The sequence below is a fragment of the Oryx dammah genome, unplaced genomic scaffold (genome assembly GCF_014754425.2).
Source record: "Oryx dammah isolate SB20612 unplaced genomic scaffold, SCBI_Odam_1.1 HiC_scaffold_6, whole genome shotgun sequence".
In the NCBI taxonomy this organism is placed as follows: Eukaryota; Metazoa; Chordata; class Mammalia; order Artiodactyla; family Bovidae; genus Oryx; species Oryx dammah.
The window spans coordinates 18,053,335-18,122,972 of NW_024070190.1; the positions used below are offsets into that span (position 1 = coordinate 18,053,335).

The 69,638-nt window shown below is 50.2% G+C and overlaps 5 protein-coding genes across 7 annotated transcripts in view; 4 read left to right on the forward strand and 1 right to left on the reverse strand.

Annotated features, from left to right (window-relative positions):
* GDF10 (growth differentiation factor 10) overlaps positions 1–5,864 on the forward strand; it is a 13,111-nt gene extending 7,247 nt beyond the window's left edge. The window contains exons 2-3 of the mRNA XM_040242131.1: positions 1,968–2,893; positions 4,883–5,864. Coding sequence (XP_040098065.1) covers positions 1,968–2,893; positions 4,883–5,074 — 1,118 coding nt within the window. The 3' untranslated portion in view covers positions 5,075–5,864. The remainder of the gene's footprint in view (positions 1–1,967; positions 2,894–4,882) is intronic.
* Positions 5,865–14,676: 8,812 nt separating this feature from the next.
* On the forward strand, positions 14,677–20,389 carry GDF2 (growth differentiation factor 2). Its single transcript, XM_040242142.1, has 2 exons — positions 14,677–15,022; positions 17,807–20,389. The coding sequence occupies exons 1-2, from the start codon at positions 14,677–14,679 to the stop codon at positions 18,751–18,753; spliced, it is 1,293 nt and encodes a 430-aa protein (XP_040098076.1). The 3' UTR covers positions 18,754–20,389.
* A 6,618-nt stretch (positions 20,390–27,007) lies between these two features.
* Positions 27,008–36,669, forward strand: RBP3 (retinol binding protein 3). The gene is made up of 4 exons (XM_040242143.1): positions 27,008–30,213; positions 32,461–32,651; positions 34,563–34,705; positions 36,191–36,669. The coding sequence occupies exons 1-4, from the start codon at positions 27,166–27,168 to the stop codon at positions 36,667–36,669; spliced, it is 3,861 nt and encodes a 1,286-aa protein (XP_040098077.1). The 5' UTR covers positions 27,008–27,165.
* A 7,545-nt stretch (positions 36,670–44,214) lies between these two features.
* On the reverse strand, positions 44,215–48,177 carry ZNF488 (zinc finger protein 488). Its single transcript, XM_040242132.1, has 3 exons — positions 48,090–48,177; positions 47,345–47,432; positions 44,215–46,503 (listed from the first exon to the last, which is right to left on the reverse strand). Exons 1-3 carry the CDS (start codon positions 48,175–48,177, stop codon positions 45,387–45,389), a joined length of 1,293 nt encoding a protein of 430 aa, XP_040098066.1. The 3' UTR covers positions 44,215–45,386.
* Positions 48,178–54,485: 6,308 nt separating this feature from the next.
* LOC120865148 (anthrax toxin receptor-like) overlaps positions 54,486–69,638 on the forward strand; it is a 30,498-nt gene continuing 15,345 nt past the window's right edge. For 2 of the 3 annotated variants that reach the window (XM_040242144.1, XM_040242145.1), the window contains exons 1-4: positions 54,490–54,710; positions 59,890–60,668; positions 66,924–66,995; positions 68,460–68,531. In XM_040242144.1, coding sequence (XP_040098078.1) covers positions 60,412–60,668; positions 66,924–66,995; positions 68,460–68,531 — 401 coding nt within the window. In that variant the 5' untranslated portion in view covers positions 54,490–54,710; positions 59,890–60,411. Of the gene's footprint in view, positions 54,711–59,889; positions 60,669–66,923; positions 66,996–68,459; positions 68,532–69,638 lie in introns of all 3 variants that reach the window. The other variant, XM_040242146.1, reaches the window with a different exon arrangement.

Below are 69,638 nucleotides of genomic sequence, written 5' to 3' on the forward strand. Positions count from 1 at the left end.
CTCTTTTCTCTAGCACGAGACGGGAGCCACAGGTGCCAGCCTGGTTCACTGGAAACAGGGACTTCTTGGTGGGGATTCTCCTTTCTAGCCGGGGCTAATCCAAGCCAGGAGACTTCAGGGGGGTGGCCTTTCTCTCAGTCTGGAGTTCCCTGCAATGTAGAGATACAGGCACAGTCAGAGCTGGGCCAGTCTGTGGCCCTTCAGGCCACTGAAGGCTTGGGGGTTACCCACCCATACAGTTCCCAGCAGGGAGGGTCTTCATGTAGCCGGCCGCCTAGTGAAGGCCAAGCTGCTTATGGCCAAAGGCATTCAAGCCAAGTGGAGGAAAGACTCCTGCCTGCCCTGAGTGTAATTGATCGGGCTGCCTGACTGCTAAGAGTCCTCCCTCTCTGAGTTCCTGAGCGTGCTCTCCCTGGCTCTCCATCCTAAGGGAGGGGCAGCAGGCACCACTCCCCTCCTGTACCCCATGCAGAAGTAACCTCCAGGGCAGGCCGCACTCTCCTCCTCTACATCACATCTTGCCACCCAGGGGACAGTCCTCCCAGCACCTTCATCTGGTCATACACACCTCAAGTCCAGGTTGCTGTCCTGACCTTGGTGGTTCCAGTTATACTTCCTTAGTCCCTCTCTTGCCCTCTACTTTGTCACTGGAAGGGGAGCCAAGGTGCTTTCCTCCAGAAAGTCCCATCTTGGTTCCCCCTAGTTGGCTATTTTCCTTCTCATCACGCACCGCAGATGTCTAGGCCAGAGATGCTTGCATCCTGCTGTGAAGAGCCAGCTCTTTGGAAAGAGTCCGAAATGTCTACCCTCAAGCCTCTTAAGTGTTCTCCAGCAAAGAACCTGTTAGCAGAATGACGGAGTTGACTTGAATTGGGTAAAAGAAAAGTTCTTCCTCAGCGATGTGAGCTGGACCACTGACTGGAAGGGGCCTGCACGGGTGTAGAAGGCTCCCGCTCTGCCAGCCTGGGTCATCTGGGTAAAAGTGGTGAGGAAGCACATTTGGGGGATTCCTCCTCTGTGCCTGGCACCTTATAGATGTTATTTATTTAATCCTCCAAGCATTCAGGTGAGACAGAGATTCTAGGTCCTTCTGAGGTAGATGAGCAAGGTGTTGTCCCATTAGGGCCTAGAAGCCTGGTTCCTAGGGACTTTCCCAGCTGGAAGGGTGGGGCTGCCTTGTTGGTGAACTTGTGCAGGTCAACCCCAGCTGTGTTTGAGGGATCCTGGTCCTTATCCATGGGTCTGGCCTCTGGAGAGCAACCTGATGTTGGAGGTTCTACAGAGTGACCTGCTGCAACCCTGATAGTGTTCTTTCTTTGTAAAACAAGTTTAAAAGGCCTTGGGCAGAGTAAATAGCAGACACTCGAATAGCTGTGTTCTTAAGTTCAGTTTTTCTCAGAAGCCACTCAGAATGCAGGTACAGCGTGAGGGACGCTATTTAATTTACCTCATTTGGACAAAGGACTGCATTTAATGCCTATAAAATAGAGGGCTGTGCAAATACAAGATGCAGCGGAGGCGGGGTCGGGGGGGGCACTACTGTCAGCAGGGCTTGGATCCAACCCAAGCTACGCCGGCTACCTCATTCCAGCTTGTCTCATGAATGAAGGTGGTGGGAACACTTGTTCAGTGCGGGGCATCAGAGTGCAGGGGTGGGAATGGGAGCTTCAGCGTGCAGCAACCCAGAGCATTTACCCTGCCTGCCGGCTTTTTGTTTCTTCCTTTCTTTGTAATGGGATGTGGACAGTCCCTAACCTCTCTGACCTTAATCCCTCGTCCTCATCTGGTCACTGAAAATAGCAAAGGGTGCCCTCATCCGTTCAATGTGAGAATTACAGAGGATGCGGAAAGCCGGGCTGGCCTGGAAGTGCCCCCATCGATAGGCGTTCCTCCTCCCTGACTTGAGGTGAACACAGGGCTTATCCAGGAGACAACCTAACAGGCTGTGGTCTGTCCTTCCCTTACAGAAGTGGTCAACCAGAAGGCCGTGTATTTCTTCAACTTGACTTCCATGCAAGATTCAGAAATGATCCTGACGGCCACATTCCACTTCTACTCAGAGCCACAGCAGCCCCCTGCGCGTGAGGTACCCTGCAAACAGCGGGCCAAGAATGCATCCTGCCGCCTGCTGCCCCCTGCCCCCCCCGCACGCCAGCACTTGCTCTTCCGCAGCCTCTCGCAGAACACGGCCACTCAGGGGCTGCTCCGTGGGGCCATGGCCCTGCCACCCCCGCCGCGAGGCCTGTGGCAGGCCAAGGACATCTCCCTCATTGTCAAGGCGGCCCGCCGCGATGGCGAGCTGCTCCTGTCTGCTCAGCTGGATTCTGGGGAGAAGGACACCGGAGTGCCCAGGCTCGGCCCTCACGCACCCTACATTCTCATCTATGCCAATGACCTGGCCATCTCAGAACCCAACAGCGTGTCAGTGACACTGCAAAGATACGATCCCTTCCAGGCTGGGGACCCAGAGCCTGGTGCAGCCCCCAACAGCTCAGCAGACCCCCGAGTGCGCCGGGCCACGCAGGCCCCCGGGCCCCTGCAGAATAATGAGCTGCCTGGGCTGGATGAGAGGCCGGCACATACTCCCCATGCCCAGCACTACCACAAGCACGAGCTGTGGCCCAGCCCCTTCCGTGCACTGAAGCCACGGCCAGGCCGCAAGGACCGCAGGAAGAAGGGCCAGGATGTGTTCATGGCCTCCTCACAGGTGCTGGACTTCGATGAGAAGACGATGCAGAAAGCCCGGAAGAAGCAATGGGATGAGCCACGGGTCTGTTCCCGGAGGTATCTGAAGGTGGACTTCGCGGACATAGGGTGGAATGAATGGGTCATCTCTCCCAAGTCCTTCGACGCCTACTACTGCTCGGGAGCCTGCGAGTTCCCGATGCCCAAGGTAGGGTCACCCTGCTGTGCTCCGCTCACTGTCAGCTCAGCTCTGCCCTCGCAAGTCCTTCTGCCTCCTCACTCTGTTCCCCGTCTGTAAACAGGGATAATAACACCTCCCATCTATTTGAGCCAGAGAATAGCTAGACAGACATGCCCAAACAGCAGCCTGTTGGGTGGCTCCAACCCACAGATGGATGCTGCCTGGCTGTCCTTTTGAAGGTGTTGCCTTCATAGCACTGGAATTTTAAATCAGAACCTGTCTTCTTTTGTGGAGCAGGAGATCCACCCTTTCAGGTGTGTGTTTCCACACAGCAAATCACAGAGGTTGCGTGGACACTGGCCATTCCCCCATCCCCCCACTCCACCCCCGCACACAGGTCCGGTCTCTTAAACCCCTTCGTTGCCAAGGCTCTTCTAGAAATCTGGTTTGGATTTCAGGGCATGATGTCTGTAACCAGCGGAGCTGGCCTCGGTGACTTCGCAGTGTGACTCTCCCTGTCCCTACCCTCCCCTCCTCTACTCAGGGCAGAGGTTCACGTGGCAACTAGCTCTCATTGTTCACAAGTCTGCAGGACACACGTGGGACTGTGTGCTCCATTGCACTGACCTGGGCTTTCAGATGCTCACCTCCCCTCTGGGCTGGGCCATGGGTCTGTCCATCCATCTCCCCACAGCCTGAACTGCTGTGGGATGGCTGCCAGAGGGTGTCAACCTCAGCACAGAGCTCACGCTTTCCTCCTCCTTAGCTCTTCCGCTGAGTTCCAGGTCATGCCTTCCCCTCCAAGAGAGGAAGTCAGTGCGTAAATTCACTGTGAACGTAAATAAATCAGTCAGCTGGGGAAATCCCAGACCCAGACGTAGGGCCCTATTAACCTGTTTGGGAATTAAGAGGCTTTTCCTCAAAGCTGTGCATGTGCAGGAGAGAGGAAGGGAGGTGCCTGACAGAGAGACAGGCGTCTGCTGGAAGGATGCAGCCCCAGCAGACTCAGAGTGAGTGTGCGGCAGCCCCCCGGCCCCCTCCCCGACCCCGCTGGCTGACCCAGCACTTACCTTATCAGTCTGCCTCACTGTCTTCCCACCTTCCCTGACATCGGTCTGAACTCCCCAAATGCCGGGGTCCCGGCTTCGCTTCCCACCTCCCACCTCCCCACCAGAGGCACAGGACGTATAAAACTCTGGCCGACAATGAGCTGAAGCACCTGTAACGTGGTGCTGTTCCTCTACGGGGAGGTGCTTGAAAAATGGCATTCTCTGTGTTTGCACCTGGGACCCAGACACTCCTGGATATGAGAGGCTGCCTGGAGAGGGAGGGGGAGAGAGCTGGAGCGGGCCCAGCGAGTGTGGTTTCCAGGCCAAACTACTTTCTAACTGAGGGCTCTCAGTCAAGTTATTTAGTCATTGTAAACCTCAGTTTCACCAATAAAATTAGAACCATGCCCGCCCCATAAGATGGATACAAGGACAAGACGGGACGATGCCGGTGAGGCAGCACCTGCCACCTCACAGGCAGACCCGCCCGGGGACTGGGCTTTCAGCCCCATCACAGTGGCGCGCGTGTGCCTGCTGGCCCTCCCCTCCTGCGTGGAGAGCGCGTCCGTGCTCACTGGACTCTGCAGGCTGGGCGGCTGTGGCCCGAGGCGCATTCTCCAACGTTTTCCCTGGCCTTCCCCCTGGCGTGCCTGGCCAGTTCCAGGTGCTCCCTGGGGATGTGTAACGTACAGCTGCCCTCAAGTGGCCAGTGCCTTCCCCGATGCACCTTCCCTCCAGGAGCCCAAGGCTCTGGGGTAAGCGGGTGGGAGGATGCCTTTGGCAAAGGTCTCTAGGACTCAGCCTGTAAGTGACTTCAGAGGAAATGCATGCCCAGCCCCGGGATCTCATCTTGTTTGCTTTCTCGCTTTCTCTCCTTCACCTTTTCCGTGTCCTCGGCGTGGTGGGCGGGCGAGTACTGCGGGGCAGGCAGAGCTCGGAGGTGACCTTGCTCCCTTCCCCTTTGTAGATGGTCCGCCCCTCCAACCACGCCACCATCCAGAGCATCGTCAGGGCCGTGGGCATCGTCCCGGGCGTCCCAGAGCCATGCTGCGTTCCCGACAAGATGAGCTCTCTTGGGGTCCTTTTCCTGGATGAGAACCGGAATGTGGTTCTGAAGGTGTACCCCAACATGTCCGTGGAGACCTGTGCCTGCCGGTAAGACCAGCTGCTCTGGAGTGGAAGGAGCCTGCCCTGCCCACACACAGCAGGGTAGTATTCTGGGAACCTTCTGGAGTGAGCACTTGATTCAGGGTGCAGCTGCAAAAATAGGGCAGAGCCCGCAGACAGCCATCTGTCACCCCAGGGCATCGCTCTGGGGTCTTTCATTGCTGGTGGTTCAGCCTCCTCAATGCCAGTTCGAATCCTTTAAAGGGATCTGGGAGTTAAACCTGACCTGATGGCTGCTCACAGCCCATCCCCTCTGCTCTGAAGGCCTGAAAACCAGTCATATCCATATGTTGGGTTTTGTGACCATCATCTCATAACCTGGAAAGAAGACTACAAACTTGAAGGTGCTCACACCCGTCATATGGAAAGAACCTCTGCTTAAATAATCCGTTTTAGAACACTTTGGGCCACAGAGTGATGCTGGAAAATGGATATTGAATATGATATAAATGGATGTTTCCTCTCAAAATCCACTGAAGATGCTTTTATACATACAGCATGCACATATAACCAATTTTGGTTTCTTTTTCTTAATATATATTTTATTTTAAAACAAAAAGGAGGGAGTTGACACCGTTCCCCCACAGAGGGCGTCATGCTGGTTGCGTGCGCATTCTTTAAACATGCTGATTGAGATAACCCACACAGCAATATGTTGGAATACTAAAACATAACCAAGATTTTATATTTTTGTAAATTATACTTTCTATACTGTAGATTGTGTATGGTATGTGTTTTTATGGAAAGCTAATAAATTAAAGGGACAATGGTATCTTGAAAAACTGAATGTCACCCGTTCCAAAATATGGATGGGTCCCCATGTGTGAGTATGACATTCGGGGTCACCGCCTTCTTTAGGAGCTGAGGGCCCTGAAAGTCATCTCCACACTCTCTCATCTTTAGCCTAAGCTCCAGACACTGGCCACTCCTGTGCCTTCCAGGGTCCTGCTCACTTATACTGCACCTCAGGTCCCCACCCCAGGCTTGTCCAGGTAAACACAACCCAGGCACGTTTAGGGGTCTCGCATCCTTAGCTTCAGTGGGGATATCGTTGATGGGGTGGGGGAGGGTGCTTGAGATATTTAAGGAACATCTATGGTAGCCTAGTCAGAGGTCGTCTTGGAGTAGTTCAAGCAAGAGACTCAGCAGGAGTCAGGGATCTTTCCGGAGATTCAGGGACTGCTCCTGAGGGACTAAAATGTCCGCTCCTGCCTGCCCCCTTGTCAGCATCTCTGTCCCAAACAGCCTCCCCCAAGTGACTCCCTTGTCCCCGAGTTGACATTGCCTTACGGTTGTAGTGCTTGAAGCTGACTGACTAGCATTTCTGAAGTGAAAGAAAAAGTGAAAGTAAAAGTCACTCAGTCGTGTCCAACTGTTTGAGATCCCGTGGTCTGTAGTCCATGGAATGAAACTGGGTCCAATTGGGGGCAGGTGTATAACAGTCCCTTGGCGGGAGGATGGCATGGTCCCAGTCTCACTTGGAAAAGATTGAAAAACTATGAGCAGTTCTCCAAGAGGGAACTTAGAAGGAGAAAGGAGCCCAGGCTCCTGAGGTCAGGGTTCCTGGGCAAGGGAGGTACTCCCACGTGCAGCAGGTGAGGAGTGGGTAGGACGGGACAGGAGGGCAAGCAGCCAAGCATCTGGACATTGCCTGGGTCCTGTGGGGAGCTCTTGCATTTAAGCTATACTCCGTGTCAGTCCAGCTTTGAGGCCAGGAGGCTGGACGTTCAGACCCCCACCCCAGCCTACCGCCGGTGGAGAGGTGGAAAGTCCCAGGTCTCTGGCCCTCTGCAGAATCAGCCAAGGTAGCTTAGGAAGCCTGGGAGCCTCTGAAGAAGGCTGCAACCTCAGCCACTGGAGATAAATCGACCTATGCCGAAGAGAATACAGAACAGGTAAGAGGGGCTGAGGGTACCTGGGTTGGGGTCTAAGTATTTTCCCCGTAAATATCTTTGCTGCAAGCAGTTTCTTCAAAAGCATTTTTGCTGCACAACTAGTTGGCCATGAAGCCATTTTGCCATTGAAGATAAAATAGCTGGTGGCAGCTCCATTACAGTAAATAATAGATCAGTTTGTACAGAGTCTTCTGGGAGCAGTCATACCTCTCACCCGTCAAAACCAAAAGCTTACTATGTGGAATCTAGGGAAATGGTACAGATGAACTTATTTGCAAAACAGAAATAAAGTCATAGATATATAGCTCAAACCTATGGTTACAAGGGGGGAAGAGGGGTGGGCTGAATTAGCAGATTAGTATTGACATACATACACTAAATGTGTGGACACTGCTATGTATAAAATAGATAACTAATGAGAACTTATTGCATAGCACAGAGAACTCTACTCAATGCTCTGTGTCCACCTAAATGGAGGGAAATCTTAAAAAGAGTGGACATAGGTACACAGGCAGCTGATTCAGTTTGCTGTACAGCAACAACATTTAAAGCAACTATACTCCAATAAAATAAAGTTTAAAAAACCTGCAAAAAACAAAACAAAAGTTTGCCAAGCTTTCAAAAATATAGAAGATGCAGCTACTAATTCACAACAGTCTTTAAGAACATTAATGATGGATTCTTTAGCTAATTTAGATATGACAGCTTGTTCTCTCAGGCCATCTTTACCAAATTTATCATTCAGTGTTAGAAGTTGGAGGCAAAAGAAGAATCAAGCTCCTCCTATCCCTCCTTGCAAAAGAGATTTTTATGTGATTCCTGATGAGCAGAAGTTTTTGGAAAATGGTGAAAATTTTTAATGAAATCTGGCTTAGATTAATTCAACCAAGAGTTTGCAAAAACCGATGTGTTATCATTTTCTAGTGTAATATAACTGTCAAGCAGTTATTTTTTTTTTAAGGCAAAATGGCCTTACGGCCAATTAGTTGTGTTGCAAAGCTGCTTGCGGCAAAGATGTTTACTAGTGAAAATACTGGACACACCTGGCTGGAGCCCAGCAGCATCTGCTGAGCATCCCCTCTGAGGTGCTCCAAATGGCTGTGGGACATGTGTGTGAACAGCTGCCCTGGGCACACGGCCCTCCCTCTTGGCAGAGATCAGGTGAGGCAAGGGGGGTGGTCCTTAAGGCACACACTGCCTTATTCCTGCAGGACTTGTACTGGGACTAAATGATTCATTCACTGGATGGCTGGGATGTCTCAAACTGGCCTGCAAATTGGTTATGGCTTGGTTTGCCATGTCTAATCCTTTTTGAAATATGACAGGATATAAATTACTAGCAAAATAAGTAAAAACATTAGGGCTTGATAAAGTTCCAAACGCCTTTTTTTCCCTCAATATTAGAGTCTTCCTTTTCCTTTCTCCCCTCATTTTTTTTCTCATCCAACTGCTTCCTTTCCATTTCTTAGGAAAGATGGGGTGTCCTATAATACCGCTCCAGTTCTCTTGCCTGGAAAATCCCATGGACGGAGGAGTCTGGTAGACTGCAGTCCATGGGGTCGCTAAGAGTCGGACATGACTGAGCGACTTCACTTTGACTTTTCACTTTCATGCATTGGAGAAGAAAATGGCAACCCACTCCAGTGTTCTTGCCTGGAGACTCCCAGGGACGGGGGAGCCTGGTGGGCTGCCGTCTATGGGGTCGCACAGAGTCAGACATGACTGAAGCGACTTAGCAGCAGTAGCAGCAGCATAATACTTCTATCTTACTCTTTCTGGCATTTGCTGTTTCTGGGAGATCTCTGAGGTCACTGTGAAAGCCTGCAACTTCCATGTGCCCTCATCTCTGGATTACAGGGGTGGAGGGAGAAGGCTGGGAGGCTCAGCCCTGTGTCAGCCATGGACAGGGGCGTTGTGCTTGGCCGGGATGGATGGTACCCAGTGGTGATGATTTTGCTGTGGGATGAAAGGAACCAGGGTCAGCAGGGACCCCTCATGTTCACAAAGTGCTGTGCAGCCTGGATAGGGGATCTCCTTTAGCCACATGGGAAACTTGCAACTGACTCCCCAGTTGGTGCTTCAGAAAAACTGGCTCAAAACAGGTAAGTAATATGGCCACCAATGTCTTAGCAAGATCACAGGTGATATAGGCTTTGATATGCAAGGCTGACTGGAAAAGGCAATGGCACCCAACTCCAGTCCTCTTGCCTGGAGAATCCCATGGACGGAGGAGCCTGGTGGGCTGCAGTCCATGGGGTCGCAAAGAGTCAGACACGACTGAGAGACTTCACTTTCACTTTTCACTTTCATGCACTGGAGAAGGAAATGGCAACCCACTCCAGTGTTCTTGCCTGGAGAATCCCAGGGATGGGGGAGCCTGGTGGGCGGCTGTCTGTGGGGTTGCACAGAGTCGAACACGACTGACGCGACTTAGCAGCAAGCAAAGCTGACAGGTTCAAGGCCAATGTGGTTGGTGCTGCTTCCCAGCTTCCCAGCCAGTGATGGCCCTCCGCACCCCCCCACCCCGCCACCTCCAGCCTACTAGGGTTGTCTCAGTGGTACTGAGTGGCCTTACAATCAAGCAAGGTTTAAAAAGAAACGTAAATATGAAAACTCTTTTCCCCTCTCTCTCTATATATCAACATCACATGATCACAGGAACAAGAGGTCCTAGCACACAGCCCAGAGGTGCACAGTCCTTGAATTCACTTAACTACACCTGGGTCTGTCTGGAGGGAGCAATGTGGTGGCCTGCCACTGAGCCCTAATCCTGAAGTTATACATCCTCTGAAAGAGTAGAGCCTTAGTTCCTGTGCAACTGAACGACAGTACAGCTGTGAGCTGAAAATAGTAACGCTGGAAGAAACCTTTGGAAAACTTCTGGTACAGCCCTTTTATTCTAAAAGAGGGGAAAGTGAGTCTGGACGCTACCAGATGTCTTGCTGAGGCATCCCAATAGGTGCCTCTGTATGTCTAAATCACTCTTAAAATGTCATCAGAGCTATAGCCTGTAACTCAGGCTCCTTCTGTGGCCAAGATAGAGTCGGGACCATGATGAAGAGCCTGAAGAAGTCTGGGTGAGGGAGTGAGGAAGAGACGCCAGGGGAAGGGGAGTGGAGAGTAGCAGCGGTGGCTCCGCCGGGGTGGGAGAGCGGACTGAGCTAGTGGCGTAAAGCCGATGAAGCAGCGGCTTGTGCAAAGTGTGTGTGATGGCAGCCTGTGCCAAGGAGGGCTGGAGCGGGTTTCTGCGGGAAAACGAGGGGGGAGAACCGCCTTGACAGCTCTGACTCCAAGCTGTGCACCGAATTATTGAAGTTGGAGCCAAAGGCTCTTTCCTTTTACCAAAATCGGGAAGCATAAAATCTCCTTCACTGATAAACCGGCGCTTCTGAGATTTCCAAGTCTCCTCCTCTCTTCTACTGTCTAAGATGATGGTGCTCTTTCAAGCTTTGGACCACTCTTCCTTCTTACTCAAGTCTAATCCAATCCTAGATCCCTCCAGTCTCTCCTGGCAGTCTCGTTTGTCTATGCAGAGTGTGGGTGAGCAGAGGAATGAGGGAACTGTTTATTCATTTGGTTATTTAGCATCCACTACATGCCAAATACCAGGCAGTATACACATATTGATCTCTTGGAAGGCTCATATGAATTTCCCCTTTTATCAAAGCCAGTGTGCAAATTTGAAGGATCAGAATCACCTGGAGAGCTTGACTAGCTTGCTGGGCTGAAGCAGAGTTTTTGATTTGGGGAAAGACTTCACATTTTTAAACCAGTTCCCAGGTGCTGCTGCTGCAATGGTCCAGGGACCACATTTTAAGAACCACTGTTCTAACAAATTTGCTGACCACTCGCGCACAGTTCAAAGTGCCAGGGGTAAGCAGGATCTCCAGAAGTTGAGCCGTGGAGCTGGGAGGTGACAGACCTGCCGCTCTGCCTGGTTCATGCTCTCTCCTTAGAACCTCCAAGTTGGGCTGCTTTCACTCCTCTGAGCAATAAGTGAGTGAGTGTGGAACTGGAGAAGTCAACCCTTGATGGAAGGGGCTCCTGACCCCCTGGAGGCAGCTGTATCACAGTTAACCACCCCCAGCCCCTGGCAACCACCATTCTACTCTCTAATCTCTATCCATTTCACTACTCTTAAGTACTTCATATCAGTGGGATCATACAATATTTATCCTTTTGTGACCGGCTTATTTTATTTAGCAAATCTTCAAGATTCCTCCATGTGGTGGCACGTGTCAGAATTCCCTTCCTTTTTAAGGCTAAATAATATTCCATTGGGTGGATATGCTACATTTTGTTTATCCATTCATGGATCAATAGACACTAGGGTTGTTTCTACCCTTTGGCTCTTGTGAGTAATACTGCTATAAACATGTGTTTACAAATATCTTTTTGAGACCCTACTTTCCATTCTTTTGGCTATATATACAGCAATAGAATTGCTAGATCACAGAGTAAACTGCTTGGGGGAAGAGAAAAAGGAGAGAGGAGTAGAGATAAGATCATTGTGGTGCAGTTAAGGCAGCCCTTCCCTGAGGCAAGCAGGTGGCAGGGAAGAGAGGGGGTCCTTTTGACACTGGAAGAGAGGATCTGATTGACAATCCTAGACTGTCATCTGGGAAAGACAAAACAAGACCCAAACCTTGTTCCCTAAGACCCAGAGTCAAGGGAATCTGTCCAGAGGAACCAAGGCCCGTTCATTCAGAGAAATAGTAAGGGCTCTAACTCACCTTGAGGAAAATGGGAGTCCAGGCTGGTAGCTGAAACTCCCCATAAGAACCTAGAAATTTGTGGGAGAGGGTAGGATGGGATCAGAGTGTGAGCACAGCTGGTTTCTTCTCTCTACCCAGCCACCTGCCCCACCCCCCGAAGTGCCTTCTGGAGAAAGGGTAAGCCTGGGAGGATGTTTAAGAAAACTGTCACCTTGGTGCCCAATCGGAGACATCGTGGGGACCTGAGCAGAAACGTGGGTCTGCCAGGCCATCCCAGCAGCTGTGTACCAGCAGCTATAAACTGTGCGGGACCCACCCCAACAGCAAAGCTGTGTGTCAGTGAGAAGCAACGGCGGGTGGGACCTGCCAGGATCTCTATCCCAGCCTTATTTCCCTTTCCAGCCTTAGAATTTGGACTGATACCATCCCCCCTCCATCTCTTTTGGACTAAACAAACCTATAGAGCTCTTGGACAATTCAGGAAAGGGATGCTCTGAGAAAGAAAAGCAGAACTTCCAGTAATATGGATCAGGAGGTCTCATACAATTACTTGAAAACAATAAAGGAGATACGGACATACTGATATTCTGAGTTTGTGGGGCAGATCATTCCACACAGAGGCACAGGTCTGCAGGCGCCATCCTCATCACAGTCTATGTAACCGGGACCTCCAGACAGTGCAGCCTCCATGACCGGATGTGATGACCCCATATGCAAACAGGTCTGCAGTCCTATATTCGAGATCCCCAAATCCAAAACTATCAGAAAACCTGAAGTTTATTTCAATCTTTCAAGACAAAACCTGACCTGAAAGGAGATTTGTGTTTTTATTTGTTTCACTGCAGAAATACCAGTATGTTGTCCCCACTGGGGATACGACAGTATACACTCCACATACTGTATTAACTGCCCCAAATCTGAAGCTTCCTGAACTTCAACACCCTCCTGGCGACAGGAGTTTTAAATAGGGGATTGCGGAGCCGCATGTATCTCAGAATGGTGAGACTGCAGGTTATTTTTACATTCTTTCTAATGCTTTGCATCTCCAAAATTATCTGCACTATATACAGTACTCTTATCATCAGAATAGCAATCTCTCATGTTTTTAAGAAAACATCGAAGATCAGCTCCTCCGGCTTCAAAAGCACATTCAGGCCACCCCTGTCCCCTGAGTCCCCCGGCTCTGCCTCTTGAACATGACAGGCTTCTGGGCTGCCTCCAGGGACTGAAGCACCCTGGGGGGGAGGGTGTCTGCCTAGTTCCCCAGCTCCTCCCAGCCCGCTCCCTGCTGGGAAGTTGCAGCCCCACTTCTGGGGGCCGTGCACCCATTCATCTTTCCCCAGCCTCGGAGTTCTTGAGCTGAGTTGGCTCAAAGCCCTGCATGCTTCCTATCCGCTCTGCAAGCAGGCCTTCTGAAACGGCACCCTTCCCATCCATCCTCCTTGGCAGTGTCCCCAAAGGACAGGGACAGCAAGTTCTGTCCAGGCCTGGCCACTGGGGATTCCTGGTTTCAGCCCACCCTCACTAGGGGTGGGGAAAAGCTGCATGCACACCCGGGATCTCTGACCCTGCCTGCCCTGGCCCCTTGTTCATCTTCCTGAATCTGCTTAGCTCACTGCACTCCCCACCCCCAGAAGCCTCACCAGCTTGGAAAAACCTCACATTTAAATCCTCCTCACAGTAGACTCCCAGAATATTTTATGCTTATTCTTTGCTATGGTCAAACCCACATGCAATGGAAATGGACAGATCTAAGTGTGGGGCTGCCATTCTTAAAATAACACAGACCCTGAAGCCTAGCAGGGCTTAACCGGGCCACGGTTTCTCAGCTTCTTCAGGCAGGGGACACGTCTCCTGGACATGCCCTGGACTCAGTGCTTCCCTGCTCCATTGTCTCCCAGATTACATGGTTCTCCTGACTGACAAGTGTGGCCCAGGCAACCACCCGGATGACATGAATCAAGACCTCACCATCACCCCCAGACCACTGACAGAGCTGTACTTGGGTGCCAGGGCCAGGAGGCCTTGCTGTGTATGTAAGTGATGTTTTTAGAGAGCAGGCCAGGCAGGTGCAGGGCCTCTGGGGATTCCTCCCAAGCTCCCATTCAGTCAGACCCAGGGTAGAGAAGCTGTAGCCAGAATGCAACCACCCAACTGATGGGGGCTTGCAGTGACTGCTATGATGATTAGCACTTATTACCTTAAGTCCTTACTGCGCTCTTCTGAAGTGGAGGCCCAGAAAGGTGAAACGACTTGCTCCAGGTCATGCATGTAAGAACAGCTGAGCGAGCTGGGATTTGAACCCACACCTGGTCTGACTCCAAAGTCTCCACCACCTCACTGAATTATATGTGCCACCTTTACCCATGATCTCTAAGACTCAGGAATTCACTTGACAGATGGGAAACCGAGGCAGCAAGTGCTTGAGCCACAGGTGCGCACTCCAGTTCCTCAGGAACCAGGCTTCTCACTAACCCCCCATCCCCACCCCAGCGGTCAGCCCAGGGGCTTCTGGGAGTTTTGTGCTGTTGTTTCCATATTTGGAGGACTTTTGGGTCTTATTTCTTTCCTGGATTCTTTGTTTCTGTGGCCCAGGAGATGGAGCATATGTCACCCTGCCTCGAGATTCTTCTGAGAGCTGGCAAGGAAATGAGAGAGGATCCATCCTAATTAGGGGGCGATAACCCCAAGGCAGCAGTCTGTGTCCTTCCCATGAGCCCTGTGTGTTTGTCAGATGTTTACAGAGCCTTCATTAACAGAGAGCCCCCTTAGATAAGAGGCCTGAACAGCATCAAGGGCCAGATAAGAACAAGTGGAGGGCACTTCGGGGACAACAGAAGGGTGAGAGCCTGTGAACTGGCCCGGGTGCGCTGTACAGAGCTGTGGGCAGGACAATGCAGGCCGGCTCCTTCCGGGCTCCTCCCGGCACCCGCTAACACACCGCGGCTGCCGCAGTCTCCAGACCAGGGCGAGAGCGTCCCAAGATGGGCCGTGGGCCGCTCTGGATGGCCCTGCCTGTGCTCTCCCTGCTGGCCTGCTCTGCCCTAGGGAAGCCGCTGGAGAACCGGGGGCGGCCGTCCACGGGGGGAGATGCCCACCGCCTGCTAGGGGGGCCCGGCGGTGAGCAGGAGGGGGTCACCTTCGACCTGAGGATGTTCCTGGAGAACATGAAGGTGGATTTTCTGCGCAACCTCAACCTGAGTGGGGTCCCTTCTCAGGACAGAACCCGAGCCGAGCCACCGCAGTACATGATCGATCTATACAACAGATACACCACCGACAAGACGTCCACCCCTGCGTCAAACATTGTGCGCAGCTTCAGCGTGGAAGGTAGAGTCGGCTCCATGGGGCGCCCCGGGCGGGGGCGGGGGGGACTCAGTGGTCGGTTCAAGGCTGCGCTGCCCAGTATGGCGGCAACTTGAGACATGGGACTGTTCGTTGCAATTTAGGTTAATTTAAATGAAATAAAGTTCATAATTTAGTTAGTTTCAATAGCCTGGGGGCAAGTGCTCAGCAATCACGCCTAGCTACCCTACTGGAAATGGAGACTGTAGCACAATTCCATCATTGCATAACCTTCTACCAGACATCTCTGCTCTAGAAAATTCTCCCTCTCTGGGCCCAGCACCACATTCACACAGTAGGTGCTGAAGGAATGCCTGCTCGCTTTCTTCCATCCCTTCCCTTCCCCTCCCTTCCCATCCTGCCTCCTTCCTACTTAGACACAATTTATTTAGCCTCTGACTAACAGGCGTCTTTTTAAACACTGAAAGACTGCATTTCTCACTCATCAAGAGGTGTTTAAAATTCAGATAAATTCCTCCGAGAAACACTGGAAGACAATGTAATTATTTTCTAAGTATAAAGTAATTTCCCTGGTTTAGTAGGACTAGAAGATAACGAATGTCAACTTAGGGCTTATGTCCTCTAATTCACACCACGTAGGTGACATGATCTTGTGAGCAGTGAGCCAAGGCTTGCAGACCCTGAGGGAACTTTCCTGGTTCACATATCAGTTAAGCAGCTAGATTCTGACCCAGTCCCACCTGTTTGCACAGCTCAGGCTTTTTCTGCAGTTGCAGCCTCTAACCAACCAGGCACACAGGACTTCCCTCCTGAGCTTGAGGCCTGCAGACTCCTAGCCATATGTCCTAGCTAAAAGATGCTGTGGTCATGCTGTGCGCCTGGCAAAGCTGTATTTCCCAATGGCCCCTGTGCTGTGCTTAGCTGCTCACTCATGTCTGACTCTTTGTGACCCCATGGACTATAGCCTGCCAGACTCCTCTGTCTATGGGCTTTCTCCAGGCAAGAATACTGGAGTGGGTTGCCCTGCCCTCCTCCAGGGATCTTCCCAACCCAAGGATCGAACCCAGGACTCCTGCATTGCAGGTGGATTCTTTATCATCTGAGCCACCAGGAAGGCCCCGGATGGCCCCAGAAGAAAACAAAAATCTAGATTTAATGTGGACCTGTCTTATTTCTAAAAGATGGGTTTAATTTTTTTTTAATGCACTCTGCAGGTAATACAGATACTGGCAGCGTCACACTACGCTCATGGGACATGTCTGTAACCCCTGCCTTAGGGAAAGGCTGAGCTTCCTTGGCCAGCCCTAATCACCAAATCCTGTAGTCTGGGAGTCCAGTGTTGGGAGCCATCTCCCAACAGCAGTGGGGTGACCCCTCCCTGCTCCCCTCCCCCCAGCATTGTCTGTGTCCCAGAAGCAAGTGCTCTGATCTGATCCCAGCTCTGCCTGTGGCCAGTGCTGCTGTGGAGGCAGTGATCGTTATCACAGACAGCCTGAGTGTGGCCCAGGCAGAGAGAGCACTTGTTCTCTAGATATCTGATGTGGTCCCTCGGCAATTTTCAAGGCATGCCGCAGAGCACAGCCAGGTGAATGCACTGCTCATGGGTCCCACTCACTACTCGCATATGACACAGCGGGCTTAACACGTGGTGCAGAAACTAGAACAGCTCGTCCAGGCTGGGTGAGGGCGCGCAGAGAGCTGTGTGGAAGGCCATGTGCTTGGGGCGGTGGAGCAGGCACGGTTTCTGGGGAGGACATAGACGTACCTGATCGAGCACCTGCTGGGAACCAGGGACAGCGCTGGGGGGGCTTCATGTGCCTTCTTGTCAGAGCTGCACACCAGCCCAGGGGAGGGGGTAGGATGGAGCCCCATTCTACAGATGAGGAAACTAAGGCCCAGAGAGACTCAGGACTTCTCCCAGCTCATAAGCCTAGAAGAGGGAGAGTAAGGATTGGAATTTTAGACTGTCAGATGCTGCCAGGATTCGTGACAGCACAGTCCCCCCTCGTGTTGGCACATAGGAGATGCTCAGGAAACACAACTTGTCTTCCCTCCTGTGACCAGGCCATGGTATAATAGAGATGTGCTAATGGCTGGGAGTCAGCCAGGGAAGTGGGAAGAGAGACAGTTGTGTGGCTAGAAGGCAAGCTCCGTATATATCTAACATGGCCAAGCCATTGAGGTTAATCTATTTTTTCCTCACACATTGAAAAAAAAACACCTTCATTTTGCTCAGAAGTTACCATTCTGAATGATTTTCTACATGATTTAGGGGATATTTTTAACACTGTAGGAATAAAATTTCACCACCCCTCCTAGGATCGCTCCTTTAACACTGTATGCTCCAGATTTGTACTCTGAGGCTGGTAGTGTGCTTTGATGTTTTGTTTATTTCGTTCTTCTTTTTTTTTTTTTAAGTGAGGATCTTTACAGGATGTGTACACTTTGGCAGCTGCACACGCTAAATCCAAGTCTCCACATTTGTAAAAGTGTAATAATAATTAGATCTTCCCTGGGTCAATGTGAAGAGACAAGTAAAATATGCAAAGGTGGGCACATAGTAGGTGCTCGGTAAACAGCTGGAGCTGTCAGCTTCAATGCAAGACATCTGCCTTTGTTTTTCTTTGGAAGATGTCAAATCTATCTTTTAAATACCCTACTACATTAAGGTCTTGAGGAAAACCAAAGAGAGACTTGTTAGAGATAGATGGTGTCATGCCCAGTGGCCTTTCATGGAAATCACGAGTCTCAGGTTTGGCATTGTGAAAACAGACCCTCTCAGCAGACAACTGTATATTTGCATTTCAGATGCTGTCTCTTTAGGCACCACAGACGACTTCCCTTTCCAGAAGCACATCCTGCTCTTCAACATCTCGATTCCCAGGCATGAGCAGATCACCAGGGCCGAGCTCCGACTCTACCTCGCCTGTCAGAGACACGTGGACTCCTCTCACGAGCTGAAAGGAAACATGGTCATTTATGACGTTCTGGACGGAGCTGAGGTCTGGGATGCTCCTGGGGGAACCAAGACCTTCCTGGTGTCTCAGGACATCCGGGATGAGGGCTGGGAGACCTTTGAGGTGTCCAGTGCCGTGAAGCGGTGGGTCCGGGCAGACTCCACCAAGAGCAAAAATAAACTGGAAGTGACAGTGGAGAGTCACAGGAAGGGCTGTGACAAGCTGGATATCAGTGTCCCCCCAGGATCCAAAAACCTGCCCTTCTTTGTCGTCTTCTCCAATGACCGCAGCAACGGGACCAAGGAGACCAGGCTGGAGCTCAGGGAGATGATCAGCCACGAGCAGGAGAGTGTGCTCAAGAAGTTGTCCAAGAACACTGTGGTGGAGGCAGGTGAGAACAAAGACGAGGAGGAGGATGTGCAAGGCCACGTGCCCACGGCGTCATCTTTGGTCAGACGGAAGAGGAGCGCTGGGGCCAGCAGCCACTGTCAAAAGACCTCCCTGCGGGTGAATTTCGAGGACATCGGCTGGGACAGCTGGATCATTGCGCCCAAGGAGTATGATGCCTTTGAATGTAAAGGTGGCTGCTTCTTCCCCCTGGCTGACGATGTGACCCCCACGAAACATGCCATCGTGAAGACCCTGGTGCACCTCAAGTTCCCCATGAAGGTGGGCAAGGCCTGCTGTGTGCCCACCAAGCTGAGTCCCATCTCCATCCTCTACAAGGATGACATGGGGGTCCCCACCCTCAAGTACCACTATGAAGGGATGAGCGTGGCAGAGTGTGGGTGCAGGTAGTGCTGGCCTGTGGGCGGGGGGCAGGGTGGACAGGCTCCGAGCGACAGGTCCTGTGTCCTGCTGGGCGTGACAGGGACTACGTCCACCCACATGCCAGTCAGGAGAAGGAAGCGGAGCCACCAGGTCCTTGAGGTAAAGACCTGCTCTCCCTCTCAGGGCCCACCCCAAGCACACACCACTGGGCTGAACTACAGGGGAGGGGATGCCAATGGGCAGTAGGGTTTGGGGAGAAGAGGAAAGCCTGGAAGGGTTGCTGGGGAGGGAGGGGAGATGAAGAAATGGGGACAAGAGAAAGAATAATCCAGAGTCAGCAGAAAACTGAGCAAAAATGAGGCCGAGAAGTCTAAACGGGAGATGCGCACAGATGAATGGAAATTAAAGCAAGTGAGAGGGAGAGAATTTACTCCAATAACCACAGTGAATAATGGGGAAAGGAATGGGCCGTGTGCCATACCCACTGCACATTATTCCCACAGCCCATGAGATGGGCGTCGTGACTCCCAGTTCACACGTATGGGAGCCAAAACTTCGGCTCAAGTAGCCCAAATAGCAACAGTTCAAGTAGCAACAGTCAATGGCATGATTCCAATCCAGGGATTTCCATAGGTCTGTCGGTCACCAAAGCCGAGGACCTCCCCAAGTACCCTGCTGCAGTTTAGCAGGTCACCTGGTAACTGAAGACAATTAGACTTTGGGAGGTGGGGACTGGGGACAAGCTGGACTAAGTCTGACCAGTACCCAGCAGAATGACTGGGCTACTTGTCACATCTAGGGTACGTTCTGACTGCTCTGCACCTGTGTTGATTCAGTGTCCAAGTGTGTTTTAAGAGAACCCCTGAGCCACTGAGAACTGTCCCTTAAACCAGCTGCAGGATGGAGCAAATGCAGGACGAACGCCCTCAGACTGCAGTGTACGCTGTGGCCAGAGGAACTTTGGCCCACTGGCACAGAGCTTGTGTGACCAGTGGTTCATACAGGGCCACTTGCTGCCGTGGACTCAGACTGCAAGATGGTTTGCAGGGGTGCACTGAGTTTACCCTGAGGGAAGGGCAGCCCATGGCCTGTGTCTCTGCAGCTACTTAGCATAACCAGCTCACCACCATCACAAACCCATGGGCTACCGTCCCACAAGGACTGCATGGATGACAAGACCTGGATTTGAATTTGTTGAAATAAATGCATTCTTGCTTTGGTATTTGCAATATCCTTGTTTTTACTCCAGGTACTCAGGTGATGACATCCAGTCTTCCTGGGTGAGGGTTCCCACCATTGTTGAACTCAGGTCGTTATTGGCTACATTTGACACTGGCTGTTTTGAGTAATGTGCAACCAGTTCCGGTCCTGGGCTTGGGCCTTGGGACCAGACTTCATCCCCACTGACCGCAAGAGAGGACCTCTGATTCTGAGTCACACATGAAGAGGGCGGAGTAGGAAGATTCTGGAAGTGGTGAAGATTCCACTCCATGGCCCTTCTGATCGCCGGCCAGAGCAGAGCCCATAATAGGCCTGGAGAGACCCAGGTCATTCCCATTGGTTGAAGTTCCCAGAATATTTTTTTTAATGGCTTGTGTTAAATGTTTACATGGAACCAATGAGCAGCTTTAATACCAAAACACAATAAAACATTATTGTTTAATTACTGGAGTTACAGAAAATACTAATTCCCAGTATGACAGTGTTGCTCAATCATAAGGATGGATGACAGCATCTTTTAGTCCCTGTGGGGTATTTCTGTGCCTGCATCAAAATTTCACTTGGAAATAAAGTCAAATGTCTAATCTGTGGCCTTTCTTGAGTGTGAGACCTGGGCCTGATGGTCCCCTAGCCTAACACCCTGCCCATTCCTTCCTCCAGGCCCCTCTTTCCCTGGGGGGAAGTGGAGGGGAGGGGCACAGAAGGGTGGGCAGGTGTGAATGAAGTCTCTGCTGGACAGTGAGTGTGTGAGCTCCATGGTCCTCTCAAGACCCCAGTATCACGCTTGCATTCTGGGGGCCATACAGGGCTCCACCTCCAGTGCCTTCGGGGGTCATCCAGGTTGCTGCCCAGACTGTCCTTCCTTTGCCTGGAAATGCTCCTGCCAGATGCTGCTTAACCAGCCTCTTCCTCTGGCTCAGTAACCATCACCCTGGTTTGCCTGGGATGGTCCAGGTTAATCCATGTTATCCACATATAACTAGGGCTCCTGTCTGGATGAAAGGTCATATGGTATCTGCAATCAGGGACATCTGAGGGCCCAATAGCGGAGGACAGTTAGGAGCAGCAGGTGGCTGGGAGCACACCAGGTGTGGGGTTGCCTACCCTGGGCTCACATCCTGACCAGGTCACTCACTGGTTCACAGTCACTTCAGTGGCCACTGAGCCTTTATGTCCTTGCTTATAACCCCCAAAGTGCAAACGCTTCCCGGGTGCTTAGAAAAAGTTTATTGAGGTCTTGCTTCTCTTTCTGATTAATGCTTAGAAAAATATTAGAGCCACTCTGTTACCTTCTATTATTCTCTTCCACCCTGATATCTCCATTTCTTTCCTCGTTGTCTTTTCGATGCCCCGTCTGCATTTTCCCCTGTGCTCTGCCAATCTCTTTGGCCTTCCTGCCTGTGCCTGGGTTGGAAGCAAGAGTCACCAGTCCCTGCAGGTCCCTTCCCAGGCGCACACACCAGAGAAGCTGGGCACTCAAACCTGAAATGTAGCCATATATTTGGGAACTGCAAAGACAACTCTCTACTTCCTTGATGTGCCTGGACCCAGGGGTCTCATGGAGAAAATCCTGAAACCTGTTAATTATTGGGGCTTATACATGTAATGACATGTCTCGTGAACCTAGGTGGAAAATGCAAGAATGGTTAAGTCATGGAGGAAAAGTGAGGTCAGCATCTGGAGGGCAGGCCCTGCTCACCAGCAATGTACTGGTGACTCCAGACACAAGGTGAGGCCACCCTGGGCAAGATGTCCTGGGAAAGATAGACTACAGGTAAACCAGGCCAAAGAGCACCATTGAGAGCAAAAGCTGATAGGGTTGTAAGATGAAGGATGCTAGCTCCCAAGCCTTCCCAGAGAGAGCTAAAAGGAAAATCTTTCCTTAGTGGCTTGGGAAGGTGATAGGAGGAGGGAGAGAGAGGAATGAACAGGAGAGGGCAGGAGGCAGCCCTCTTTGGGAACAGACATGCTCAGGGGACACCAGAGGTTGGGAACAGCTGAGCCGAGTAACCTGAGCAGACCCCCAAGCCCTCCACGGTGTGCCCTGCAGCCTGTTCCCAGGCCCGCCAGGTGGATCTGCCCTTAGATTTCCAAGGCCATGTTCCATTCGCCGTTCCCATTCATCTATGTCATTCCATCTTATCCTGTGGATTCCCATGGGATAGGGGGTGGTGATCCCCTTGCTGGGTTCAAGCTTCACCCAAGCATCCAGCAGACTGCCCTGGAGTTACGGAGACGTGGCATTGCTGGAGTTACTAAAGCCAGAGGGAATCTAGGCCTTGATCGTGTTCCTACCCGCCACCTCCCACCACAAGTCCACGCCTGGGATTATGACACATAGTCAGGGACCAAAGCCCAGGTAAGCGTGTGCAGAATCTTCAGAGGATGACAGTATCCTCCCTTCCTTCAGTCAATCCACTGCTCCTGAGTGCTGTGATTCTGGGCAAGTCCCATTATCCCTCCAAGCCCCAGCATCCTCACCCATAAAACAGGAGAAAGAGTGGTTTAGGAGAATTCGTCTTAGAAGCAGGATGTGAACACGACCTGTGAGTGAAGGCATCATCATGAGCAAATACTGCACTAGGCCTCGCCGACTGAGGGCGGCAAGAAGCCCATTTGACCCTTGTTCACTGCTCTTAGGGTTTTCTCTCTCTGGTAACAACGACTGCGTAGGCATAAACTCACTGCGGATTTAATTTAAAATAAATCTTATTTATTTGTGAAAAACTAAAACGAAAGAAAGAAAAGCATTCATTCCCAGAACCTCTTTAGGCCCCGCACAGTTTCTAGGCGGGTTCTGGCCACAACTTACTCTCGCTGGCTATAAACTTGAATTTCTGCCCGCACTGCACAGAAAATATTTGATGCAGGGAAGAGGCTAGACAGCGTTGCTTCCTAGAGGTTCCCTGCCTGCAGAGAAAGCATGTGGGTGATATCCCACTGTGCTTAGGACCTTGGTCACTCTGAGAACCTTCCCCTCTCACCACCCCCACACACACCTCCAAACTGATTCCAGTTCAAATCCCCTCCCCCACCGCACCTGGCCCCGCCGGGCTCATAGCCTGACACACAGCACCCCCTGGAGGTGACAGTGGGAGCTGCACCCACAGTTACTCTCCTTCTCTTCTGCCTTCCCGTCAGGCAATGTTGTTTGGGGGCAGTGTACACTTCTTACGCGAGTGATTAACAGCTGGAGCGATTATTTATTCTGGGACTTCAGTTATAGTTTTCCTGTCATGGCACAAAACTGTGAGAATGCTCTGTTGGGAAGTAGGGGTAAGGAATAAACAGAACCAGCCCTCTTTCCTTATCTAGAGAAGTACTTCTTAGAGCCTTAATTACTTAAAATAATACCAATACTACATGAACTGTTCCATAAAATAGAAAAATTAAGAAATAGAAATGTTTTTCAACTCATTTAATAAGGTCAGCTTTACCTAGAAACCAAAGCCAAATAAAAAGGACTACATACGGATATTCTTCATGAACGTGCAAAAATCCTCCAAAATTGAATTCAACAGCATTTAACACAATAATACATCATGACCAACGGAGGCTTATCTCACAAACACAAGGTTGGTTAATCATTAGAAAACCAATCAGTGTAATCAACAAACCACTAGTTTGTTTAGTGTTAACAAACTAAAAAACAAAAAACATGGTCATCTTAATAGATGCATCTGACAATATTTAACATCTGTTCATTATTTTTTTATTCTTGAAATACTAGGAATATAAGAGAATTTTCCTAATCTCAGTTCTCCTAAATGGATATATACCATTTTCATAGACTGGAAGTCTCAGTTTTGATAAGATGTCAATTGTTCCCCCTACTGATTTATAGCTTCAGTTCAATTCAAATCAATTGTCTGATTCTTTAAAAAAAATTATCAGAATCTAAAATTTATATGGGTAATCAATGGAAGTGCTGCTGCTGCTGCTGCTAAGTCGCTTCAGTCGTGTCCGACTCTGTGCGACTCCATAGACGGCAGCCCACCAGGCTCCCCCGTCCCTGGGATTCTCCAGGCAAGAACACTGGAGTGGGTTGCCATTTCCTTCTCCAATGCATGAAAGTGAAAAGTGAAAGTGAAGTTGCTCAGTCGTGTCCGACTCTTCACGACCCCATGGACTGCAGCCTACCAGGCTCCTCCATCCATGGGATTTTCCAGGCAAGAGGACTGGAGTGGGGTACCATCGCCTTCTCCAATCAATGGAACTAGAATAACGAAAATAATTTTGATGAACAATAACAAAGTTACAGGGTTTACACTACATGATTTCAAGACATATAGTAAACTATAGTAACCAAGACAGCGTGGTACTGGTAAAAAAGACACACAAAAGGATGCAGCAAAACAGAGAGTACAGAAATAGACCCACACGCATGTGGTTAGTCACTGTTTGACCTAATGCCAGGGACTTCAACGGAACAGGAAAGATTTTTCAACAACTAGTGTTGGATCAACTGGATATCAACATGGAAAAAAATAAATCTTGACCCCTTCCTCATACAATAAAATTAACATACTCTACAAAAAAATTAATTCAAAAAGGATTATAAATGTTAAAACTTCTAGAAAATACTGAAGAAAAACTGGTGACCTTGGAATAAGCAAAGATTTCTTAAATATGGCACCAAGGGTAGGAATCAGAAAGTAAAAAATTGATAAATTGGAATCTATCAAAAATAGGAACTTTTAATCTTCAAAAGGCACCGTTAAGGTCAAGAAAAGGCAAGCCACAGACTAGGAGGAAAATTTGCAACACATACATCAGGCAAAGACATTTAGAATCGCCAAAATAATTACTTGATCAATAACAAGACAAGAACAGCCCCCTTGACTTCTCTGTTACGCGTGCTGACACTCATCACAATGCTGAGAGTCTCTTCTCGTCTTATTTCCCTTTTCAGGAAGCTAGGGCAAAAACCAGTCAGGTCACCTAATCGGGGTCTATGCTTTAGAAAGCAGTAGGGTTTAGGGAAAACTCCTGACCAATCTGCTCACATGGGTGCTGTGCAAGTGAGGGGGAGGCAGAGGCTTATAACTGCATCCCAATTCCAAACACAGCCCCGGAGATCACCCCCAGGACTCTCTGTAGCCCCTGGGCCAAAAGCTGGGAAGGGCTGGATGGGAAGATCCTCCCGGCTCCCACATGACCTTAGCCCACTACCACCTGCTTGTATCCCCCTTATGCGGGGGCCCGGACATCCCTTCCTCTTGGAGAGTTTACAGAGTTCTGGGGATAGAATTATCCCACTGGCTTCAGGCCACATCCACAGGAAGACACATCGCGTCTCCTCACAGGCCCTAACTCAGCACTTCAGGGGCTTGACACAGACTGTCCTGTTGCTACATCCTCCCTGAGGCTTTGGGCCATCTGCACAAATCAAAACCCGGAACCAGCTCCAGGCATCCCTTTCCAAGACTTCATTTTAATAAGAATTCAGGGGAACATTTTCTCCAAAAAGGTTCTTCTTTCTGCTCATCATCCCCGCCTTTCTTAGTCCAGAGGCTCTACTTGGGCTCAAGCAATGATAGAAAAGTGTCCTCAAGGGTGAGGCTGAGTTGTGAATCCCCAAGTGGAGGTGGAGCAGAGGGCTCAGCCTTCCCGGTGAGGACTAAGGAGGCCTTGTTATTATAATAAATCAGTCTCACTTGATTGGCTGCAAATGGTCGACTGATGTGACCATATGTCACTTGGGCATTAAACAAATCCTCATGAGCTAAGAATATGTTTGTTTAGCTAACTGACCTCTTTGGCCTTCATCAACCACTTGGTAAACATCCTCAGATAATGATTTCCAGAGAGCGGATTGTGGCTTTCAAGTGTGCTGAGAAGGGCCCCCAGCCCCAAGACCACCTCCTCCGGCTGCCTGCTGAAGCACATACGTACCTGGTCCCAGGAGGGTACGCGGGCGGTAACGGGGCTAAGGGAAGAGAGTGGAGCCTGGCAACTCTCCTTGGCTGTGTGGACCACACTCTGAGCCATAATCATCCAGACTGTCATGTGAAGGAAATGCCCACGCCCAGAGGGATGGGGGCGTAAAGCAGGGGTTCCAAGGTCTAGGCTCTGTAGTAGGTATTCTTGGAAATCTGTGATAAATCAGTCAGAAGATGGACCCATGTCACTTCTATGCAAAGGAGCAGAAGTCCAGCTGCTTCCTGGGGACCGATGATTTGGATACCTGTGGGGCCTGGACCTCAGAGACCCAAGTCCTCCAACTCAATTCTCCTCGCAAGCAGAGGGTTGTGGGCTGGGCCCTCAACCAGGAGGGGAGTCTTCTTTAGTCAGGAGAATGGATACGTATTACATCTCAGCGCTAACTTCTCCTGCCCTGGAATCACCAATCCCACTCCCCATGCCCCGTGATGAAGTCCAGACATTTCGTTCCTGTCACATGAAAGCTGGCATGGGGCACCATTTCAGTTCCCTATGCAAGGGAACAACTTCAAGCCGTGAGGTAGATGGAAGCTTAGACTCAACCTCGGCGTGATCTGAGTGACTACGGCCCCCCCGGTTCCTTCCGGCTGCTCTCACAATCCCCCTCGCACCTAGGACGGCAGGCTTCTGGCAGCTACCGAACTCTGTTTATTCAGCTACAAAATAGGGAGACAATCTAACACGGAAACCTTATCAGTAATTTAGTGCTTCCTTCTTGCCTGATGCTAAGCACCTTACCCATGTTTTCTCACTTAATCTATACAATAAATAAGACACTTCCCTAAGGCCACAGAGTAGAGGGTGGCAGGACCAGATCTCCAGTGAGTTCTCCCTAATTCCAGGGCTGTGGGTCATCCGGTGTAGAGGGGAAATGCTATTTACTTGCACGTTAATAACTCTCCTTTGCAGGATGAAAACCATCTGCGTATGAAGTATGGAGCACGGAGCCTGGCATGTGGCAGGAATTCACGTGGAAGTTACTCATGTTACTCTACCAGAGGTGGTGTAGCCAGATGAGACCTCCACATGCCCTCTGGGCCAAGCCACTTCCGCCCCTTCTCCCCAGTCCCCAGGGCTGATGAGCTTGAACTAGATAGGATTAAAGGCTTACTGGGGCTGCAAGCTACACCCCAACTCCTGCATTTAGCCCCAGACCTTCTGTCTGCCAGCTGAGAAGGACGAGCGAGAAAGGCAGCTGCACAGAGGAGTGCTGTTGCCTCGCGCACGGTGTCAAGAGAGCTTTTGTGCAGAAGCCAGCCCTGCCTTCGCGCCCCCATGGTGAGAAAATGGGCCCTGCTCCTGCCCATGCTGCTCTGCGGCCTGGCTGGTCCTGCACACCTCTTCCAGCCAAGCCTGGTGCTGGACATGGCCCAGGTCCTCTTGGATAACTACTGCTTCCCAGAGAACCTGTTGGGGATGCAGGAAGCCATCGAGCAGGCCATCAAAAGTCATGAGATTCTGTCTATCTCAGACCCTCAGACTCTGGCCCATGTGTTGACAGCTGGGGTGCAGAGCTCCTTGAATGACCCTCGCCTGGTCATCTCCTATGAGCCCAGCACCCTCGAGGTGCCCCCGCGAGCTCCAGCATTCACGAACCTCACACTAGAGGAAATCATCGCAGGGCTGCAGGATGGCCTCCGCCATGAGGTTCTGGAAGGCAATGTGGGCTACCTGCGGGTGGACGACATCCCGGGCCAGGAGGTGATGAGCAAGCTGAGGAGCTTCCTGGTGGCCAACGTCTGGAGGAAGCTCATGAACACCTCCGCCTTGGTGCTGGACCTCCGGCACTGCACTGGGGGACACATCTCTGGCATCCCCTACGTCATCTCCTACCTGCACCCGGGGAACACAATCTTGCATGTGGACACCATCTACGACCGCCCCTCCAATACAACCACTGAGATCTGGACCCTGCCTGAAGCCCTGGGAGAGAAGTACAGTGCCGACAAGGATGTGGTGGTCCTCACCAGCAGTCGCACAGGGGGAGTGGCTGAGGACATTGCTTACATCCTCAAACAGATGCGCAGGGCCATCGTGGTGGGCGAGCGGACTGCTGGGGGTGCTCTGGACCTCCAGAAGCTGAGGATAGGCCAGTCCGACTTCTTCCTCACGGTGCCCGTGTCCAGATCCCTGGGGCCCCTGGGTGAGGGCAGCCAGACGTGGGAGGGCAGCGGGGTGCTGCCTTGTGTGGGGACGCCAGCCGAGCAGGCCCTGGAGAAAGCCCTGGCCGTTCTCAGGCTGCGCCAGGCCCTGCCAGGAGTCATTCAGCGCCTTCAGGAGGCGCTGCGCGAGTACTACACGCTGGTGGACCGCGTGCCCGCCCTGCTGAGCCACCTGGCCGCCACGGACCTGTCCTCGGTGGTCTCCGAGGAGGATCTGGTCACTAAGCTCAACGCTGGCCTGCAGGCCGTGTCTGAGGACCCCAGGCTCCAGGTACAGGTGGTCAGACCCAAAGAAGCCTCTTCTGGGCCTGAGGAGGAGGCTGAAGAACCTCCAGAGACAGTCCCCGAAGTGCCCGAGGACGAGGCTGTTCGGCGGGCTCTGGTGGACTCCGTGTTCCAGGTGTCTGTGCTGCCAGGAAACGTGGGCTACCTGCGCTTCGACAGTTTTGCTGATGCCTCTGTCCTGGAGGTGCTGGGCCCGTACATCCTGCGGCAGGTGTGGGAGCCCCTGCAGGACACGGCGCACCTCATCATGGACCTGCGGCAGAACCCTGGGGGGCCGTCCTCCGCTGTGCCCCTGCTGCTGTCCTACTTCCAGAGCCCTGACGCCAGCCCCGTGCACCTCTTCACCACCTACGACCGGCGCACCAACGTCACACAGGAGCACTTCAGCCAGACGGAGCTGCTGGGCCGGCCCTACGGCAGCCAGCGCGGGGTGTACCTGCTCACGAGCCACCGCACGGCCACCGCGGCCGAGGAGCTGGCCTTCCTCATGCAGTCACTGGGCTGGGCCACGCTGGTGGGCGAGATCACTGCGGGCAGCCTGCTGCACACACACACCATCTCCCTGCTGGAGACGCCCAAGGGTGGCCTGGCGCTCACGGTGCCTGTGCTTACCTTCATCGACAACCATGGCGAGTGCTGGCTGGGGGGCGGTGTGGTCCCCGACGCCATCGTGCTGGCCGAGGAAGCCCTAGACAGGGCCCAGGAGGTGCTGGAGTTCCACCGAAGCTTGGGGGAGTTGGTGGAGGGCACGAGGCGCCTGCTGGAGGCCCACTACGCTCGGCCAGAGGTCGTGGGGCAGATGGGTGCCCTGCTGCGTGCCAAGCTGGCCCAGGGGGCCTACCGCACAGCGGTGGACCTGGAGTCGCTGGCTTCCCAGCTTACGGCTGACCTGCAGGAGATGTCTGGGGACCACCGTCTGCTAGTGTTCCACAGCCCCGGCGAAATGGTGGCTGAGGAGGTGCCCCCACCACCTCCTGCCGTCCCCTCCCCGGAGGAGCTCTCCTATCTCATCGAGGCCCTGTTCAAGACGGAGGTGCTGCCCGGCCAGCTGGGCTACCTGCGTTTCGACGCCATGGCTGAGCTGGAGACGGTGAAGGCCATCGGGCCGCAGCTGGTGCAGCTGGTGTGGCAGAAGCTGGTGGACACGGCCGCGCTGGTGGTCGACCTGCGCTACAACCCCGGCAGCTACTCCACGGCTGTGCCACTGCTCTGCTCCTACTTCTTCGAGGCGGAGCCCCGCCAGCACCTCTACTCTGTGTTCGACAGGGCCACGTCGAGGGTCACAGAGGTGTGGACCCTGCCCCACGTCACGGGCCAGCGCTACGGCTCCCGCAAGGACCTCTATGTCCTGGTGAGCCACACCAGCGGCTCAGCCGCTGAGGCTTTCGCTCACACCATGCAGGATCTGCAGCGAGCCACCATCATCGGGGAGCCCACGGCCGGAGGGGCACTCTCCGTGGGCATCTACCAGGTGGGCAGCAGCCCCTTATATGCCTCCATGCCCACGCAGACGGCCATGAGTGCCAGCACCGGCGAGGCCTGGGATCTGGCTGGGGTGGAGCCGGACATCACTGTGCCCATGAGCGTGGCCCTCTCCACAGCCCGGGACATAGTGACCCTGCGTGCCAAGGTGCCCACTGTGCTGCAGACAGCTGGGAAGCTCGTAGCAGATAACTACGCCTCCCCTGAGCTGGGAGTCAAGATGGCAGCCAAACTGAGTGGTCTGCAGAGCCGCTATGCCAGGGTGACCTCAGAAGCCACCCTCGCCGAGCTGCTGCAGGCTGACCTGCAGGTGCTGTCCGGGGACCCACACCTGAAGACAGCCCATATCCCTGAGGATGCCAAAGACCGCATTCCTGGAATTGTACCCATGCAGGTGAGTTACAAGGGAGAGTTGGTCCCGGGTGGCCCCACGTGGTCCCATGAGGGAGTCAATCAACTGTCCACACATCCAGGGCTCTGTGCAGCGTTCAAGGCAATGGCTTCCAGACTTATTTTCATGTTAAAGTTTTCACCAGTCAAATCTTTTCCTCTCTCTGACCCTGTCCTCCACTCCTCGTGCCCATGAGGTCCCTGAGCACCTCTGTAGAACATCAGTACTCACAGAAGCTCAGGCTGAAAACGCTAGTACAGAAGGAGCTTCCCTCTTGTCTGGGTAGAAGGCAAGAGCTTGCAGAACTTCTCTTTGTTGGTGTTAGAGAAAGAGGTTGCTAAGTCACATGAGGTCCCCATGAGTTCCTCTCCTAGAAATGTGGGGTTTGTGTCCATCCACGTCACCTGTCTGCCTTGGGGGAATTGCAGTTTTTGTGAATGAGTTGGGGGGATGGAGACGGAATCAGGCAGCGGCCCTGGCCTCACATTTGCCTTGGAGCTAGAACATGGAGCTTGGGGACAGGCCCAGGGGTGCTGGCGCCCAGCCTAGACAACTCCCGAGGTGAGGCTGCCTTCGTGGGGCACTGACTGCCTTCTCCCCTCCCCCAGTGCCAAGTACGGTCTCCTAAAGGTGTCACGCTGGCTGAGTGTGTGCCTAGATACAAGGGCCAACAGAATGGGAAATTCTAAGCGAAGCTGTGTGGTCAAAATATTTGATGTCAGCATTGCAGATCTGGGTAAATCAAGGCTAAGGAGGTTTGCTGCAGGGTGAATAAGAGGAAAGTTCTGCAGATCAGGGGCCAAAGTACACAGCAAGACTCGGCAAGCTCTCCTGTCAACAAGAGCTCCATCAAAACAGCTTTACAACACCTCTCCATGGCCTTTATCATCTACTATTTCATTTCATGGCCACAACACTTAGGCAGGGAGCATTTTTCTGGTTCCTCTGAAGGCAGGACCTGAGACAGGGGCTTGCGTGCGGGCAGTTGAGGTGAGAGATGTTTGCTGAAGCTGGAGTGAAGGAGCAGGGTGAATTGGATGGAGTCCAGTTGGTGAGTCTATTATTGAGGCTGTTGTTTCTGAAGAGCCCAGAAGCACCCTGACAAGAGTGAAGAGTGCCTCCTGGAGCTGTCCCTCTGCAGATGGGACTCAGTAGCTCCATCCTCTGTTAGCTGAAAGTCACCCCCTAACACGAACACGCTCAGGCTCTGGAGCAGCTTGGAGAAGATTCTGAAGTAGAAAAAGACAAGGGTGCCAGAGGCAGGGTCTTGTCAGCTGTGGCTGACATCAGAGGGCTGAGGCACTGAAAGCATCTACCACCAAACTGTTATCCCATTTTACCAGAAGGGGGACTGAGGCCTGGAGGAGCACATGGGAGAGTGGCCTGCAGCCAAAGAACCTGTGACTGAGGTCAGCTCAAGGTCCGGAAGGCAGGGGTCCTGAACTCAGCAGGGGTGTTCCTGGGTTGGAGTCACTTTGTATGGATTCAGATCCTGGCTCTATCACTTACTGGCTACATGAGCCCAAGCAAGTTACCTAATCACTCTGTGCTTCAGTTTTTTTGTTTTGTTTTGTTTCACTTAAAAGATGAGGATAATAGTGTCTTCTCTACAGTAACTTCTACACTGTGCTCAGGCCAGGTCCAGATCCCTGGTAAAGACTCAAGAGCCCTGTAGTTCATGCCTTCCCTCTCTGCCTCGGGGAGGGAGAGGATGATAAACTCAGAGACAAAAAGTATCTGGGGAGCTCAGGGAAGTCAGAGTGGAGACTGTGCCTGGGTCTCTCAACTCGGATGCCAGGTTGAGGAGCTGGCACCTGTGAGCATTCCCTGTAAGGAGGCTGCTGATCACACGTGGGATTCACATCCCAGGCTCACTACCCATTTAACTTTCCAGGTATCATCAGGAAAGGCCCTGGCACCTACTACTTCCTTACAAAATGTTAGCTCCCTTCCCGTGCCATCAATATTTCTCGTGATGTAAAGGAGCCCCATGGTACCCACTTTCAAATCTGAGCTTTCACTGTATCTGGCAGAAGTGACAGGGAGTAGATGCCAGGTGGGGCTTGGCAGAACAGGGAACCACAGCTATGGAAGAGTTGGATGTGGACTTTCTTCTTTAGCAGAGGTGGTTGTCCACTTAAGTACCATGATCAGTAATGAAAGAAAGAAATAATCAAAACCCTAAAAAAAAAAAAGTGAGCTTTCAAGTCTCTCCTTTCCTGCCATGGAGCTGACCTCCCACTCTTTCAGATCCCTTCCCCTGAAGTCTTTGAAGACCTGATCAAGTTCTCCTTCCACACTAACGTGCTGGAGGGCAATGTTGGCTACCTGAGGTTTGACATGTTTGGGGACGGTGAGCTGCTCACCCAGGTCTCCGAGCTGCTGGTGGAGCACGTCTGGAAGAAGATTGTACACACGGATGCTCTGATTGTCGACATGAGGTCAGTGGGCCTGGGCAGCTGCTGTAGACAGTCAAAGCCATGAGCAGGGTGGGGAAGAAAGGACTCTGGGCACAGGACAGGACCAAGGGGGAGCACCTGGCTGTCGGGGCTCTGGCTAGCTAGCCTGGGGTTCTGTTTAATTGGCCAGGTAGGGCCCCACTACTGGTAGTTTTTTAAGCTCAAATGGCCTCAATGTGCATTCTAGGCTGAGAAGCACTGGACTAGTCCAGTGGTCCCCAAATGTCCCTGGTCATAGGATTAAGTGAGGAGAGAGGGGAAGGGTGACCTTAAAAATACTGACTCCAGGGTCCTTCTGAATTCAAATCCCTGCGAATCCAAAGCCCCAGGGGTGAGACCCAGTGACTAGTATATTTGACAAGCATCATCCAAGTGACTCCGATGATCAGCCGTGTTTGGGAGAGCTAGGCCTCCTCCGATGCTTGAGTCTCATATCTTACAAAATCAGCGCAGGACAACCCTGGTGATGAGACTCATAAAGCCAATGGCCCAGTTGCAAAAAGAACTCTTTACATCACAAAATGATTGCTGAGGGGATGCTTTCAGCATCTGCTTCTGTGAAGGTATGCCTCATACAAGGTGAATTTCCTTCCTAGAGCTGGGGGAGGGGTGTTAGGAGGGTAATGGGTAGAAGAATGCCCATGTGTAGTGGCCAGCCCTCTCCTCACTCCCAGGACCATCAGTGGACTTGCCCTGGGCATCTTCTACGGGCAGTGGGAGAAGGGAAGCCTGCTCCCCAGGGAAATGGACACTGCCCCCATCCCCAGGGGCTGGATTGACTAAGAGAGAACGCTGGTTGCCGGTTTACAATACTGTTGTGATTCTTAATTGTCACTAGGTGGCGCTAGATCACAGAGGTGGGCTCCCCTCCCTGGAAGAGAAACTCCCAGGGCTTGGGTCTGGGTATGTCAGAACTTATTTGTGCCGTCTCTAATGACTTTATCCTTCAAAGGCTCTACTGAACATCCGAATGACCCTCATGCTCAATCTCTTCCTGCTTAACTGTGACTGTTGTTCAGTATCTGACTCTTTGCCACCCCATAGACTGCAGCATGCCAGGCCTCCTGTCCTTCACCGGCTTAACAGTGTAGTCCACATCTTTATTTTTTTTTACAGAGGAGATTAAGTGAGGTGTGCTTTGCTTAAAGACCCTTCCAAACCACAGTCTGGAGGTTCAGATGCTGAAGTCACGGGCGCTGAGCCCATCCAGGCCATGCTAGACGTCAACCAGAAGAGACTGCTGATACACTGCCAACGCAGTTGTTGGCATTCCTTGTTGGACTCCTTGTTTCACAGATAAGGAGACAGGGGCCAGAGAGGTCACACAATGGGACATATACAGATGGCCTGGAATGATCACAGGCTCCCTTACCCCCGCTGCAGTCCCACAGCTCTGAACACTCCACCAGTCAAGGGCAGACTCCGCCACACTAAGTGCCATGTTAAGACATCCCAGCTAAGATGCCTAGTGGGTACTGTGAAGCTAGCAAGCATGGAGCTGGGAAGATAGTGTTCTCAAAATGTGCTCCACTCACAGGCAGCCATCCGTGGTCAGTAAGCTGGGGAAATTTATCAACAAGTTCCAAGCTGCAGGACTTGTCAGAGCCTTTAATGTAACAGATGGTATGTATCACCTGATGTGTTAATACATGAACAGAAAGAATGGGTCTGTTAGGTAGTATTTTTTTTAATGAATTTGACCACAAAGTCTCTTATTCTCAAGAATCTTGTACTCTGGGAAATGCCAACCAAAGAATTCTGTAAGATAAGGAAAGGGCACCATGCTTAGGCTGCCTGGAATTAAGAACAGGGCAAGGAATTGGGCCCCCTGGGCGCATCGAGGGCTTCCCCGTGGGTTCCGCCCCTTAGTGGGCAACTTTTCCCTTCCTTCAGGTTCAACGTCGGTGGCCCCACCTCCTCCATCTCTGCCCTTTGCTCCTACTTTTTCGACGAAGGCCCACCTATTCTGCTGGACAAAATCTACAACCGGCCCAGTGACTCTGTCAGCGAGCTCTGGACCCTTTCTCAGCTCGAAGGTGCGTGCAGAAGGCTTTCCTTCCTACTATTCTAGAAGCTCCTGAGAAATCCAGGAAAGACAGTTTTGGGTTCAGGTAAAAGTAATTGTAGCCAGAATATAAAACCCCTGTCCTAGTCCATGTACTCTGTACATGAGACCTTCAATCCCTGCAAAACATTTACCATTATGCCTATTTTCTAGATGAGAAAAATGAGTTCTAACTAAGTCAGCTATCTTGTCTAAGGTCACTCAGCTAATGATAGTTCCAAAATTTGAACACTGGTTTGTCTAAAACCAAAATGCCTGCCATTCTTGCCGTGGCAACCATCAGTCTGCAAGACAAATGCAGAGCTAGAAGGATCCTCTGCCCATAAGCAAATCCCAGTGGGTTTCCAGTGGTTTTCCACCTTATCTGAACTCTCAGCAGCTGCCCAGCACATCTGCCTAAAGAAAGTTCATAACTCTAATGAACCTTCTGTTACCTGCCCTGGGCCCAGAGCAGGGGCTGGAGGAGGAAGTATAGGCCCTACGCTTTACAGAAGCACCGGTCTCCCACTCACACCCCAGGGGATAGCCTGGCTCTGTCTCCCTTGCTTAGCTTGCAAAACCAAGGAACCTGGATGCCCATCTGACAGGAAGGGGCTGGGAAACCAACGGAGGTTGTGCATCTAATCAGAAAAGCACTCTGCAATTTTCATTTGCGCATTTTCTTATCACACAAGCATGTGGGGGCAATCTTCCAAGATATACATTCAATAATATTACAAAACATAAATAAAAATCAGGACCAGATGAATTCTCAATTTAAATAGATATTCAAGACTGGAAGTTAAAACCAGATCTGCAGACCGTGGAGCCCAGGAATTGGCACGTCCAATATGGGAGCCACACGCCCCGCATGGACTGGAATGTGTCAAGTGTTAAGTGCACACGAGATTTTGAAAACTTTTTATGAAAAAAAAAAGGATGTAAAATATCTCAATAATTTTATTGTTGAAAAAAATTGAGAGGAGCATATTTTGGATTCATGGAGTTAGATAAAACAGTATTAAAATTCATTTTATCAATTTCCTTTTACTTTTTTAATGTGGTTTCTAGAAAACTTGAAATGACATCAGTGGCTCACATTTAGGCTCGTGTTGCAGTCCCATTGGACATCACTGTCCTAGAGGTTCTCATCATTAAATCACAAACTTGGCTCTTCTGGGGGTCCAGAGTGAAAAGAGAGTCTGGTCAGGTTAGCCCTTCTCTCAGGTAAGTCGGTCAAGCCTTTTCCCATCACTGGGTGAAAAAGCTCTCAAGCACCTGCATGCCCAGGATCAAGCACGCATCCTTATCCTCATTTTATAGATGCAGAAACTGGGGCTTAGAAAGGCAGAGTGGATCGCGTGCAGACATGAGGGTACAGACCCGACCCTCCTCTCTCGGAGTCGAGGCAGTCTGGAGAAGACCAGCGCCCAGCGGGGATCTGACTCCCTATTTTGAAGGGTCTTGTATCTTGCAGGTGAACGTTATGGCTCCAAGAAGAGTATGGTCATTCTGACCAGCAGTCTGACCGCCGGCGCCGCAGAGGAATTCACCTACATCATGAAGAGGCTGGGCCGAGCACTGGTCATTGGGGAGGCGACCAGCGGGGGCTGCCAGCCGCCGCAAACCTACCACGTGGACGACACGGACCTGTACATCACCATCCCCACCGCCCGCTCAGTGGGGGCTGCAGACGGCCGCTCATGGGAAGGGGTGGGCGTGGCACCTGACGTGGCTGTTCCTGCAGATACCGCCCTTGCCAGAGCCAAGGAGATGCTCCAGCACGCTCCTCTAAGGGTGAGGCGCAGCCCACGCCTGCGTGGCCGCGGCAAGGGCCACCATAGGCAGAGCCAGGGGAGGGCGGGACCTCTGGGCCGCAACCAAGGGGCAGTCAGGCATGAGGTCCTGACTGAGGCCCCCAGTGGGCAGAAACGGGGCCTGCTGCACTCTGGCTAGGCTTAGAATTGCAGCTACCCTTGGAGCTCATACATCTGGCCTCTTCCCAACCGCCAGCATCCTTTCTGTTGGAACTCCTAGGGACAGGAAGCTCATCCCCTTCTAAGTCAATCCCCTGCAGGGAAGTGAAGCCCACATCTATCCCCATCCATGCTTCTTAATCACCAACCCCTGGTCCTCATGCTGTCAACGACACCATCTCAGTCCAATTGCATCATAATGTGAGCCGCAGATGCTAGGCCCATGCACATTTTCTGGTAGACACGTTTAAGAAAAGTATAAAGAAGCAGGTAAAATTACTTTGAATAGTGTACTTTAACTATATTCACAGCAATATCATTTCAGTGTATACTCAATATAAAAATTATCATGGATTGAGATGCTTTTGCACCAAGCCTTTGAGATCAGGTGTGTGGCCCATCGGTACATGCCACATTAGTCCAGCTCACAGCAGCCACCTGCGGCTGGCGGCTCCCGCGTGGGACAGTGCGGGCCCAGAGGTCCAGAGCGCCCACTCCCTCTCCACACTCTTCCCATTCTGTCCTCGCTGCGCCTGCTTCTTCCCCATTAGAGCGCCTCTCTCCCTCTGCCCTGGGACCACGTCTGTCCCCATCATGCTATGTTGCACTCAGGGACAGGAATGTCTGCTCATCTCATCTCCTATTGCTGCCAGCTGGCATGGCGCCTGACGCAGGCTGTGGGTACACAGTGAACACACATGCCTGTTAAGCTGAAAAGCTACGTGTTCCTCCAGGTAGCTGCTCTCAGACACGCGAACACAACTTCAGGTTCGCTTAGTAATCCTCTCCTCTCTGCCCCAAACCCTCCCAATCCAACTGTACACGATAAGTCTATTTTCCTTCACGTTCCTCCCATGACCGCTTCTCCTGCTTCTGCCAAGGACCCGAAAGTGAGCTCTGACGCCACGAAGCTTCCCGCCATGCAGTGTTGCTGTCAGAGGGGAGAGTGGCCCTGGGTGGCAGTCTGGGGACCTGCCCAGCTCGTCCAAGTGCAGCCTGTCACTGTGCCAGCTCTGACAACCAAGCTGACTCCTAACAGGGTGAGAAGTTTGAGACAGACAGAGCCCAAGAACACCCCTGGATCTGGGCCGGCCCTGGGAGGAGGCCTGGAGCCCAGGGGTGGCCTGGGGAAATGAGACACCGCTGGCTGATGTCCTGGGACCAGGCAACCCTGCTCTGCTAGAGTCACAGGGACCAAAAATAAGAGACCTCCAAGGCCCTGCTCAAAGTCGTGGTAGGGTGAGCCCAGGAGGACAGGGAGCCCCCATGCCCCTTCCCTGCTCCTGGAATCCCAGGCTCCAGGACTGCGTGCTGAGGATGAAGTTCTGCCTTGCCCTCTGGTGAGTCCAGGCTGTGGTTGCCACAGTGACTTCCCCAGGGGGCTGGGAACAGCTTGGACTTCATCAGTCCCCTTCGCAGACCTCAGAGATCTGGGGAATCTGGACCACCACCAATCCCTAGGGGTTTTCTCTGCTAGAAGACCTCAAACCAGCCCTGGAAAGCCCCCATGGAAGGCAAGATTTTACTCCAGCTCCTTTCCCTCCTGCTAAATTCAAGAAAGATTCAGGGCATGATTGAATTTTAGTAGTAACATATATCCTGTGATCTTACCTTTTTCTTCATTAGACCTACTGCCATCCAGACAAATGTATGATCGCCTTCTATGCTTACACTCTAGGAATCTCCCTCCTCCCTCTTCTCTCTCTTTCACACACACACACACACATATATATATACATGCATATATATTACATATATAGCTATCTGATGATTACCTAAAGCAAACAATGGTTTCCTCTAGATGGTAGTATTTGGGGTGATATTTTAACTTTCTTCTCTATGCTTTCTCTTTTTCTTAAATTCCTGTGATTAGCATATGTCATTATTTCCGGATGCAGCAGGCATTATTCCAAAAATATAATAAGATGAAATAAATTCTATAACTGAGTCACTATCATAGTGATCATTAGCAGTTGTTTGTCTTTTATGAGTTTTCCTTTTACGTCATTTGGATTTCCTTGATTTGCACCACTGACATTTACTATAGCTTATTTTGTTCAAGGTGGCTTGTAGGTGTTGTGGGGTCCGCAGATGGAGAGGATCCTGGTGGGTCTTGAACGTCTTACAGAGGGGAAGGGGTGGAGCAGTTCTTGGGGTGGGTGACATACGCAAATCTCCCTTACGAGGAGATCTGGACACCCGTTACTACCGTCTGGACACCCGTTACTACCGTCTGGACACCCGCTACTACCGTCTGGACACCCATTATTACCATCTCTGCAGAGTCGACTCTGCCTCGGAGCCATAGACATCAGCGGTTATTCACTGGCAGCCACACATCCAGCACAGTGGCTGTTTGCCCTCGTTTAGGCCACCAGCATTTGCACCCACCTTGGGTGCTCAGAGAATTGCTCCATATGAACTTGTGGGAAACAGGCTCACTCAGAAGCAGAGAGGTGGCTGAGAGCCCAGGTCCCAGCTTGAGCCTGCCCAGGCGGGAAGGCCAGCTGTGTGACTCTGGGCAACTTACTTCATACTTCTGTGCCTCAGTTTCCTCTTCCATGCAATGGGCAAGATATTAGCACCTTTGGGGCTGGGAACATTGAATGAGTTAATCTCATGCTTGGCCAATGTCCACTATAACCATTCCTCCACCATGAAACCAGACACCATGGAAGTGCACTTTTCCGGCTCTCTGTTGGACATGCGTTCCTGCCTGGGCCAATCAGAGGCCCCTGTATAGGATGTTTTGTTTTGTTTTAATTTCCACAGCAAGTGACCCAGGGAAGCTGAGTAGCAGCGACGGCCAGATGTCACGTGTGCAGGGCAGCACGGCCATGCCCCAACTTACCAGGGGCAGCAGTAGCGCCCTCCAGAGGCAGTTCCTGTGCCTGGCCACAGCTGAGGTCTTGCTGAGCAGCTCCTTGCTTCTGCTTACTATTCATCCTGGGCCCCCAGCTTGCCCACCCAACACCGGGTGAAACCCTGGCTCCTCTCAAGACAACCTTTTCTGCTTCAACCATACACAGACTTTGTTTTCGTACAATGAACTGCACCATCCCTCCCCCTCCCTTGTCTTGAGGTCTTGGCTCAGTGCCTGAATCCCCGCCAGCCTTCTGCTCCACTTCTGTATCCCGGCCTGTAGCCAGGGCCACTGCTTTGCTGTGCAATCTTCTCACATCTCCCGTTGCTTGCCCCTCAAGGCACCCACTGATGTGCCGTGAGAGGGTTTAGATGAGGCTGTGTACCCCCTCTCCCAAGATGTACCCAGTCACAGACATGCTGGACCTTCATCATCAAGATTGTTGCTGGGCCCAGCTCCCAGGCACCATGCTGAAGCACCAGAGGATAGGATGCCAGCTTCTCTCCCCTCTCACCTCCCTGCTTCCTGTGTGCCTGCATCTGCCAAGCAGCCCAACACGAAGCAGACAGACACATTTGTGTTTCAGGGAGGGTCATGACCACCCACACAGCTTTAATGCAATGAGAGGATACAGTTCAGAAAGTAAAACGATGCAGCCGGAAACACGGTCATGAGCCAGGAAACCTGCCTCCAAGGTCCCCGCTGGAGGGCACCCATCTCCCACCTCCTGGTTTCTCCAGGATTAGCTGCCACCTGGCCTAGGGACCTCCTTACTACCTTGCAGATCAGGGTGGCTGGCAGTGAAAATAGCTGCATAATCCAAGCAGCTTAGAATAAGGGTATCAGAGCCACTGGTTTCCTATCTCCAGTTCCAGGAAAACACGAGATGGTTGGGGAACAAAAGGTTAAACGTAAAGAAAGGCAACGCTCCTTTCAGAAAGCACTAACTCCCCCAACCCCTATTCAAAATTGCCTTCCAAAATTCTTTTCTAGGACATGGCACAAATCAAAACACATTGGAGAATAATTTGTTTTTTAAATAGAAGCTTCATTCTATTGCTTTCATATCTTACTATATGATCTTTAGACCGCCCACATGACTTCTACTAGAAAAAAAAAAAAATTATACAAATAGGCTGAGAAGTGACCTGCAGGGGAGGCCTGCTGCCACCAGGGGGCACCAGCACCTCCCAAGGAAAGAAAGAATACAGGGTTCACCTTGGGACAGCTCCTGCAGACTTTCACCCCTCTGTAGGGGTCTCTCCCTCCAGCCAGAGGAACAGGGCGGTACTGCAAGCCTGCAAGGCTGCAAGGCTGGGGCCAGCACCTAGTCGATTCAAAGACTGGGATCGTAGTAGAGGTAAAGGTCTCCATCTGGTGGCTCCTGTCCCTCCCCATTGCCGCCACCTCTAACGTGCTTCCTTCACCCCGTGCCATTCTGACCATCAGCGCTTAAAAGACGACTGCATAAATGGTAACTGATGTCACATACAGTCCTGATTTCTGGCCTCGCTTGAGGCCTGTGTTCAGCCTGGCCCTAAGGAGCCCTCACCCAGAGACCATGCACTCTAGGTTTCAGGGCCTCCCTACCCCCTCTTCCCTTGCCACCCTACCCCCTCTTCCCTTGCCACCCTACCTCCTCTTCCCTTGCCACCCTACCCCAAGCCCAACAGGCTTCACTCACTTTCTTTAACCTAATTTTATAGCCATTTGACTAGACTCCCTGGTCTAGGATTCAGGAACTGGCCAGAAGTAGAAATCTGGGACCCTGACCTTGTTAAGATTTTACTTCCCTTCCAGAGAAAAGCAGAAAGAAAACCAGATCTTGGTCAAAATTGAGAACTAAAATGGATGTGAATTCAGAATGTCTTATTTTAGCCTCATTAGCACACTTGGGGGACTTTTAAAAACCTTAATTGAATGGCTGCTACTTGGGAGATCACATATTAAAATATAATTTGCTATTTTTTCCAGCCACTATAGGTATTTTCCCTTCTGTTGTCCAAAAAGGAAGCCGAGACTTTGTTTATTGGCTCAGTGGTTCCTGTGTTACCTGCCTAATGCTGGCATTGCCAGAAAACCGCCAGGGCTGAGATCCAGGGAGAAGATCCGTAGCACATTGGAGGGTAGAGGCAGAGACACCAACACAGTACGGGGAGGCTGTCTGATGCTGAGAGGGTATCCTTAGGTGTGAGATGCTGGGGAACTTTCGGTAAACTGGAGAGGCAGGGGAGGGATTTTAAAAAGACAGACAGCCTATACTACCAGAATAGGATTGGCGTGAAGAACAGATTAAATTATATAAAGAGAATTCAAGGAATGTGGCAATTCTTACTCCAGAGTTGTCAAGTAAAATTCATACCTGCTGATGTGATGTTTTGTGGCAACTTCACCCGCCAACTCTTAACCAGGATGGAAGGTGGCAGAGAGAGTGTGAGCAAAGTTGTGATTAAAAGTGACTGCTCTTCAGCAGATACAGGAGGGTGGGAGAGAAAAGGGATGAGACAGTCTTCAACTGCCATGGGGACTTTGGGAACCCAGCCTAGTGACAAGGAGGAAATGCCACATTAATAAACTGTAAGGCATCACCTCCATAAGGCATCTTGGAGTCTGTCAACTTGAATGTCAGCAAAACGGCTTGCATCGACATCAGTTTCTACCACAATGAACTCTGTCTTAAAAAGTTAAGTTGGGAGATGTGTTCTTGTGCTTCATTACATTAACTTTATTTTTTTCAAAATGTTTCTCTTGCTTACGAGTAATGTGGTCACTATCAGTAATCATTCTGTTTGCAACCATAGCCAAGTTTCCCAGAGGAGTATGGGTGGGCCAGGGAAGACACGCTGGTCTAGACATCTAAAGGGTCCTAGCCTGGACCCCACCACCTCCTGCCCCTGCGTCACTTTGCACATCAGCTCTTGGTGGACCTCACTGCTCATTGCTATAAAGTGAGGGGATGGACCAGAAATGCAGGATCCCTTGCAATTCTAAATTTCTATTTAGAAATCATTTTTTTATTTTAGTGTACTTATACCTGTCAAACTGATTTCAAAGAAATTATGGAGTAATCCAACAAGCCAGAGGAGGACAGCTGTGCATGCAGATTAACAGATGTCGAAGCCCTTGTGAGAAGCTGGCTTGTCAGGGGTGAGGCCAGACCAGGCATCTGATTCATTCCTTCTACAAAGGTCTGTTGAACACTTGCTTTGGCCTCCATTGTTCTAGTTGCTGGGGACATAGCAGTGAAAACACAGCAAATATTTCTTACATTCTAGTGATGGAAGATACAATAAACCAGACAATTCAGTAAAAACAGTCTGCAAGGAATGAAAAGTGCTCAAGAGAAGGGCAACGGAAAATGCTGGGGAGGGCAGGGGGCAAGCTGAATTTTTAGACAGGGAGTCGATGCCTGGTCCTAAGCCCCAGTTTTTCACCTGCCCACAATGCCACATGGCCCAGCTGGGCCGAGCAGACGCGTGGCAGGCTGGGAAGGATGAGCACAAGCGGGACAGTCTGGGCTCTTACTCTCGCACGGCTTCTCCGGAACCCACAGTCTTAGGAAAATCAGTTGACCTCTTGGAGTTCAGTTTCTTCTGCTGTAAAATGGGAATTAGGTGTCTATCTCCAGGGCATATCATGCAAATTAAATGACATAATGTATGTTGCTGCGCGATGTGGAGTCTCAGGTTCCAACCTCATGAGCTGTCCTTTCCTGCCCCGCATGGAGGGGAGGGAGACTCCCCAAAGCTTCAGTCTCCTTCTTGGCAGAACTCCCTGTGGGCAAATTCTAGCTCCATGCAGTTTCCAAAGGGACTCAGCCTGCAGGGCTCCTGGGCTCCAAGCCTCTCGGTAGAAATGGCGGTGCTTCCTTGGTGGCTCTAGGGAACCCTGCTTCTTCCTTCCAGGTGGAGAGGAAATGACTCAGGAGGTACATCTTCGCTCCTCCAGCCCACTTTACCTGTTGCAGCCAGAGGCCCCTGGAAGGGCTTCTCGGAGTCCGCCCTCCGGGACCCTAGCTCAAACTCCTTTCCTTCAATGCCTTCCCACCGTTGCATCTCCAAGGGCCGCATCCTCACTCTCTCTGCCCCGCTGTGCCTTGCAGCAGCCTCAGACACCTGTATCTCAGGAACACGCTCTCCCTAGCATTTCCTGCCCTTTCTGAATCTCCAGCTCTTGCTGGACTCTGCAGCTCAGCTTACACCCCCACCCTGCAGGGTAGGGGCACCCCCACCCCTACCCATGGGTTGAACTCATTGTGGCCCTACCAGGGCCTGGCACACAATCTGGCACAGCCCAGATGCCCAGGGAGGTCAAGAAATGAATGAATATATGGGTGGCTATGGAGAGTGGATGGGAGAGCAGGTAGGAAGTGGGAGAAGTGGCAACGAGAGGGATGGGGCAGGGTGGGCAGGAGGGACGAGCAGCTGCCTCGGGCAAGGCGGGAGCCAGACATGGCAATGGAGAGAGGTGGAGGCTGGGGGTGTTTAGATGGATGGCGGCCGGCCGAGACCCCCACCAGCTCCTTTCTCTCCACAAGCCTGAGTTCTGCAACTGATGTCTGCGGGTCAAATGAGAAAATCTTGAACATGAAGTGGAAACCAATAAAAAACAAACAAACAAAAAAAAAAAAACTGCACTTTGAAAGAAATTCCAACAAATGGCTTTCACACAGACTAGCTTGTGTTTTAGCAGAGTTTATGATCTGAATTTTGCATTATTAGGAATAAGGACAAATGGGGATGAACAGCACAGGTACTGAAACGACATGCATTAGACAATAAATAGCATCCAGAACTCTCCCTGTCCTCACAGTTCTTCATGCCTTAAGGTGTTATGGTCGCTTCCCGAGAACTAACAGGGGGGTGTTGTTTCATTTTCCCATTTGCACGTATTCAGAATGTGAATAACCATGGACCAGGTGTTGGTTGAATTATTGGTCCCAATTCCTCCAGCCCCTGTAGGATTATACACGTACTCATAACTTCCCTATTGGCCCCCATGCACATCTCACCCCTTAACTTTGGGTTTGGCCATCAACTTGTTTTGGCCAAGCAGATGTTAGTGGAAGTGACCGAAGCAGGGGCTTGAAATGTGTTTGTGTATTTGGACTTGTCCTTCTGTGCTCTTGGCATAACCATGACAGAAGCATGAGCCCTGAGAGAAAAAGCAACCTGGAACCAAGATCAGGCAAGCCCGGCCAACCCCAGCCAACTCACAGACCCAGCGCTGAGAAAACGGGGCCCTGCACTGTTTGCCACTGAGATCCTGCCAGTGAACAACAGCTGACTAATCTGGACGACAGTCGCACTCTTTGCTTAGTGGTGATACTGCCAGGCATGTGCTGCTCATTTGCCACACATCTTCCCACATAATCCTGACAACATCCCTCAGACACAGGTGCCACCATCTCCACTTTACAGAGAAGAATGCTGGGACTCGGTCAGAGCAGTCTGCCCAAGCTCAGGGCTAGTACGTGAAAGGGCCAGGATTCCAATCCTCGTCTGTCTGCTTCCAAAGCCCATGCTGTGTGCCAAACTGGCTTCCATGTGGGGCAGAAGTTACGCGTACAGAAGAGCCCCTACTCCTGAAAATGCCAGAGGCGCTTGGTGCCTATTCCTCACCATACCCTGTGATTAGCAAAGTGCACTGTTTCACAACTTTATTTCCTTTAAAACACGTGTGGGGGCTGGTTGTCTTTTTCCAATTATGACTGAGCTGTTCATCCTCAAATGCCCCAGGAGACAGCCCTGCAGACAACTGTGACCAGCCTTTTCAGAGGAAGGCCCTGTGAGCCATCTTGGCCTCACGGCCAAGCGCTTGCTCCAAACCACCTGTTAACTGTGTGAAGTCATGTGCCGGGAGAGGTGGTGGCGCTCGCGGAAGTACTCGTGGCAAATGGGGCACGTGAGGGCCCCTGCTCTCAGCCTCTTAGGACGCAGGTCGGGCCCCGCACGCTCCTTTTTGTGGTGGGACCTCATGTGGAAGACCAGGTCGGAGGTCAGGCGGAAGGACAGGTTGCACCTGGCGCACCAGTTCTGGGCGGAGAGGCCCAGGGGGGTGAGCGTAGGGGGCAGCAGGGCCCAAGAGCTGGAGGAGGGCGATGGGGGCGTGGGGGTCTGCACCGTGGCGTGCTTGAGCCCCGGCGTGGGGGCGCCCGGGAAAGTGCCGCAGAGAGGAGCATTTGGTAGCACTGTTAGGTTCCAGAAATCACCCAGCAAAAGCTTGGAGTTGGAAGGTCGACCCCAGCAAGTGACATCAACCGTGTTCATGAGTCCCAGCAGCTCTCCCAGGGCGTCTGCCCGTTCACCGGCCTGAAAGACACAGGCCGGTCCCAGTCTCCCTGCTGGACCCCTGGCTGGCTTGCTGAAGGCACTTCTCTGCTCTCTGCGGGCTCCACTGGGCCGCACAGAGACACAGGTGCTGCCAGTTAGGTCCCTGGGGATATCGAGGGTCAGCTGCTGGGGGCCAGGCTGGCCTGCAGGGCCACTGCACTCCCTGTCCTGGGCCTGCCCGCCCTCAAGCCTCTTCTTGAGCCGAGGCACCTCGGTGAAGGCGCTCTGCCCCTGTTCCCACCAAGCCTTCTGGGGCATCCGCTTTCCCAGCCTAAGCTTGTCTGGGGCCACTGACAGTACCATCTTGCCACAGGCCTCATCCTGGCCAGTGCCGCCCAGGACAGTCTCAGAGCCCAGGTGGTTCATTTTCTCCAGTAGCACCGGCTTCTGGCCCCAGCCCTGCTCAGGTTCACTAAGCCACCATCTGTTCTCAGCTGAAGGGCTCCGCAGAACTCCCTTCCCAGTAGCCTTGGGGCCACAGAGCCTGAGCCAGCTGAGTGAGATGGATCCTCCACCAGCTGTCAGCCCCCGGAGTTTCTGGAGAGCTTGGCCCGGGGAGTGGCTGTGAGATTGAAGGGCTCCCCTGGGGCCTGGACCAGCACACTTGGACCACAGGGCTCTGCAGAGAGAGGAAGCAACAGGCCATGAAACGTGTGCTCTTCACTCAGGCACATATCATAGCATGCAGGCTGCAGGAACTTACAGAACTCCTCCCCTCACCCGGGACCTCAGCATCTTGGGCCAATTGCTGATAAGAGCATGAACTTGAAGGCCAACAAGTGTCCATGTGAGTCCAAACTCTGTCAACCTTCAGCTGTGTGATGTTAGACGAGCTACCCTTCTAATTAATCTTCTCAGCTAACTTGTCCAGAGATAGTTTTCCTCCTTTGCATCCAAAGCATCGTGACTGCTACAGCTGCAGCAACTCACCGTGACTCAGAGCACAAGGTTTTCACCGCTAGAAGGGCATCAGAGAGGAAGGACCACAGCGCACAATGCTGCCACCCAGAGGCCAGACTCAGTACTGCCCTGCATCTATCAGCATCCAGGCAGGAGCTGCTGTGTTAACAGCGGCATAGGGCTTCCACCAGTCAGTTGTGACCTGGTTGACACTCTAACATCTCCGCACCCTGATATACAGCAGTTTTTGTCCCTTGCTGCTCAGTGTGCTAATTTTTCTTCCAAATCATCACACACGCCAGGACATTTCAAGCACTCTGCAGCACAAGTGACCAGAGGGTAAAAGCTGGACAATAAGCACCCAGGCGAGGCAGGCTGGGTCCGGGGCCGTTCCTGGACCCTGCTCCCACGCCTGGGGGCAGCCGCCTTTCTACCAGGCCCTGACCCTGCAACAAGTGTGGGTCTCCCCTCTCCACTCTCCTGACTACACTTGTTCTTCACACACTTGCTTGTCCTCTGCTCACCTGTCAACTGTCAGAGGTCTTCTTGTGCCAACCTACTTGGCATTAACAGGGGAATCAGCCTCTGCTTTGCCCTCAAGGTGCTCATGGCGCAGGGGAGACACGCAATGGCCATTTGTGATGGCACCTGGAAGGAGAGGGAGCCATCAGCCCTGCTGGGGAGACATTTATCCCTCTTCTTCCCTGATCGGCCCACCAGCAAGTTCTTGAAGCTTGCTCAACCATCCTTTAGTGTCTCCTCAGCCTGTCTCCTCAGCTTGCTGGACCATACTCCACTGAGTGTTCTGAGCTCTTATCATTAAGAAATATGTGTCCTGAGCCCAGGAGGACTGTGAGGAGTGGGCAGCTCTGATCCTTCCTCACGGGGACATCATTTAGGTTCAACTCAGCTTCTTCTTCTTTTTGGCCTGCCTCCTGCTCCACCTGGAAAAGGCATCACAGATACCTGCCCTTCTTATCACTGTCTTGGTGACAGAAGTCTGTGACATGTGTTTTGCATATACGTGAAGAGGACCCTGGTCCTGCAATACTAAGCATCCTGCCCAATGTCCCCTGCAAAGAGGAGGCACAGCTGGGACTGAAACCCAGGTGTGGGCCCCCAAAGCCTGCTTGGTTGCACTGGCCACGCTGCCTTCCCAGAGTCCCCACTGATGAACAGCCAAGTCAACCATGTGACCCAAATACCAAAGGGGTGTCTATAGAAGGTTTAAGCTTCCTTTTCTGGCCTTCTCTCCAATTTCTCCCAAGCTTTTACCCAATCAAGAAGTCAGATTCTTTGTCTAACCTGTGAAGTTTGAACAGTTCGTGAGGAAACACATGCCATCCCCACCCTTCAGCCCATCCAGAGTGACTCCAGTCTCCTGCTTGGTCATCCTGAAAGGACTTCCAAGATGGGCCACCAGGGGGAGCTGAGCCTCTCCAGATATCTTTTCCAAACTGAGTCCTCAAAGGGGACATCATTGGCATCAGAATTAGTGCCAGCCAAGAAGGCAATGGCACCCACTCCAGTGCTCTTGCCTGGAAAATCCCATGGACGGAGGAGCCTGGTAGGCTGCAGTCCGTGGGGTCACGAAGAGTCAGACACTTACTGAGCGACCTCATTTTCATGCACTGGAGAAGGAACTGGCAACCCACTCCAGTGTTCTTGCCTGGAGAATTCCAGGGACGGTGGAGCCCGGTGGGCTGCCATCTGTGGGGTCGCACAGAGTTGGACACAACTTAGCAGCAGCAGCAATGTTACTTGAAGAGGCAGAGATGGCCATGTCCCTGCATCAAGTGACCCTGAGCTGTCCTTCTCACCTCTCTTGGCTTCAATTTCCCATCAACTGGGGTTGGACTGAATTATCTCCACAGTCCTTTCCAGATCTAACCATGTGTGACTCCAGTTGGGATGAAACCATTTCTCCCTCTTTGTCAAAGAATAAGCAGTCTGCTTGAACCCTGTTGCTGAGCTTCCATGAGCTCACAAAGACACACACACACACCTAGGCACACTCACACGCTCACATACACATGCATTCACAATACATATACACCCACAGTCTCACATGTATACACTCTCGCGTACATACTCACATACACTCAAACACACACACACTATTACACAATCAAATGCACATACACCCTCGCACAAACTACCCCTTTTTCTCTCTCTCACTCTGTGTCCCTCACTGTTTACCAGATGACAGTTTAGAACCACCTGATGTTTCCCACAGCTGGGCAGGAGGCTGCCTTGCTGACCGAGGTCTGGCTGCACCCCTGTACCCCTCTGCACATAGCCCCACTGCGTTGCCCTCACAGCTCGGGCAACATTGTCCAACCACAGCCATGCAGACCCCATTGACAGAACTTCCAGGGTTCTGAACGACAGATGAGACGACCTTCTCAGCTATAAAATTTGAAACATGCCGTCTTCCTGCAGGCTGGAATGTTTGCTACCAGAATGCTTCATGATATAAATATACATCTCACCATTTATTGACTACATAAACGTATGCGCCAGAGATGCCAAGAGCTTAACACATCTTATGTCATGGGATTTTCACAACTACATGAGGAATGTTGCAGGTCTCAATCCAAATGTGTTCATCTACAACTTACAGATACCCTATCAATAAACTCTGTGCTGCTCCAGCTTTTTGAGACTCTTCTAGATCTGGATTCTGTCAACTACTGAATCCACCCAAAATCCCTCGTCAGTGTTATCATCCAACTCTTGATAATGAGAACAAGGAGGAGAAGGAAGAAAAGGTGGAGACCAAGGTACTGAGCTGATGGAAGACCTTGGCATGCTGTCCACCCTCCCTGAGGGCCACCACTCTCACAGGCACCAGCACCGCCGGGTAAGGTTACTCAGGCAAGTGCAAAGAATGTCCCACCAAACTCCTTCTGGAGTACACTGCATGCAGCAATCCCCAGAAGGAAGTCTTTCAGATGAAAAATGACACGAGTCTGCTGTGGCTTGTTCGGGGTCAGGGGACCACAGGCACAGCCGCTCAATGCTGCTTCTGTCCCCCTTTCCTACATGGACCTACCAACGCCCTTGGCAACTGGAAGGTGGCTGTCTGTCCAGACGATCGCTGAGCAAAGCAGAGCTGCTCCCTCCTCTTTCTCCTTCCACTGACATCAGCTGTTCTGGCAGCAAGCGGATCTATGCACCCCTTGATTTTTTCCTCCCATCCAGTATTAAAGAACTTTGCTGTCCTCCACAACCCTCAGTAGCCTAAGTCCATTTCAGGCTCTTGATCCCTGACACTATTTACTCATCCTTGTCACTCTGCTGTGTGTGTCCTGGGAAGGGACTCTTCTTGCCTTCCTTGGTTCTTTCAGTCTGAGCTCAGCAAGACAAACCTCTGAGCCATACAGACATCATTCAGTGCAGTAGCTCAGATGGTAAAGCATCTGCCTGCAGTGCAGGAGACCCGAGTTCGATCCCTGGGTTGGGAAGATCCCCTGGAGAAGGAAATGGCAACCTGCTCCAGTATCCTTGCCTGGAAAGTCCCATGGACAGAGGAGCCTGGTGGGCTGCAGTCCATGGGGTTACAAAGAGCCGGGCACGACTGAGCGACTAACACTTACACCCTTGTGGTCTTCCTACTGAAACAACTGGACTTCAGTCCCAGACTCTCCAACCTTTTCCCAGCCTTTAGATGAAGTAATGATCTTGGCAGACTTCTGAAACTGAGCCTCCCAAGTCAAGAGTTGGTCTGACCATGTCTGTCCTCCCCTCCCACTGGGAATACTTCTCCCTCAGGATTCAGTCCTTCTGGGCCACCAACCAGGGTTTTACTGACCGAAACAAGAGGTTTTCTGAGAGGTGAAGCCTCACCTGCCCCATAGTGTAAAAGCGCGTGTTTCTCTGTTTCTTACCTACTGCTGGGGCACTGGCTGCAGGCTCCGATCATTCCCTCATCTGAGCAGCGCTGGCCACATTCTAACTTTCTGTTCAGGTTCTAACCAGGCGGTCCCAGGAACCCTCCAGCCTCACATTCACAGGGAATTTAAGTGTGTGGGTTTCTAGTGTTAGAATGCCTGGGTCAGATACAGCTCTGCTCCAATCACGTGACCCTGGACAAGGTGCTGATCCTCTCCCTGCCTCTGTTGGCTCACTATGGATCACCTTAGTGCCCACTTCATGAGGTGGTCGTGAAGATTAAGTGGATTAACATACCTAGAGTGCTAAAGAGCCTGTCTCAATAAATGTGAAAGTGAAAATGTTAATCCCTCAGACGTGTCCAGCTCTTTGCCACCCTATATATGCTGTAGCCTGCCAGGCTCCTCTGTCCATGGAATTCTCCAGGCAAGAATACTGGAGTGTGTAGCCATTCCTTCTCCAGGGGATCTTCCCAACCCAGGGATCGAACCTGGGTCTCTTGCATTGCAGGCAGATTCTTCACCGTCTGAGCCACCAGGGAAGCCCAGCTTTATCATCATACTAGTAATCTATTATCATAGTAGTTCCGAAGGTTAAACACAAGCTCAGGGCTGCCTTCCCTCCACTCATGCCCCTCCCTGCCAGGGACCAGCACACAATAGTGTTTAATAAGGGACCAAACGGCCTGGGCAGTTTCCACCTTCCCCCTTCATTTACAGGAAAAAGAACTCTTTCTCAAGCAACTGAATGATCACATGTTGCTGATATCTGAACATACTCACCACCCCAAGCTAGCCAGCCAGCCTCCAATTGTCCCTAGTTGCAGCTGAGAAACTAGGTCTTATTCAGTGAAACCATCTCCACTGACAGTGCCTTTCTCCACTGCTTCCTCTTCAGTTAAAACAAATGAGAACAGAAAAAAGTCTTCTGGGCCCCAAGACTTTGGTTTCCTCAGACTCTGGAGATGCCTCTCGTACTTTTTTGGAAGATTTCTAAGGATAATCCTCTATCTACCTCTTCTATATGTGGCTTGTGTGGTGCTGGGTTTTCCTAAAAGGGAAACATAGATGTTTTCTAGATATCCTCTGGCCGAAGAACCCTGAGAAAACGAAAACCTGCAGGGTTGTCCAGGCCTTCCTGCAGGCTGGCTACTGGTGCCATGAGATGGGAAAGAAGAGAAGGGCTTCCCAGCCAGCCCTCGAAGGCTCCACATTCAGTTATGCCTACATCCCTCTAGTCGCAGTGCTTGCTATGATCACGCAGAACCAAACGCGGGATTCCCAGGATGCAGCCAGCCCCCAGGCCCACTGTGAGGTCAGCTGCAGGCCTAGCACAGCTTGGCCAATGCCAGTGGCAGTCTTCAGAGGAAAAGTCCATGGTGTGTATGACAGACTGCGCAGCCAGACTCGACAAGAACATCCCTGGCTAGAAAGAAGAGATGCAGCCTACCGGAGAAGGAAAAGAAATCCAAAAGCACTGCAGCTCAAGATTTTGCCTAGAATAAAAAAAATAGGTGATCATCTGTTTTAAAGAGAACTTGTCACCTCTTAGGGTTTTTGAAAAAGAAATCTGCTAACCAGAGCAGACATGATAGTTCTATATCATTGGAAAAGCATCCCTTTCCTCTCCCTCCCCCAATTCTAATACCTGGGAAGTCAGAGGTTAAATGATGCAAAAGACAATTTAACCCTTCAGTCCAGAAAACAGTCTCCCAAATCAAAGTGTCATGCTTATACCTATGAAAGTGTCCGATGTTCTTTGACATCAAGTGGGAAAAAAAAATTTCTTTCAATAAACACACTGAAATCTTCTTCCATCATTTTTAATTTTTGTTCAATTCTGTGTGATTTATCTACTGACAAATTTCCTTTTGCGTATCAGCCAAAAGTTAAATAAGTTGAATTATCACTAAAAATCATAACTAATTCAAAGAGCAAGTTAAATTAATTATGAAAAATAAAAGCCTCAAATGTTGGGCAGTAATTAGCAGCTTTAAAACCAAACAAGTTTCCTTTTTACAATTTTTACATATATATATAATGTATGTGTATGTGTATGTTTGAACATATCGCTATACACGACACAAAAATATCATCAAATAATGAAATCATGTCTGATTAAATTTTTAAGAAGCAGAAAACTGCTTTGCTATATAATATTTTCTACTTCACTTCTCAAAAATGAATCAGATTTGTTTTTCTGTATTTCTTCCCTTAGTATCTTGGATAAGGAAATGAAACCTTTCTACTGTGATCTTACCTCATGTACACAAAAACATTACTCTCCAATGTCACAATAATTGTTATAAAAAGGCTAGATCATTCAACAGTAATTATGAAACCTAATTTCTGCACACCACCAGCATTGACAAGTATACACTTTATAAATTTATAGTTAACTTCCTGTTTCAACTCTCACCCAAATGTTTCCCATGCAAAGCTTTCGCCTTTTGTCTTCCCACAACTGCTCTCTGAATCCCACCCTGGCCCTCCCCACCAACCTGGCCTTGTACTGCCTGCACAGAAGGATGGTACGGGCCCCCATGTTCCCTTAATGTTCCTGCAAAATTTAGCTTCCTGGTGATGTCTGTGTCTATTACTAAAGGCCAAATACCAAGAAAAGGATTCAATTAATGCCTTGTTTCTAAGTATTTCTTTCAGCTCACCCTGAAAACTCAGAGATTTATAACTTGATCCTTGATGTATTTTCCCACAATAGGCATTGAACAGGTTCCATGCCTAGATCTTTGATATAATCAGTTGGAGAAAGGGTCTGGAACAAATGATCGTTATTACCCTAGTACCCAGAACAAACTCTGGCTAATAACGGAGCGGCAGAGGATGGGTGAACGGCTGAAGGGATAAACTAAAAGAATTGCAGCACAAAAAATCAACCTAGGGAAAAAAAAAAAAAATCCGAGGTGGAATTCTTGATGGGGGAAGGAAAAGGGGAAGAAGGGAGGAGGAGAGAGAGAAAGAAGAGAGAAAAGGAAGGACGAGGGACACAGGTAAAACAACGATGGACAAGAAAAGGTGAGACAGATGAGAGAAAAATACAGAAAGAAGCAAGGAGACAAGACAGAGGCAGAGGGCAGGGAGACGAGCAAGCAGCACGGGAGCAGGGAGAGAGGAGCGACGGAGAAGGCTGCTGACAGAGGGAAGGGCCGAGCAGCACAAGGCAGGGCTGAGAACCTGCCCCGGGGCAAGCCCAGGAGAAATGAGATGACTCCCGACCCCCACGCCCATTCGTGGCCCCGTCCCGGGGGCAGGACCGCGCGTCTCACCTCGGCTCTCTCGCGGCGCTGGGGACGCGCGGGCAGCCCCGGCCGCCTCCAGGTCGGGGCCGTGACACGCCGCTCGGAACTTGGCGCGCGAGCCCTGGGGGCCGGCGGGTCCCCGCCCTCCCGGACTGCCCCGCCTCTGAGGCGGGGCCTCGGGCCTCGGGCCCCGCCCCGCCCGCCGCGGGCAGAGGGGTTTCTGGGAAGGGCCTGCGAGAGGGCTGAGCGCTCCGAAAGCGGCGCCCAGGAGACCCGCTGGCGGCACCGCCCGCCGCAGGTCCGCACGCCGCACCGCGCGCCTTCACCTAGCCCTCTTGGCGGGGCCTGGCCCGCCCGCGAGCCCAGCTCCGCGTATCTGGACCGGCTGTCCCCGCTGGCTCAGGTCTTGCCCCGTGCCTCGCAAGTGTGGAAGGTGCCCTGGCGCGCGGGCTTGCTTTTGGAGGTGGCACTTGGACTGGCAGAGGCTGTACCTGATCCGTGCGCTGCGACTTCTACCCTCTTACGTCTCCGAGACCCAGGCGACAGACGCTCAGGACAGATGGTCCGTGCCATGCGGCTGCTGATCCTCCGTGCGCTGCTGAGAGACCCCCATCAGCGTCATGGCCTCTCCTTCCCTTCCAGGCTGAGCGGCCGTGCAAGCTCCATATTGGTGGCTTCCCCGAGAATCACCCAGACTTCACTGGAGCTGACCCTCGGCCTCTCAGCCTTTCCCGAGCCACCTCAGTTGTGAAATGGCAGCGTTTTGCCAGATAACGGTGAGTTCTGTGACTTCACAGAATGCACAGGTGTCAGGGAACTTAATTACCCACGGAGGGTGGGAGAGGCCAGGGCCTAAAGGGTTGGGGACAAGAGGAAATGCCTTCTAAGTGACTGCATTCATGCCAGATCGTGGACTAATTATAATTAGGACATCCCTGGAGTGAGGGTGAGAGGATGGGAGTAGAGTCTCAGTTCAGTTCAGTTCAGTCGCTCAGTCGTGTCCGACTCTTTGCGACTCCATGAATCACAGCACGCCAGGCCTCCCTGTCCATCACCAACTCCCCGGAGTTCACTCAGATTCACGTCCATCGACTCAGTGATGCCATCCAGCCATCTCATCCTGGGTCGTCCCCTTCTCCTCCTGCCTCCATTCCCTCCCAGCATCAAAGTCTTTTCCAATGAGTCAACTCTTCGCATGAAGTGGCCAAAGTACTGGAGTTTCAGCTTTAGCATCATTCCTTCCAAAGAAATCCCAGGGCTGATCTCCTTCAGAGTGGACTGGTTGGATCTCCTTGCAGTCCAAGGGACTCTCAAGAGTCTTCTCCAACACCACAGTTCAAAAGCATGAATTCTTCGGCACTCAGCCTTCTTCACAGTCCAACTCTCACATCCATACATGACCACAGGAAAAACCATAGCCTTGACTAGACGGACCTTAGCCGGCAAAGTAATGTCTCTGCTTTTGAATATGCTATCTAGGTTGGTCATAACTTTTCTTCCAAGGAGTAAGCGTCTTTTAATTTCATGGCTGCAATCACCATCTGCAGTGATTTTGGAGACCCGCAAAATAAAGTCTGACACTGTTTCCACTGTTTCCCCATCTATTTCCCTACCTGAAAGGTTGCAGTGGCATCCAGGTGTGTGGGTCACACTGTTTGAGCCCAGCAGAAGGGCAGAGCAGATTAGATAGGGGAAGAGAGAATCCCTAAGGAACTAAAGGGAACCTTCCTTCCTTCAGTCACTCAATAACTGTTCTGGATGCCCCTGAAAGGAGAGTGTGGGTTCATAAGGTGACAAAGTTCTGTGCTTTTCTCAAAGATTTGGGAGCATCTGTTATACAAGGCAAGATTGTAAAGGAACAAAATTATGATGAGTCTGAGGTGGGCAAAGTGAAATTCAGAACAGATATTAAAGTTCTGGTAACGGTCCCCAAAGCAAAACTTTTCTTCTGTGAAGAGAGCCCACTAATTAATATGGACATGAGAAATCAAATCTCTAATGTGCAACTCAGTCAGCCTTAGTGGAATTACAGGACTTCTAGGACAACCTCGAAAATAATCTGTCCGCCTAGAATTCTGTATCTAACCAAACTGCTATTCAAGAGTGAGCACAACACAGATATTTTCAGGGGTACAGAGCCTAAGTTGAACACCCTCACAACCTTGCTGAAAGAACCACTAAAGAATGTGTTTCAGAAGGAAGGAAACGGAACCCAGAAGAAAGGAGAGAGTTTCAAGAAACAGTGACTGGAAGTCCAAGATCAAGATGTCAGTAGGGTTGGTTTTTGATGAAACCTCCCTGAACTGTAGGCAGCCATCGTCCTTCTGTGTCCCAAACGCTGCATTTTCACTGTGACTGCTTGAAGCCCATCTGTGGTGTCTCTTCCTTTTCTTATGAGGATACTAGACTTAGGCCCAACACTTAAGACCCTATTTAACCTTAATCACCTCCCTAAACACCCAACATCTAAATGCAGTACCATTAAGGATTCAGTTCAGTTCAGTTCAGCCGCTCAGTTGTGTCCAATTCTTTGCGACCCCATGAATCGCAGCATGCCAGGCCTCCCTGTCCATCACCAACTCCCCGAGTTCACTCAAACTCACGTCCATCGAGTCAGTGATGCCATCCAGCCATCTCATCCTCTGTCGTCCCCTTCTCCTCCTGCCCCTAATCTCTCCCAGCATCAGAGTCTTTTCCAATGAATCAACTCTTCACATGAGGTGGCCAAAGTACTGGAGTTTCAGCTTTAGCATCATTCCTTCCAAAGAACACCTAGAACTGATCTCCTTCAGAATGGACTGGTTGGATCTCCTTGCAGTCCAAGGGACTCTCAAGAGTCTTCTCCAACACCACAGTTCAAAAGCATCAATTCTTCAGCGTTCAGCTTTCTTCACAGTCCAACTCTCACATCCATACATGACTACTGGAAAAACCATAGCCTTGACTAGACAGACCTTAGTCGGCAAAGTCAAGTCTCTGCTTTTCAATATGCCATCTAGGTTGGTCATAATAGTCTTACCTAATAGCAAATCCAGATAAGAACAGCACAAAAATTGGAAATTACTGACTAGCCTCTCTCATGAGCACAGGCAAAAAAAATCTGAACTAATACTAAATTCAATCCAACAGTTAAAAAATATCATGGCCAATTTGAATCTATTGACGATATGTTAATGTTGTTTCTGCTGCATTAATTTAATCAGCCATATTAATAGATTACTGGAAAAATATGTGTTTCTCACAAAATATACAAAAAGTTTTAGTTAAAATTCAGCATTCATTCATATCTAGCACACCAAGAATATTAGTGAAATACCTTTATCTGATAAAGGATTTCTACCAAAAGCTTTCAGTAAGTATCATTCTTAATGGTGATGTGTTAGAGGCATTCTCTTAAAAATCAAGAATGCCTCCATCATAGCTCTACTCTTTGGACAAAGCTTTTTATTTTTATGTTGACCCAAAGGATTTTATAGTTAAATTTTTAAAATAAGAGAGCCTAGTAAGTTGAGTGACTATATCAATCAATAAGTACCTTAAAACTTAAGCAACTTAAAACTCTATTTAAAGTACTGCTTACACTAGCAGCAAAAAATATTATTTAGAGAAGGTGCTTGACAAAAGAAGTGAAGATCTTCATAGGGAAATGGAAGGTATTGAGAAAGACCCAAATGAATGAAGACATCCCTGCGTTCATGGAGAAGAGGAGTCCCGGTTACAGATTCAAATACCTCAAAATGAATCATAAACAAATCTTAAGAAGGTTTTGGTGGAGTGAAGAGTCAATTCTAAAATCAAGAGTTGATTCTAAAATGTGCATGAACAAACAAGTGGCCAACAATGAATTACCTTGTACTAGCAAGGCTTGCTCTAGCTCTCTGTGTATGTTAGGCTAGGTATAATAACTGAACCCTGTGTATGTCAGATTATAACAAACCCCACCAAATCTTATCAGCTGAAAAGCACAAAGTATATTTCACTCATGTATCTCACTGTTGCACACATACATGTCCATCCCAGATTCCCAAGAGGGAGCAGCACTTCTCACTTACTCAGCTACTAGTCTGTTAGTTACACTTAAGTCACACCTGGATTCTTAGAGATTCTGTTCAGAAGTGGCACACGTAACTTCTATTAATGTTTTCTCGGTGGAATCAAGTCTGAGTCTGCCGTGAATATGGCAGGGAAGCAGCCCTCTACAAGAGGAAGGGAGAGGGAAAACCAGTAATACAGTCATTCACGTAATGATAATTCAGACAGTGTGGCATCAACACTCTCAGTATAAACCAATAGATGGATACAGGCGATAGAACAGAGAGCACAGAACCAGGCCCGCAACTGTATGGATTTTGAACATATCAGAGGTGACGTGTGAATCATGGAGGATAAAACAGAACAGACAGCAAATGATGTGGGAACCATTTGCTCTATATATGGGAAAGACGAAATCAGATCCGTAGCAAGAATTACGCTTATAAATTAGTTGCAGGTGGATTCAAGATGTCAGTGTGAAAGGCAAATCTTTAAAACTTTTAAGATAAAACCTCTTTCACCTTAACAAAGAAGAATTTCTTAAATAAGATACAAGCTGTGCAAAACTTAACAGCTTCTAAAAAGTGACAAATTCAACTACATTAAAATCAAGAACTTAAAAAAAGAGTACATATGTATACACAGAATACACACACACATATATACACACACTTATTCAGGAATAAATGTATTTACTTATATAAATCACTTTGCTCTGTACCTGAAACTACCACATTGCAAATCAACTATACTTCATTTTCATAAAAACCAAAAATTTCTGTTTTATTAAAAGGCATTAAATAGTGAAAAAAGAGCCACGCATTGAAGAAGATCTTTGCAACAATTGATAAAAGATTAGTATCCTAAATAAACATGGAATTTTAAGGAATCAATATGAAAGAGAAACAACTGGAGAATGGATGCATGCAAAAACAGGCATTTCACAAAGGATGGAAAATGAATGACCAAAATCTGTTGAACAGAACATCAGTCCCTTCAGACTGAAACAGATGTTGAATCAATATAAAAATATAAAAAAATATGACAATAGCAAGTGTCATGAAGGATGTGAAGCAAAGAAAACCTAATAAGCTGTAGGGAGAAGTATACTGGATTTCATCAATTCCAAATATCTTTTATTTAAGATATTCCATTATTTAAAACACTACTTGAATAAGAAGAACTACAAAAATCTCCAACACAATTCATAAACATTTGTAGTTTTTGTATTTTTGTTATGCATATTTGAAGATCTATTTTATATTTATTACAGAATGACTTGCAGCATATTTCTCTCTTCTTTTGTGCCCACAAAATAAAATAAAATAAATTGGTAAAATTATTTCTTAAAATGTTTATATTCACCATATGAGTTTTTGAAACACTTTTGACTCAGAGTTGTTTATGTCCAAGGTTGGTCTATGGAGACACAAGTCAGCCCTTTCTGATTTCTGGGCCCAGAAACTATGAACATAATAAAAGCTTGTGCTTACTTGCTCAGTCATGTCTGACTCTTTGTGACCCCATGGACTGTAGCCTGCCAGACTTCTCTGTCCATGGGATTCTCCAGGCAAGAATACTGGAGTGGGTTGCCACGCCCTCCTCCAGGGGATCTTCCCAACCCAGGAATCGAACCCAGGTCTCCCACACTACAGGCGGATTCTTTACTGCCTGAGCCACCAGGGAAACCCAAGAATACTGGAGTGGGTAACACATCCCTTCTCCAGGGGATCTTCCTGGCCCAGGAATCAAACCAGGGTCTCCTGCATTGCAGGTTGAGCTACCAGGGAAGCCCCATAATAAAACAGCTCTTGCTTTATGTCCCTCAGTTTGGGGTGGTTTGTTAAACAACAGAAAATAACTGGCATGTCCTTCATTCACAAGGTGCTTTGACATCCTTGCAGGACCTTCTTCCCCTTCTAGATCTTTCCATCTACTGAGTCACAAGAATGACCACTGAAACTCTTTACACTTCCACTTTCCAGACTTCCTCCCAACAGTGATGTCCTCATCTAAGCCATCTCAGCTGCCCTCTTTCAGTCGACCAAAAGGTATGGTTTCTCCAGGATTTTAAAGGCCCCCTGAGAAGGATGAGGGACAGAAGTCTCACCCTACTGCCCCTCCAAAGATCTCCTGCCTCCTCCCAGGATTGTCCACAGGCAGGACATTGAGTAGAACCACAGGTCATAAAGTCACTATGCCAACCTTCCTGTCCATTATAAGGGTCATCACAAGGAATTCTGCTTCCTTGGGGTGGGGGAAGGGCCCAAAGCCAACCATCTTTGCCTCTTCCCCCTCAGGGGAGGTACTGGGGAGGCTCACTGTGCACTGTGGTTAGAAGGCTAGAGGGGTGGAGGGTCCTGGGCAGCGGAGGTCGTGGGGGCTGTGGCCTGAGGGGGCCTGGAGTGGCCAGGGTCCAACAGGGCTGTATGTATGGCCAGGTAAATGGAGGGCAGTGGGCCCTGGATACCCGGCCCCGGGCTCTTCCTGTTGCTGTTGCTGCTCCCTCCACCGCTGAGTGCAGGGAGCTTCCAGCACGATGTCCTGAACTGGAGAAATTTCCGCCACCTTGACTTTGGCTGGAAAACCATTCACCGCTACCTCAGCCCAGACTGGGGAAGCCTCCACAGGAGCGTCAGGAGCAAGGCGAGCAAGTTGCACGACTGTGACGGTGCCTTTGACTTCTATTTAGTCTTGGATGCGTGAGTAGCCCTCCCATCTGGGACCTTTGCTCCTCAAGGAGCCTCTGTCACCAAGGTCACTGACGGGAAGAAGGGGTTCAAGGGGTCCCCAGGCCCTGTGAGAGAGGAGGTGAGGACAGTCTCCGTCAGACCCAAGGAATAGACCTCTGTGGCCTCCTTGTTCCTAGACATAAAGAAAGCCCCAGGCATTTCCTGCGATGTCTACTTCTGGAAAGGAAAAAGGGCACCATAAGGTTTCCCAGTGGCTCTGTCTCTCTTTCTTCAGCTTGGCCTGGATCTGTGACGCACGTGCATGACTTTTAAACACCTGGAGTGGCAGGTGATTGCTAGGCGCTGCCTTCTCAGCAGTTGTAAGAAGCTCACAGTGCGTTTTGGTTTTGTTTTCTTTCCAGAGAGATTGCTGTGTCCTCTGGTAGGCATTCTTGTAGTGTTTCTGCTTAAAGTCCTTTGCTTTGCTGGCTGCAACTGTTTTGCTGCTTTCTTCGAAAGCTTGGAGAACCACGTTTTAATTTGTGTGCACTTTAAGAACAGTTTGGTTTGTCTGCTTGTGGCCCTGGGAAACCTGGGCTGTGCATTAGGTACCTTCTGACCCTCAAAGGAAAGGGCAGGGTGAATCCTCAGGCTGCAGAGATTGCCTTGGTTCCATTTTCAACTCCTCTATGAGACTGAGGATAAACGTTACTTATTTAGTAGTAAGAGTGGCTTGATTCTCCGTATCACTGAAACGTTTTACGGTTTCCAAAGCTCATCACTGACATCTGTCACCCTCAAGACAATCCTGGAAGACAGAGTGGGAATATATTTGCCTATGCAATCTCTTGGAAAAGGGAAATGGACTCCTAGAGATTGGATGAGGTATAACAGAGGCTGGTGGAGGTGCCAGGACCAAATCCTGCTAGATTCTGCAAATGGGTGGAAAAGAAGAGGGTGTCCAAGAAAGGGACCTACATACCCATTCCCCAGCCTTAGGCCATTAGAGTAAGAAGAATAAGCCTAGAGCACATCTATAGTGGGCCAGGCAAGGCTTGTCTGAAACCACAGCAAATTCATGTAACCTTTTCTCCCTGGGAACCATGCTCATTTAGTCCAGTTGTAGAAAGCCTTGGTACCTTCAAAGCCATCTTGATGAGAATATTTGGAGGATGAGGACAGCCATTCTCCTGTGGCTGCTTCCTGCTACTCTTGGGGAGAGGGGAATAATGACCACTGCGGAGGCAGCTCCAGTTTTGCAGTCAAGCAGACTCCACTCATCGGTCATGCAGCTTGGGCAAGTTGCCTCACCTCTCTCTGCCTCAGCATCCCCATCTGTACAATGGGATTTTCATACCTACCTCACCAGGTTGTGATGAGGATGAATGGGAGTTGTTTGGTTTGGCAGTTTGGTTTGGGAGTTTGGGAGTATCGTTTTCCTAGCATGTGTCAGATGAAGACATGGAGGATGAGGATAAAGTAAAGGGAAGGCAGAGTCATACACCCTGGGAACTCCCCAGCACTGCAGGGGCCCCTGATCCAGCCCCGACTCCCTAGCTCACTCTCTCCCACGTGCCCTTTGTGGGGAGGTGGGGTGCGGATCAGACTTCTGTGGGTGACACTCCCAGAGTTTTCTGGATCTTTCATCCATTGGTGAGCAGTCTTATTCACTCCTTCGTTCCCTTGCTCATCCACTCCCTGAAATAATTACTGGAAAATTTCTATACACCAGTCACTGTTTTGGGCAGTGGGGATAAGGTAGCAAACACAGCAGAACTTGAAAAGTCCCTTTCCTCTTAGAGCTTTTGTTTTAGGAGGCAAGACATAAATCAAAGAGGAGCTAGGGTATTAGATGAGGATAAACCCCAGGGGGGAAATCAGGACAGGAGAATGAGAAGTTTGAGGGAGGGACTGTTCTAAAGAGGTACCCAGGAAAGACTATAGTGACAGACTGAGATGGTGTCAAGAAGACTTGGATGACTTTTGTGCAGAGTAGGCGTGGGATTGGATTGGGTTTAAAAGAGTCACAGATGCAGGGCCCAAGAATAGAGCCTTCTAAGTGAGGGGTCTGGTGCAGGAATCCAGGAAGGAGATGATGGTAGTGCGGACCAGTAGATATGGGTGGCAGTGACGAGTGGACAGATTCTGGAGCTATTTTGAAATCAGAGGCTACAGGATTCCAGAGAGTGTGGATGGTAGGCAGCTGGGGGAGCCAGGTGTGTTGCTAGATTGGAGACAGGGGTGGGAGAGGAAAGCAGTTTCTTCACCATGTCGTCTTCATAATGTGAATAAATATTATTATCTCCATTTTACACATGAGGCAGGGAGGCTGCTCAAGGCCTGGGGATGAATGACCTACCAAAGCCTCAATATAGAATACACAGATCCAGAATCTGAACTCCAGAGTCTTAGCCTTTGTCTTCAACAGTAAGATTATAATGTGTCTTGATGCGAATCTCTTTATTTCATTTGTACCTAAGATCCTTGGAATTATAGGATTGTATATTTTATCTAATTTTGGGCATTTTTGGATGTTATTTCTTCAAATAATGTTTCTGTGTCTTTTTTTGCTTTATTAATTCACACAGTATGTGTACCGTTCTGCTTAAGTGTGTCCTGCAGGCCCTTCAGACTCTGACCACCTTTATTCCCTTTTTCTTTATGCTTCTAACACTGCTGCTGCTGCTGCTAAGTCGCTTCAGTCATGTCCGACTCTGTGCGACCCCATAGACAGCAGCCCACCAGGCTCCCCCGTCCCTGGGATTCTCCACTAGACAGTAACAATTGTCCTGTCCTCCACTTTGCTTATTCCTTTCTCTGCCTAGTAAAATTTTTTATTGAACCACCATAATTATGGTTTTTTCAATTTATTATTATACTTTTATGCTCCAAAATTCCTCCTTGATTTGTTAATAATTTGTCCTTCATGATATTTATTTTGCTCAGGTATCACTATCCCGATTTCCTCTATTTCTTTGTCTTTATTTTCCCACTGTCTGAGTATATTTAAGATGATTTTAAGTGTTTTTCTAGTAAGTCTGATGCCTTGGCTTCTTCAGGAATGATTTCTATAATTTTATTTACTTCCTTTGAATGAACAATGGTCTGGTTTCTTTGTATTTTTTACGATTATTTTTGTTGAAAACTAGGATTTTTATTACTATAATGTGGTGCATCTAGAAAGCAGAATTCACCGTAGCTCACTGGGTTGTATTTGCTTTTATCTGCTAATATAGACTCATGTAATAGTCCATTTATTCTGAAACATTTCCAAACTATTTTTGCAAAGAATATTCCTTGTTGTTGTATGTGATCACTAGAGTTTCTGTTCCTGTAACTCTTATTCACTGAATATATTGACAGAGATTTCCCAAATGCCAGGGTCTGAAACAAACATGAAATCATTACAAAACTGTAAAAAGACATGGGAGTGGTGGGGAGAAGCCACCTCTTCCATTCTTTGTAGAATGTTTCTTTACTAGGACATTTCTTTAGCACTTAGCCAGACCACCACTGAGCCTAGGGACCAGCCTGAGGTGAAAACTTACAGTCTTCTCAAGACTTTCCTGATCATTCTCTTGGGCTGCGCATATGTGTCTGTTTCTAAATTCACCTATGCCCACAGCTGATTTTAAACATCCTAATTGACACCAGCCAGGTAAGGTGTTTTACAAAATAATCTGTAAGTAAGGTCAACATGGGAGAAGGCAATGGCACCCCACTCCAGTATTCTTGCCTGGAAAATCCCATGGACGGAGGAGCCTGGTGGGCTGCAGTCCATGGGGTCGCTAGGAGTCGGACACGATTGAGCGACTTCACTTTCACTTTCCACTTTCATGCATTGGAGAAGGAAATGGCAGCCCACTCCAGTGTTCTCGCCTGGAGAATCCCAGGGATGGGGGAGCCTGGTGGGCTGCCGTCTATGGGGTCGCACAGAGTCGGACACGACTGAAGCGACTCAGCAGCAACAGCAGCAGAAAGCTGATGCTGATAGGTATGGTTGTTTGTTCAGTGTGTCCCTAGGGGAATGAAGGCTTAGATTTTCAGAATCTGCCATTTTGATGACATCCTTCATGCTATAAGTTTTTGTTTGCAATTTTATTTTCACATTTGGGAGAAACTACTTGAACACAAAGTTTAAATCAAACACTATTGAGTGTTTGATCCTCAAACACTTTTGATCCTCAAACACTTCTGATCATCAAAAGTCTCGAGGATCCTAACCCTTTCCTCCCCATTTTTGATCTCACTTCCAAGAGGCAGCCAAGGGATCTCACTTCCAAGAAAAATCTTGCAGATTTTCCTTCTGATGATATGATCACGTTTCCAATGCTGTGCTTGTACTGACCACTGTTTCTTGCTTTCTGAGGTTTACACCTTCTCTACTGAGTTCTTCTTACTAGGGGAGGAAGAAAATTTAGCTTTCTTATAGGTCAGCTCTCCTACATGACCCTGCCCCAGCAACTTCCAGTGTCCCATCATAGTTCTCTCAGTAGGATGTTTTGGTCTCAAGCGTAACATCAAAGCTATCCTCCAATTGCTGGTGGTCCTTGTCTCTCCACTCCCATTTAAGAGTAGGGCACTAGTCATGCTTGAAACTTGGTTTGGCAGAAGCCCGTGTGGCTGCTCGGTTCCAGAGTGCCTCCTTCCAGGGACCCAAAACTCCCTGTCATAGTTTCCACTGCCATAAACACTGGTGTTCTCCTACATTCTAGAATCTAATGCTTCATTCACAATAATCCCACACGGAAACCTTTTCCAGAGTAGGTGGGTGGGTTAAAGACTTAAGTTTCCTTTGTATCTTCTTTGGAAGATCCTCTTCAGTAAGGGGGACACAGTGGAGAGGAGTAATGAGAGGGAAAGCAGAATGTGGTATGGATAGTTAGGAAAAGAGTGGCCTTGCACTGACAGTATAGGAGCTCCCAAGAAACAGTGTGTGTTGTGGGTAGGTGGACCGCCTCATATTTGTCACCCACAGTTGTCACACACAGCAGCGTCTGCCAGGTCTGCTAAGTTGAGGAGGTAAATCATGGGGTGTACAGCTGGTTCTTATGGTTCACATCCATGGAAATTGTTGGCAAATTCCTTGATCTGTAAGCACTTCCATTTTCCCATCTGTAAAATGCAAATAATGATGATTTCATAGAAGCGTTTAGCATTGGAAATCATGCATGTATTGTGTCTGATATATACATACGCCATGAATAATAACTACAGTATTGTTAGAATTATATATCCTTAGTTTACTCACCATCTCTTAACAGTTTTAGATACAGCCAAGAGGAGTCAGAAGGAATAGTAGAGAGGAGAAAGATGCTCTTGGGTATATGAGAATTACACATTTAAACATGATATTCAGGGTGTTTATGGGCATGGTGATCACTGCAGGTAAAAAGGAGGAGCTCCTGGTGGTTTTCTCAGACTCGCAATCCATATCAAAGACATGAGCCAACGTTCACCGAGGAAGAGCCCAGAACAAGGCACCAGCCTCAGTTTCTCTACTACCGTGTGCAGAACCTTGGCAAGACCATTAGCCAGAGAGACCCACATTTGCCCTCCATAACCTGGAGTGCAACCTGCAGAGGTGTGGGATTGCAAGGCCAGCAGGGCCCATGGAAGTTCTTCCCACCTAGACATAAGAGGTTGTGAGGCTCTCCAGCCTCCCCATTCTCCATTCAGGTAACTGAAGCCAGAGCCAATGGCAGTGAGAAACTGGAAGTGGGGATAGGGAAGCCCTGCAGCTCTCCCTGACGGTACGGCATCACGGCACCAGGATAGCAGCATCCTGGACCTAGTGCTGCCCTCCCCATGAGCGTTCCCAGGAAAGGCCTTCAGTGTTCAGCGTGGCTCAGCTTTGCAGGCTGATAAGAAAGTAGTAAAATAAAATAATCTAAGTAGTACATCCTTCTCCTGCCTGAGACCAGGGCTCTTATTGTTGTGTCAAAATTAGGGAACCAGGAGTGCAAATGTATTAGAATTGCTCAGACTTCTCCAACCAGTGTATCCTCCCTTATTCCTTGTGTGTCAACCAACCTGGTTTGCTACCCAAAGTGTCTCATCCCCAACGTGAGTCAGGAGTCAGGTTGGTCACCTTCCCCACCACTGACCCTGGTGAAAGTCACCACCAGGGTGACCCAGTGAGGTTGCTAAGGGAGTATGACGGCCTTCAGCTACACGGGGTGGGGAAGAGTTGCTAAAGAGTCTGCTGGAAACTGGAGAGGCAGAAAATCTGCCCACCGCAAGGAGGCGCCTCATCCCTCCTAATCAGGCCTTCTTTGTTTTCAGGTCGAACGGCCAAGGCAACACCTGGAATGAAATTTGTGATTTAACAGAAAGGTTGCTGAAGAGGTTTACAAAGTATGGCTGGTGTTTTTCTCTGCCAGACAGAGCACACAGCTCTTTACAGTCGGCGAAAATGGGAGTCCTTCGGTTTCAGGAGCAGAGAGCCCTAGGTGGTGTGCTGAGGCAGAAAGAATTGCCAATCACACTGATCTTACCAGGTCCCAATAGCTCAGTCGGTAAAGAGTCTGCCTGCAATGCAGGAGACCTGGGTTCGTTTCCTGGGTTGGGAAGATCCCCTGGAGAAGGAAATGGCAACCCACTCCAGTATTCTTGCCTGGAGAAACCCATGGACAGAGGAGCCTGGTAGGGCTACAGTCCATGGGGTCGCAAGAGTTGGACACGACTGAGCAACTAAGTACATGGGCAACATCTTTCTTGACTCCTGCCAGGAATCAGGTCAAAGTGTGGGGGACACACTCTGTCCTTAAGGACCTCACAGATTAGGAAACAGGCAAGTCACATACCTAAACACTGAGTTAAAGGGTGCCAAAGACCAAAAGATAAGAACGAAGGAGTTACTTGCAACTTTAAGGAGAAAGCAAGTATTCTTAGAAAAAGAAGAAGGTAAGCTTGGCTTCCTAGAGACTGTGGAATATTGAACTAGATCTTAATGGATGAGGAAAGACAGGGTAACAGAAACCGCTTCTGTACTGAGTAGTCTGTTTGGCTAGAAAGCGGGGTTGACTCAAGGGAAGACTGAGAGATGAAGCTTAACAGGACAGTTTGGGATGCTCATACTGCCAGGTTTGTGATTACCTGCTGTAAGCAATAGGGAGCTATAGGTTATTTTAGGGCAGGGATCTGACATGATCAAGGTTGTGCTCCAGGAGAAAAGTCTGATAATTATGGATTAAATGAGATGGAACTTGAACCAGGAGAAGTGGGGAACCCAGCTAGGTAGCAATTTCATGAAAAGATGAGTCAATGGACCAGAAGACAGTGGGGGAAAGAAAGAAGGAAGTGTGTATGAGTGGCTGCTGAGAGGTAGAAACATGTCCCTGAGATATAAAGCAAGCATGGAAGACAGAGAGAGGAAGGAAGGGAGGTAAGGTCCAATGAATTTTACATTAGCAGAGAGGCCCGTGGAGAGGCCCTCACGCACAAGTGCGTAAGTGTCTGCTTTCTTGTGCATGCAGGAAGCTCGTGCATGATTCTGTGTGTGCCTGCAGGTGTGTGTGTGTGTGTGTGTGTGTGTCTGAGAGAGAGAGAGAGAAACTTCGGGGGCTTGGGTTGGGGGATATAGAAATGGACCAAGATGACATATTAATACCAACTTTCAGCAGGATCGTACATCTTACAGGCCTCTGAACCCTTCACAAATGTATTGGAACTTTCAGGATTAGAGAAACGCACACCAAAGCAAAAGAGTTGGGATGGGTAGGGCAGAAATTGACATGCACCGCTGCCTCTCTGGCTGCTCACTGATACTAATTCTGACCAGTGTTCGTGGCCTCTTATGAGCCCTTGCTTCCTCCCCAGCCCTAAACTGAGGGTTTCTATCATCACCTACTCCTCAGTCAGCAATGTCCTTCTGCCACTCACCTCAGACAGGTAAGTGTCATTTTAAATCTCCAAGGTAGGCCTGGTGGGCAGGGTCACAGAGAGGCCCAAGGAGCTGAGGATCTCCACTGGGTGCAGGCTGGGCCAGCCTGGGCTCTCCTGAGTGCCCACTCTGACCCCAGGCCTGATTCCCTGGTTCCCACTGACCCCTGACTGTGCTGACGCTAGCAGACCCCCGTGCTGCTGGACCATCTCAACTCCCTCTGAGCCCCGCCCTCCACCTGTCCTGTCCTCTCAGCCCTCTTCACTTTCCTTAGAACTGGCTCACTGTGAGGACTCCTGGGACCTGGAGGAGCAGGTGCGTGGGCCCTTTGTGAACACTGGCCTGTGTTGGGCACGGGGAAGAGGGCAGGCAGAGTCAGAACCGGGAGGCAGGGATGGGCCTGCTGACGTGCTGGAGCTTCACTGTGTGGGAGCTTGGTCCCTTGGTGAATCTGAGACAAGAGAGCCCGTGCGTGTGGTTCCAAATACCAGGCTGGGCTGGGTGTAGGAGGGAAGCACGACACAGCAGCATCCTAAGTGTGCCAAAAAGCCTGGAGGTGTTAAGACGCACTTCTCGTAGCAGGGAGGCAAAAATGCTCCTGATGCGCTGAACCCAGTTCAGTGGGTGAAACACCAAAGAGAGGTTAAGGTCATTTAGAACTAAGTGGGTCCAGGATTTGTGGCACAGCACCCTTTTCAGGACCTTGGAGAGAAGCCACAAGCAGCAGATTAAACAGGACAGCAAGGTTTCCAGGGAAGAAGTGTGATGGTGTCAGTTCATGGAGACAGCATTCCCCAGGCCTGGCTCCCAGGATAAGCAGGGACCAGGCTTCCTGTTCAGTTGAGCTGGGGAAGGTGTGTGGTTTTGTGCATGTTTGAGTTTAGATGAGAGAGAGAGCAGAGTGGATTTGACATGGGATAAAGTCCATGGGGAGGGATACTGGCAGGTGGCAGAGAGGTGTCCAATGAGGACTGGAAACATACCTCTGGGGGCAGAGCTGCCCATGGAGGAAAGGAGGACAACTGCCTCTTCCAAGGCATGGCACTCGAGGCCCGAACCAAGAGAGGCTTGCTGAGGCTCATGGAGGGCCTCCATTGTCCAGTCTGGAAAGTGAA

Bases quoted from the DNA above. Each gene is read 5' to 3' on its own strand.
- RBP3 (XM_040242143.1), top strand. From the start codon at position 27,166: ATGGTGAGAAAATGGGCCCTGCTCCTGCCCATGCTGCTCTGCGGCCTG. The intron at 32,652-34,562 runs GTCAGTGGGCCT...CCCTTCCTTCAG, and splicing joins GCTCTGATTGTCGACATGAG to GTTCAACGTCGGTGGCCCCA. The intron at 34,706-36,190 runs GTGCGTGCAGAA...TGTATCTTGCAG, and splicing joins GACCCTTTCTCAGCTCGAAG to GTGAACGTTATGGCTCCAAG.
- GDF2 (XM_040242142.1), top strand. From the start codon at position 14,677: ATGGGCCGTGGGCCGCTCTGGATGGCCCTGCCTGTGCTCTCCCTGCTG. The intron at 15,023-17,806 runs GTAGAGTCGGCT...TTTGCATTTCAG, and splicing joins GCGCAGCTTCAGCGTGGAAG to ATGCTGTCTCTTTAGGCACC.
- ZNF488 (XM_040242132.1), bottom strand. From the start codon at position 48,177: ATGACCAAGCAGGAGACTGGAGTCACTCTGGATGGGCTGAAGGGTGGG. The intron at 47,433-48,089 runs GTTAGACAAAGA...CTCTCCTTCCAG, and splicing joins GAACTGTTCAAACTTCACAG to GTGCCATCACAAATGGCCAT. The intron at 46,504-47,344 runs GTAGGTTGGCAC...CTCTCTCTGCAG, and splicing joins GATTCCCCTGTTAATGCCAA to AGCCCTGTGGTCCAAGTGTG.